General features: G+C 41.8%; 3 pseudogenes; 1 reads left to right on the plus strand and 2 right to left on the minus strand.

Moving 5' to 3' along the window:
• Positions 1 to 7,849: 7,849 nt before the first annotated feature.
• Positions 7,850 to 7,968, minus strand: LOC148542917 (5S ribosomal RNA; annotated as a pseudogene).
• Positions 7,969 to 12,834: 4,866 nt separating this feature from the next.
• On the plus strand, positions 12,835 to 12,953 carry LOC148542918 (5S ribosomal RNA; annotated as a pseudogene).
• Positions 12,954 to 29,124: 16,171 nt separating this feature from the next.
• Positions 29,125 to 46,930, minus strand: LOC148542919 (protein kinase C delta type-like; annotated as a pseudogene).
• Positions 46,931 to 72,089: the final 25,159 nt, after the last annotated feature.

The following is a 72,089-nucleotide window of genomic DNA, read 5'->3' on the forward strand; positions in this document are numbered from 1 at the left end:
AAAAGCTGAGATCCGAGAAAAAGTATCGCCGATTGGGACTTTTCGCCAGGCGAAAACTTATCTCCATATTCAATTCCATCAGCTTTTCACATACGCAGAAAGTCAATGCAATGTAATAGGCGAAAAAGATTCGCCTCTGAATAGCAGGAGAAAAGAAGTGCAACATTTTTGTTTTGGGGTGGAAAGGTGGGGAAACACTCAGAACCCTTGGAACAGGCCCCCAAAGGATAGATGCATCAAAAAATCCCTAAAAAAAAGTAAGAAACACCCCTTAAAAGTCGTTTGAAGCTGGGGGCGAAAAAGTACAAAGTGGGGGTACAAACATAAAAAGTAGAGAAATAGACTTTTGGGGGGTCTGCAAGTACGGGTGAGGTGTTATTTGGATTGCAGGTGCTTGCTTAAGGTGCTAATTAGAGGCAATTGTACCAACTTAAGTACCCCAAACTGTTTCATTATAGCTAATCGGGCACTACTACATTGATCATCAATGTTTCTGCATCTTTTTGGGGGTTCAGGCTGATTTCCCCGATTCTGACACCACTTTTCGCCTGTTCTGACTTTGTGTCTCCCTTTTCACACCTTTTGGAATTGAATTGGATGAATCTCGGGTACGCACGTGATAAGTTTCCGCAACTAAAATACGTGATGTAGGCGAAAAGTCCGGCAGGTTAAACTTTATCATGGGTGCGAAACTAATTGAATACGGGCCTAAGTATCATAATAAATAATAGTTACAGTCAAACGTTCTTTGTAGTGTAATGGAACTACTTCTGCATGTAATTTAAATTGAGATTCATGTCAAAATGTACCAAATCCCAATTTGTTTCCAAAAGCTACCAAATCCAATTTTATTTGTTGAATGATTCCATAATAAAGGCAAAATATCTTTGTGACATATGTATGATGATTGGCATGGAAACAATGGTAGAGCAAAGAATGACCGAGGTCACTTCAATTGCATATCCTCTGCGTTTTATACATATAAAATATACACATACATAGTCACATATACAGTACATATGTCACATTCATACATAACACACACATTTATACATATACAGTATACATGCACATATGTCACACATACATTATACATACTTACCTTGCAGCAGCTGCAGGTTGTAGACAGGACCAGGCAGGCTGGCACAATTGCATTAGGCCCCTCCCCCTAGCAGCATAATGCCGCAATTTGCAGGTCAATCGGGAGGGGGCAGGGCTGAATGACTTGCCTCTAATGGAATTGTCATATTGGGTACTCAGAAACCCCCCCTGCATGCGCTACTACTCATGTTGTGTAGAAAAGATCCACCACATGGCGTTAGCCGTTGTTGCCTAGAGTAGTGTTTCCCAACCTCGGTCCTGTGCTGGAGTCCCATAGGAGAAGTGAAGTGATCGCATTAGAGATCACTTCACTTATAAACACATAACACTGTGTTTTAATACATTTCAGCGATCTTTCATGTCTTATTGCTGTGAATAGCCATGCACAGAACCTGAGGATGGTACTGTGTAGCATTCTGGACATCCCCAGGCTGAGTTTAGGATGCCTGGACTTGGAGCTCTCACTCTCATGAGTGAAGTCTGTGGCGAGGATAATATAAATTTCTGGATCTGGTGCTATGATACTGATACGCTCATTGACTTTTTTAATGATGTATGGATTTTGAATCCCTATTTTTATTTATTAAATTCAAAGTACTACACTATGGGCCAGATTCAAAGTTGTACGCTGTTAGCATCGCTGCTGCACCCTTGGACGGAGCAGCGATGCTAACATATGCTAATGCTGTAGGAGGAGTCTTGTACAAATAGACGCCTCCTGCCGTCTTCTGTGATCTGCTGCTGAGTCCCAGGATGCAGCATCGGTTCACCATCGGGCAGCCATTGGCCATCTGAGTAAGCCTAAGCTTACTCACAATGACCACTGGAACTCCTCTGTCTGGGCCAGGAAATTGGAAGATGCAGACCCTGGCCTCGGTACTCCCAGTTTTAATGAATGCTGTCTGGTGTTGCCCCCTCCCTTCAGCCAAATGGCTGCAGCCTGTCAAGAAGACTTCACCGGCACCGCATGCAATGATGCAGGACCTGTTCTGCACATGCACAGAACGGGTGATGCGCAAGGTGTTCAATTTAGTTATTTAAAGATACCAGGAACCCCATTTCATTAAAAGGTGGTCCATTGATAGTTGGAAAGAAGGATTTCAGATAAGCCTGATTTATTTTCATTAAAGGATACACAATGGACCTGATTCAGACCCGCTAGCTAAGGTGCACTCGCTTGCTCTGAGCGATTTTCGCCCATCTGCGCATGCGTACAATTCGCAGTGCATGTGCACAAGCCCTTAGTTGCGATCTGATTTTGGTTGCTCCCAAGCCACTATCAGGTTGCTGCTTTGAGTGACAGATAGTGCCGTTTGTGGGTGGTAACAGGGGAAGGTGCTTGTGAACGAGGGAGTGGATGTGCGAACGCAGGTGTGTCAGGCTGCCAAAACGCCGTTTAAAGGGCATTCATAATTAGCAAAGTAGCGTCATTGTACATGTCACCTGCATGTATTTCAGCCAGCACTGATCGGTATGCTTGCGGTAGGCTAAGGCAACCCCAAGGGCTGCGAGCATCTCCGACGGCTCTTGATGGTCCCAATTAATCCTTCATTTCCCAGAGATGACGTGTTTGCGAGTGGCAAGGGGGCATCTTTAGACACTTGCGAGTGCACTTTGCCGTAGCTCGCTAAAACATAGTGGGCGTCCTTATGCGACGCACTGCGAGCACTTCATTTAAATATTCGGCTCCTTTTTGCCAGCGAGCGACCGCATCTTGCAAGCGGGTCTGAATGAGCTCCAATGTCTCAATAAGAGTGGCATTCCTGTTATAGAGTGCCTAAAAGTGCTAAGTGCCGTGTGATATTAAATAAATATATAAATATTTAGTATCAATATATAAAAAATATAGTATCAATATATGAAAAAAATCACTATTCAGATAAAAAACAGCAAAGTGCAGCTGTGCAGAGAAAAATATAAATTTTTATAAAAACAAATTTAATTCAATGTGTCAATAATTTATATATACAGTGTTTCTAGTGCAAGTAGGGTGTTTTCTGTACAAAAAGGCAAAATACGTGAGTATATATAAAAACCACATATATTCAATGTAATATATATAAAAAAACACAATTTATTTCGTAAATCAGAAAGTCACTGTGCAATAATGGTTTGCACAGTAAAATACAATATATAAATGTAAATATAAAACATATATACAGACAGACATATAAAACAACTGGACAGACAGACAAGTAAAATTCAACCAGCAAATGACGAGCTTATCTTAGTTTTGGAAGATCCAGGAAGGCAAAGTGGCACCATATGTTTATATATATATATATATATATATATATATATATACACATACATACATACACAGTCAGGTGCATAAATATTGGGACATTGAAAAAATTTTCAGATTTTGGCCTCTATTCACCACCACAATGGCTTTGAAATTAAACAAACAAGATGTGCTTTCAGATTTAATTTGAGGGTAATTACATCCAAATCAGGTGAACAGTGTAGGAATTACAACGGTTTCTATATGTGCCTCCCACTTTGTAAGGGGCCAAAAGTAATGGGACAAACTAAACAATCCTAAATCTAACTTTCACTTTTTCATACTTTGTTGCAAATCCTTTGCAGGCAATTACAGCCTGAAGTCTGGAACGCATAGACATCACCAGACGCTGGGTTTCATCCCTGGTGATGCTCTGCCAGGCCTCTACTGCAAATGTATTCAGTTCCTGCTTGTTCTTGGGGCATTCTCCCTTCAGTTTTGTCTTCATCAAGTGAAATGCATGCTCAATCGGATTCAGGTCAGGGGATTGACTTGGCCATTGCATAACATTCCACTTTTTAGCAGTAAAAAACTCTTTGGTTGCTTTTGCAGTATGCTTCGGGTCATTGTCCATCTGCACTGTGAAGCGCCGTCCAATGAGTTCCGAAGCATTTGACTGAATATGAGCATATAATATTGCCCGAAACACTTCAGAATTCATTCTGCTGCTTTTGTCAGCAGTCACCTCATCAATAAATACAAGGGAACCAGTTCCATTGGCAGGCATACATGCCCACGCCATGATACTACCACCACCATGCTTCACTGATGAGGTGGTATGTTTTGGATCATGAGCAGTTCCTTTCCTTCTCCATACTCTTCTCTTTCCATCACTCTGGTACAAGTTGATGTTTGACTCATCTGTCCATAGGATGTTGTTCCAGAACTCTAATGGCTTTTTTAGATGTTGTTTGGCAAACTCTTATCTGGTCTTCCTGTTTTTGTGGCTCATCAATGGTTTACATCTTGTGGTGAAACCTCTATATTCACTCTTGTGAAGTCTTCTCTTGATTGTTGACTTTGACACATATACACCTACCTCCTGGAGAGTGTTCTTGATTTGGCCAACTGTTGTGAAGGGGTTTTTCTTCACCAGGGAAATAATTCTTCTGTCATCCACCACAGTTATTGTCTGTGGTCTTCCGGGTCTTTTGGTGTTGCTGAGCTCTCCGGTGCGATCTTTCTTTTTAAGAATGTTCCAAACAGTTGATTTGGCCACACCTAATGTTTTTGCTATCTCTCTGATGGGTTTGTTTTGATTTTTCAGCCTAATGATGACTTGCTTCACTGATAGTGACGGCTCTTTGGATCTCATATTGAGAGTCGACAGCAACTGATTCCAAATGCAAATGTCACACCTAGAAACAACTCCAGACCTTTTACCTGCTTAATTGATAATGAAATAACTAGGGAATAGCCCACACATGTCCATGAAATAGCTTTTGAGTTGATAGTCCCATTACTTTTGGCCCCTTAAAAAGTGGGAGGCACATATAAAAACCGTTGTAATTCCCACACCGTTCACCTGATTTGGATGTAATTACCCTCAAAATAAATCCGAAAGTCTGCAGTTAAAGCACATCTTGTTTGTTTCATTTCAAAGCCATTGTGGTGGTGAATAGAGGCCAAAATATGAAAATTCTGTCAATGTCCCAATATTTATGCACCTGACTGTGTATATATATATATATATATAATATGTATATATAGCTACATTCCATCAACACTTAATTCTGCCCTTAATCATTCAGAAATAGCAGATTACACATATTTTAATGAGCATAATTAATTAATATTCCCCTCTCTGCCAGCCATGGGTAAAGACACTTGTGCATTTACCGCAAGGATTTTACACTAAGCCATTCAGGGGCGTATTTAGAGAGGAGGGGGCCCATGTTCACTCACCACCTGGGGCCCCCTCCTCTCTCCGATGGTGGTGGCGCACTGATAGGTTCAGTAGACTCTGGGCACTAGTCTGTGCCCTGAGTCTACTGCGCATGCACAGGACACCGGGAAAATGGTGCAGCAGCCATATTCCCACCGATTTCCCTACTGCACATGCGCATAATGCCGGGAAAATGGCGTTCTGTGTAGCACCTCCCCAGCTGACATGGGACTTTGGAGAGGTAGATATTAGAAAGTATGGGTGCAGGGTGTGCGGTGTGGGCCCCACTGGACCCAGGGGCCCATGAGGTGGCAACACTGCCCAGTACATAGGACCAGATGGAGACAGACAAAAGATCAATTCCAGGGGACAGGAATGTGCCAAAGAGAGACTCAGCAGGGTGCTGAGTGGAGAGCACTGTGATGCCATTGTGTGTCAGCGTGGTGACCTGTGGAGAACTGAGGGAAGAGACAGCACTCCTGATAGGGTATGTAGACATAATGTCGACAGTCAAAAGTTCAATAGAGACTGCGTAACAGCTGCTCTGATAGAGGCTGCTAAGTAGTCACTAGCTTCATATTGTACAGAGGATTGAATAAGCTATGTAGTGCCTTGAATCCTTATTTCTCTCAGTTCAATGCGCATTATGCAATATATATATATATATATATACATACACATATATATATATATATAGTGTACACATAGGTTGAAATGTGAGCGACAAAAGTGCTTAGTACACTCTATTAACTATTTAAATAATTCAGTAAATCTGTGAAAAACGCTTAGTAATTCATATGTAGTGTTTTAAAACAAAGTGCAGAAATAAACACATAAAGTGCCAAGTGAATAATTTAACCTCAATAAATAATATATGCAAGTGAATAAATACGTGTTTAAAATAATAGGAATATATCTAAATATTAAAAAAATTATTTAATTCATAAATATGACACCTACAATAATGAAAAGTACATAAAAACATAGCAATAAATGATATACATAGGATAAAAAGGAGGAATAAACTGAAAAAACTTATCTTTTAGATAAAAAAGAAATTGAAGAGTTCATGGATGTATGATCAGCCTCCCAACGCGTTTCGTCAATCTATGACTTCATCAAGGGGATACCTAGCTGTTAATGCCCTCCGGCTTATAAACCCCACTAATAGGGACAATTGACACTCATTATGACATCACTTCCTGTCAGTAATTTTTTTTTTTTTTCTTTTTTTTTTCTTTTTCCTAAATCTTCCTTATTACTGATATATTACAGTGAATCTATATATTCTGTAGTCACGTTATGTCCATCAATCCTAAAAGCATGTAATTTAGTAGTTTTATAAAATATAAATTGAATAACAAACTGCGGGCTGTCATCACTTCCGCCCAAAAGTCCGGCCAGTTTTGTCTTGGAAGTCCGGCCACTTCCACCCTGATGCTCAGTCTCGTGATCCCGTCATCACCAAACACGCGACTCATTGCGTCGTGCTTACAGTGCTGTATAGGTACGCACTTCCGCCCTGGGTTTCGATCTGGTAGCCGCGTCATCAAAGTGCGACTCGTCCAGTCGCGCTAATAGTGCTTGTCGAGGTGCATGCTTCCGCTCCCAGGATACGGTACTTCCGCTTATCCTTTTGCTCCTGCGCATGCGTAGTGCCTCCTGGCGGTGGCCATCTTTATGGATCCTATTCACCTCAGGATATCTTGTAACCGCGGCCATCTTTCTGGATACTTCTTAACCAGCCACCATATTTAAAACTCCAGCACTCCTATATTAACCTGTGCAACTCTGGGCAAAACCTTAGGGAATGAATATTCAATTAATTCCAGCTATAAAAAGAAGAAAAAGGGGGAAGGATTAGAATATTTATTAAATAATCATCCCAATAAGGGAAAGACCTATATTGTCTTTCACCTATATAAACCCATAGAAACATAGATTTACATAGCTGATCAAAAACTTTATATAACTAGTCACAACTACTCAGAAAAGCATGTATGTATGCCTATATATAAACATATATCAGGATAATCCACAATTATATAGCTAATTGTTCCAAAAGATTATTTTCAACATATTATACTAAAGGAAAAGGAAAAAAAAAAAAAAAAAAGGGGGGAGGGGGATGTTCTTAAAAAACCACATGGTTTCAGAGAAGGGGATAGCAAATAAAGCAAATATCCTAAATCCACAAAACCATATGTATACAAATATCTATTAAAAATTATTTTATAAAAATTTTTGGCACATATATGTATATAAATTTCTTGAGAACTGTATTAAAAGAATCAGGAAAAGCTTTAAAAAATCAATAAAATATTGATAAAATATTAATTTCTTCACTCAAAAAATTATAATCCAGGCTTTAAAGTAGAATGGCTGTTCTTATTGAAAAGTCTCGATTCCAACATTATTTGCTTTGATCTTAGGAGATGCTTATTATTGAGAAGTCTCTGTTCCAACATAATTTGCCTTGATCTTGGGAAATGCTTCTTATTTCATATCTTTCTTCCGATTTTTTACTCCGATTTTACCATGGGATTCCAGGGATTATGCTTAACTGTGCACTTTGCTTACAACTACAGTACCCGGTATTCCCTGGAGGTCCCCCATCCAAGTACTGACCGGGCCCATTTCAACTTAACTTCCAAGAGCAGACGAGATTGGGTGTTTGAAAAATGGTTTGACTGTAGGAAATAGCTTCTACAGTAGCATATCCCATATCACATGGACATTAAGTCGGAGTCATCAATCTTATATAAAAGGTGCGATTTCATAATTATCATTGAATCCGAGTGGTGCCAGTGTTCTTAACTCAAAAATCCAATACATCTCCCTTTTAGATAACTTTTTTGCTAGATCTCCTCCTCTCTCTCCCAAGAGCATCTGTTCAATGGGTTTAAAAGTAAGGTCCTCTGGATTAGAGTTGTGATGAAGAAGAAAATGTTTCGACACAGCATGACCCTCCAGTTTATTCCGGATATTTCTTATATGTTCTTGAATGCATAGTTTAAGGGTTCTTTTCGTCTTCCCAATGTATTTTGTGCCACAAGTGCACTCCAAAAGATAAATGATAGAGGTAGAGTTACAATTCATATGTTGTTTTATTATATATTCTTTAGAGTTATCTGAATTCATAAAAGATCTCCTTTGTGGATGAAGATATCTGCATATATTGCACCGACCACATTTATAACTACCTGTACACTTTGGTAGCATATTATTATTTAGTGTGATATCCTGTATCATACTTGGGGCTAAAAAATCCTTGATACTCCAGGCCTTCCTAAATACCACCGGGGGTTTTGGAGGGAGAAAATCTTTAAGGATGGGGTCCATTAATAAAATATGCCAGTGTTTATTTAAAGTACTCCTGATTGTCTTCTCCTGATCATTAAACGTAGTAACAAAAGGAATGAATTTGTTATCTTGTGTATTTCTTTCTTTGTAAGTCAATAATTCTGATCTTTCCTTTTGATTAGTCTTCCTTGCAGCTTCCATCAAAAGTTCTTTTGGATAGTCCTTCTCAATGAACCTGTCTGCATATAGCCTTATTTGTTCTTCCGCTGTAACTGAATCACTGCAATTTCGCTTGATCCTAGAAAACTGAGAATGGGGTATATTATCTTTCCATTTCTTCAGATGTCCGCTATTATAATGTAGATAACTGTTTGTGTCAACCTTCTTTATAAAATTCTTAGTGACAACTCTGTTTTATTCATGCATAAGAATTAGGTCAAGAAATTCAATAGAGTGTTCGCTGATGTTAAATGTGAACTTCAAATTCATGTTATTCTTCATAATATGTGTGAAGAACATCTCAAAAGACTCCCTTGTTCCATTCCACACAATTAAAATGTCATCAATGTATCTTTTAAATAAAATGATCTGTTCTTTAAAAGGGTTGTTATTATAAATATGTTCTCTTTCCCAGCAGCCCATAAATAAATTGGCGAAGCTGGGGGCAAAAGTCGTCCCCATCGCCGTGCCACATATCTGCCGGTAAAACTGCTCTAAAAATTTAAAATAGTTATGGTTTAAAATGAACTTCATAAGATCACAAATAAAATTCCTATGTTCATTATTGATTGTTGCAGGAGACCTGTGAACATCAGACATAGGAACAGTGATATCCACACCCCATATCATGGGGAGACCAAGCTTAGAAATAGATTTACAACACTACAACGCATGGATTCTGGAAGTGACACTGAGAATTTTTTATCTCCGGACACGGAATTCACCATACAAAATCCAAAGAGAACATTTTTCAAAGAGACAACAAGATTAGCATCCCCTCTCAAAAGGAACCTAAGAGACGAAGAGGAAAACGGGGCGGTAGGAGGGAGAAGCCACAAAAGAAGGTTTCTACAGTAAGACCTGAGGAAAAAGGGATTTTTAATCTATCTAAACATATCCTTACTAAACCGGAAATAACTCTACTCAGCAAAGGCTTGAATTTTGCCCCAACAAGTAGTATGAATAAATTTCAGACATTCATTGACTTGAATAAATTTGTTAGAAATGTCACACTTAAGAGACATTTTATTAAGAAGGACAATGCAATAATAACGAACTACAATGAAGGGGAATCCAAATCTGGACTTAAATGCAAATCAAAGTATTATCCATTAGAATCGAAAGGCAATCATTTGAGTATGTTCTATGAACTTGTTAAGAAAGATCTTTGTGAAAATGAGGTACAACCAGTAGTTAAATGTATCTTTTAAATAAAATGATCTGTTCTTTAAAAGGGTTGTTATTATAAATATGTTCTCTTTCCCAGCAGCCCATAAATAAATTGGCGAAGCTGGGGGCAAAAGTCGTCCCCATCGCCGTGCCACATATCTGCCGGTAAAACTGCTCTAAAAATTTTAAATAGTTATGGTTTAAAATGAACTTCATAAGATCACAAATAAAATTCCTATGTTCATTATTGATTGTTGCATCAGCTTCCAGAAACTCTTTACTTGCATTTATCCCCTTCTCATGCTCGATACATGTATATAAGGCCTGGACATCTATAGTTGCCCATAAATAAGAACTCTTCCACCTCAGGGGTTCTATGATTTGAAGGACGCTTGTAGTGTCCTTTAAGTATGACTCCAGTTGCTTTACATACTTTGATAGAAAAATGTCCACGTATTCCGATAGATGTGACGTAAGGGAATCTATACCCGCTATAATGGGTCTTCCCGGAGGTTCTATTAGCGATTTGTGGATTTTCGGAAGAAAATAAAAAATGGGGGTAGTGGGACTAGTCTGGAAAAGATATTGGAATTCATCTTTTGTTAATATTCCATTATGTAGTCCATGAACCAGGAGTTTCCTCAATTCATCTATATAGTCATCCAAGGGGTCTTTATTCAATTTGATATATGACACTTCATCATCTAAAAGCCTATTAGCTTCTTTGATGTAGTAAGTCCTGTCCATGATCACTAGTCCCCCCCCTTTGTCTGCTTGTTTAATAATTATATCAGTATTCTTTTGTAAATTCTTTAATCCTTCCTTCTCTCTGTTTGTTAAATTATGTTTAACTACTGGTTGTACCTCATTTTCACAAAGATCTTTCTTAACAAGTTCATAGAACATACTCAAATGATTGCCTTTCGATTCTAATGGATAATACTTTGATTTGCATTTAAGTCCAGATTTTGATTCCCCTTCATTGTAGTTCGTTATTATTGCATTGTCCTTCTTAATAAAATGTCTCTTAAGTGTGACATTTCTAACAAATTTATTCAAGTCAATGAATGTCTGAAATTTATTCATACTACTTGTTGGGGCAAAATTCAAGCCTTTGCTGAGTAGAGTTATTTCCGGTTTAGTAAGGATATGTTTAGATAGATTAAAAATCCCTTTTTCCTCAGGTCTTACTGTAGAAACCTTCTTTTGTGGCTTCTCCCTCCTACCGCCCCGTTTTCCTCTTCGTCTCTTAGGTTCCTTTTGAGAGGGGATGCTAATCTTGTTGTCTCTTTGAAAAATGTTCTCTTTGGATTTTGTATGGTGAATTCCGTGTCCGGAGATAAAAAATTCTCAGTGTCACTTCCATAATCCATGCGTTGTAGTGTTGAAAATCTATTTCTAAGCTTGGTCTCCCCATGATATGGGGTGTGGATATCACTGTTCCTATGTCTGATGTTCACAGGTCTCCTGCAACAATCAATAATGAACATAGGAATTTTATTTGTGATCTTATGAAGTTCATTTTAAACCATAACTATTTTAAATTTTTAGAGCAGTTTTACCGGCAGATATGTGGTACGGCGATGGGGACGACTTTTGCCCCCAGCTTCGCCAATTTATTTATGGGCTGCTGGGAAAGAGAACATATTTATAATAACAACCCTTTTAAAGAACAGATCATTTTATTTAAAAGATACATTGATGACTTTTTAATTGTGTGGAATGGAACAAGGGAGTCTTTTGAGATGTTCTTCACACATATTATGAAGAATAACATGAATTTGAAGTTCACATTTAACATCAGCGAACACTCTATTGAATTTCTTGACCTAATTCTTATGCATGAAGAAAACAGAGTTGTGACTAAGAATTTTATAAAGAAGGTTGACACAAACAGTTATCTCCATTATAATAGCGGACATCTGAAGAAATGGAAAGATAATATACCCCATTCTCAGTTTTCTAGGATCAAGCGAAATTGCAGTGATTCAGTTACAGCGGAAGAACAAATAAGGCTATATGCAGACAGGTTCATTGAGAAGGACTATCCAAAAGAACTTTTGATGGAAGCTGCAAGGAAGACTAATCAAAAGGAAAGATCAGAATTATTGACTTACAAAGAAAGAAATATACAAGATAACAAATTCATTCCTTTTGTTACTACGTTTAATGATCAGGAGAAGACAATCAGGAGTACTTTAAATAAACACTGGCATATTTTATTAATGGACCCCATCCTTAAAGATTTTCTCCCTCCAAAACCCCCGGTGGTATTTAGGAAGGCCAGGAGTATCAAGGATTTTTTAGCCCCAAGTATGATACAGGATATCACACTAAATAATAATATGCTACCAAAGTGTACAGGTAGTTATAAATGTGGGAGGTGCAATATATGCAGATATCTTCATCCACAAAGGAGATCTTTTATGAATTCAGATAACTCTAAAGAATATATAATAAAACAACATATGAATTGTAACTCTACCTCTATCATTTATCTTTTGGAGTGCACTTGTGGCACAAAATACATTGGGAAGACAAAAAGAACCCTTAAACTACGCATTCAAGAACATATAAGGTATATCCGGAATAAACTGGAGGGTCATGCTGTGTCGAAACATTTTCTTCTTCATCACAACTCTAATCCAGAGGACCTTACTTTTAAACCCATTGAACAGGTGCTCTTGGGAGAGAGAGGAGGAGATCTAGCAAAAAAGTTATCTAAAAGGGAGATGTATTGGATTTTTGAGTTAAGAACACTGGCACCACTCGGATTCAATGATAATTATGAAATCGCACCTTTTATATAAGAAGATTGATGACTCCGACTTAATGTCCATGTGATATGGGATATGCTACTGTAGAAGCTATTTCCTACAGTCAAACCATTTTTCAAACACCCAATCTCATCTGCTCTTGGAAGTTAAGTTGAAATGGGCCCGGTCAGTACTTGGATGGGGGACCTCCAGGGAATACCGGGTACTGTAGTTGTAAGCAAAGTGCACAGTTAAGCATAATCCCTGGAATCCCATGGTAAAATCGGAGTAAAAAATCGGAAGAAAGATATGAAATAAGAAGCATTTCCCAAGATCAAGGCAAATTATGTTGGAACAGAGACTTCTCAATAATAAGCATCTCCTAAGATCAAAGCAAATAATGTTGGAATCGAGACTTTTCAATAAGAACAGCCATTCTACTTTAAAGCCTGGATTATAATTTTTTGAGTGAAGAAATTAATATTTTATCAATATTTTATTGATTTTTTAAAGCTTTTCCTGATTCTTTTAATACAGTTCTCAAGAAATTTATATACATATATGTGCCAAAAATTTTTATAAAATAATTTTTAATAGATATTTTTATACATATGGTTTTGTGGATTTAGGATATTTGCTTTATTTGCTATCCCCTTCTCTGAAACCATGTGGTTTTTTAAGAACATCCCCCCCCCCCTTTTTTTTTTTTTTTCCTTTTCCTTTAGTATAATATGTTGAAAATAATCTTTTGGAACAATTAGCTATATAATTGTGGATTATCCTGATATATGTTTATATATAGGCATACATACATGCTTTTCTGAGTAGTTGTGACTAGTTATATAAAGTTTTTGATCAGCTATGTAAATCTATGTTTCTATGGGTTTATATAGGTGAAAGACAATATAGGTCTTTCCCTTATTAGGATGATTATTTAATAAATATTCTAATCCTTCCCCCTTTTTCTTCTTTTTATAGCTGGAATTAATTGAATATTCATTCCCTAAGGTTTTGCCCAGAGTTGCACAGGTTAATATAGGAGTGCTGGAGTTTTAAATATGGTGGCTGGTTAAGAAGTATCCAGAAAGATGGCCGCGGTTACAAGATATCCTGAGGTGAATAGGATCCATAAAGATGGCCGCCGCCAGGAGGCACTACGCATGCGCAGGAGCAAAAGGATAAGCGGAAGTACCGTATCCTGGGAGCGGAAGCATGCACCTCGACAAGCACTATTAGCGCGACTGGACGAGCCGCACTTTGATGACGCGGCTACCAGATCGAAACCCAGGGCGGAAGTGCGTACCTATACAGCACTGTAAGCACGACGCAATGAGTCGCGTGTTTGGTGATGACGGGATCACGAGACTGAGCATCAGGGTGGAAGTGGCCGGACTTCCAAGACAAAACTGGCCGGACTTTTGGGCGGAAGTGATGACAGCCCGCAGTTTGTTATTCAATTTATATTTTATAAAACTACTAAATTACATGCTTTTAGGACTGATGGACATAACGTGACTACAGAATATATAGATTCACTGTAATATATCAGTAATAAGGAAGATTTAGGAAAAAAAAAGAAAAAAAAAAAATTACTGACAGGAAGTGATGTCATAATGAGTGTCAATTGTCCCTATTAGTGGGGTTTATAAGCCGGAGGGCATTAACAGCTAGGTATCCCCTTGATGAAGTCATAGATTGACGAAACGCGTTGGGAGGCTGATCATACATCCATGAACTCTTCAATTTCTTTTTTATCTAAAAGATAAGCTTTTTTCAGTTTATTCCTCCTTTTTATCCTATGTATATCATTTATTGCTATGTTTTTATGTACTTTTCATTATTGTAGGTGTCATATTTATGAATTAAATAATTTTTTTCATATTTAGATATATTCCTATTATTTTAAACACGTATTTATTCACTTGCATATATTATTTATTGAGGTTAAATTATTCACTTGGCACTTTATGTGTTTATTTCTGCACTTTGTTTTAAAACACTACATATGAATTACTAAGCGTTTTTCACAGATTTACTGAATTATTTAAATAGTTAATAGAGTGTACTAAGCACTTTTGTCGCTCACATTTCAACCTATGTGTACACTATCTTTATTTTAATTTATGGTGGCTAGCCACCACCAGACTTTTGTTGTTAAGAGCTGACACCTTTAATAGAGGAGTGCAATACACTGAGAGTCATTATAAACCCAGAAGGGTTATAAGGTGGTAATTTTTTCTGCTGTTGGCGCTGGGTACATCTACAATATCAAAATATATATATATATACACACAAAGGACCTTATTCAGAGGCGCCTCGATGTTTGGCCAGTGTGCATGGGAACGCCTACCATTTGGGGGAGGCCCCACTGACATCACTAGTGATGTCAGTGGAGAGCTTCCGGCTCTGACAGAGCCAGAAGCTCTCCAGGGCTTACGAAAAGTGAGACCCTACCCTAGGGTCTCGTCGTAAGCCCCGATGGTCGCGATGGTCTCTGACCATCGTGACCATCACCCGAGCGGTCGTTAGAGCTGTGGGTGTAAACCCACAGCCTAACGACCGAAACAGAGGTGGGCGGTCAGGATGCAAGCGGCCGCCCAGTTTCTGAGCGCTCGCTTGCATCCTCCGACCGCCTCTGAATGAGGGCCAAAGTCCAGTAATCCGGCACTCTCCATAAGTATATGTTACCTTGTCCAGGTGCCACCACACATCAGTACTCACAGTTTCCCACAGCAGTGCGGCACTCAGGCTACATATAAGCACTCAAACACGGTGAAGGTATCAACGTTTCAATTTGCTATATAAATTGAAACGTTGATACTTTCACCGTCTTTGAGTTCTTATATGGAGCCTGAGTGCCGCACTGCTATGGGAAACTATATATATATATATATAATGTCGAAATAAATAGGCACTCCAGGGACCACCATTTAGATTAGGGTGCCAGGACATGAGAAATATAAATGCAGAAAAAGGCACTCCTAAGTATATTCAAACACCGGAGTGTTTATTAAAAATCCATTCAATATAAAACGTCGCTGTACATTGTATGGATTTTTAATAAACACTCTGGTGTTTGAATCTACTTAGGAGTGCCGTTTTTCTGCATATATATATTTATTTATTTTACTTTTCTTTTTTTCTCAGTGTGGAAACACACAGTAAGTAATCTCTCAGTGGCCCTTTTGAAAAACAATGCATTAAATAATTGGTGGTCTGTGCTACTAGAACAGCTGGTGATTGATTGCTTTAGATGTGCAAAATAAAGTCTTCTGTTTTAAACAAAATATTTTAATTAAAATTCCGGCCTCCACCTAGCCCCTCAATAGCCGGCCAATCACACGCCTTAGTTATTATTTCACTATCATCCTCTAGGGACACTGGAACTTGGAGATTTAGAGGCACAGGCAGAAGTTTAGAACTATGTTTGAAACTCCTCCGCTTTCCATAACCCTGCAGAGAACTCAGTAGCACACTTTAGGGCCATAACTAGGAAAGTGCAACCGGTGCCGTCACACATATTGCAGTGGATTACTGCGGCAGTGCCATCCGGAGGATCCTTGGACTCCTATAATGCCATCCTGAGGATGCTCTGGGCAGTGCTGCTCTTTCCGTTGCTAGTGGAGTGTGTCCTGGGCACATGCAGTCTCTGCCTTTGCAGACAGTAACAGAAAGACCCTATGCTACTAACCTGCAATTGGGCCACAGCACAGGACCACACACCTGAGAGTGACTTCCCTCTAGACTGGGAGTGGGGAGCCTGTAGTTTTAGTCAATCTCGCTGTCGGCTAAAGCAGCTACAAATTTAGCACAGTCTGGCTATTATATGGTCATTCTCCAGGAGGCTGTTCTCCTAGGTGGTAACCATGTATGTTCTGGGTCCTAGGGGAGGTGCTTAACCCTGAACAGTTTGGTACCTGCTTCTTGGTGGGAAACTCTGCTAAAATACACAGACCCTCAAACATACAGATCCAGGTGCATCTCTTGAATATTTCCTGCAGGGCAGTTCTACAAAAATATTTAAATTAAAAAAATTCCGGCCTCCACCTAGCCCCTCAATAGCCGGCCAATCACACGCCTTAGTTATTTATTCGCTATCATCCTCTAGGGACAGTGGAAATTGGGGAAAACAGGGCTCAGCCAGGAGTTTGGAACTATGGGGTCTATTTACTAAACCTTGGATGGAGATAGAGTGAACTGAGGTAAGGTACCAGCCAATCAGCTCCTAACTGTCATGTCACAGGCTGTGTTTGAAAAATGGGAGTTAGGAGCTGATTGGCTGGTACCTTATCTCCGTTCACTTTATCTCCTAAAAAAGCTTAGTAAATAGACCCCTGTGTAACAAACTCCTCCCATTTCCATAGCCCACCCTGCAGAAGGCTCAGTAGTGCAGTTTTCACTGAGATGCATCTGGTATCGTGTTGTCTTATTTTAATTTGTTCGGGACATTCCCAACATTACTCACAGGCATCTACACATTATACACTGAGTACAGGGTGCCAGGGGCAGGCCTAGGAAGTGTAACCCCTGGTCCCTTCGCTTCATATATTGAGTGTGTCCCGTGAGCATGGAGTCACTGTCTTTGCAGACAGTAACAGAAAGACCCTATGCTACTAACCTGACATTAGGCTACAGCACTGTAACACGCACCTGAGGCCCAGATTTAGGAGAGAGATTTCCCTCTCGACTAGGAGTGGGGAGCTTGCAATTTTATTCAATCTAGCTGTCAGCTAAAGCAGCTATAAACTAAGCATAGTCTGGCCATTATAAGGTCATTCTCCAGGAGGATGTACTACTAGGTGGTAACCATGTATGTTCTGGGCCCAAGGGCAGGTGTTTTGAACAGTTGGTACCTGCTTCTTGGTGGGCATTTTTCACTGAGCAAATTCTGCTAAAATACACAGACTCCAAACATGCAAACCCAGGTGCATCTCTTGAATCTTTCCTGCAGGGTAGTTCTAGAAAGATATTTTAATTAAAATTCCGGCCTCCACCTAGCCCCTCAATAGCCGGCCAATCACACGCCTTAGATATGCAGATCTATGTGCATTTCTTCTATAACTCTCCTGCAGGGAAGTATTAGAGTCATTTATCTAATAACTTGGGGCTCTTTTTAAGGTTGGGATTGGGGGGAGGGGGGTGGTAGGCGGCAGCGTAAAAATGGACTCCATTAAATAGCTATATTACTAGCCTATCCTTAAACTACAGTATAACTACACTATTCCTTCACTGTGCATAACTGCTCTATTCTTACACTGTTACTATACCATCTTTGTACTATTACTATGCTATCCCAATGGTATTACTACAATATCCCTACACTGTTACTATGCTATCACTATACTATTAATACACTATCCCTACACTGTTACTATCCCATATTTGTACTATTACTATGCTATCCCAATGGTATTACTACAATATCCCTACACTGTTACTATGCTATCACTATACTATTATTACACTGTCCCTACACTATTATTCTTTCACTATTACTATTCTTACACTATCCATACACTGTTACTATGCTATCACTATACTATTATTACACTATCCCTACACTAGTATTCTTACACTATTAAACTATTCTATCCCTATGCTATTCTTACACTATCCCTACACTGTCAGTATCCATTTCTTACACTATTACTATGTAATTCCTACACTATACCTATGTTATCACTATACTATTATTACACTGTCCCTACACTGTTTTTGCTTACACTATTACTATTCTATCCCTATGCTATTCTTACACTATCCCTACACTGTTGCTATGCTATCACTATACTATTATTAATCTATCCCTACACTAGTATTTCTACACTATTACTATTCTATCCCTATGCTATTCTTACACTATACCTACACTGTCACTATGCTATTACCATACTATTATTAAACTATCCATACACTAGTATTCTTACACTATTACTATTCTATCCCTATGCTATTCTTACACTATCCTTACACTGTCACTATCCTATTCTTACACTATTACTATGTTATCACTATACTATTATTGCACTGTCCCTACACTATTATTCTTACACTATTCTACCCCTATGCTATTCTAACACTATCCCTACACTGGTAGTATGCTATCACTATACTATTATTACACTATCCCTACACTGGTACTATGCTATCACTATACTATTATTACACTATCCCTACACTGTTACAATGCTATCACTATACTATTATTACACTATCCCTACACTAGTATTCTTACACTATTACTATTCTATCCCTATGCTATTCTTACACTATCCCTACAATGTCACTATCCTATTCTTACACTATTAGTAACCTATCTGAAAATTACAGTATAACTGCACTATACCTACACTATTACTATGATATCCCTACACTATTACTACACTATTACAGATAGGGCAAGCATGGGTATAACACAATTGTCTACATCTAAAACATAAAACTCTACTCTACAGATACTGCAACTTGCAACTGCACAAACCCAGGTGCATCTCTTGAATCTTTCATGCAGGGTAGTTCTAGAAAGATATTTTAATTAAAATTCCGGCCTCCACCTAGCCCCTCAATAGCCGGCCAATCACACGCCTTAGATATGCAGATCTAGGTGCATTTCTTCTATAACTCTCCTGCAGGGAAGTATTAGAGTAATTTATCTAATAACTTGGGGCTCTTTTTAAGGTTGGGATTGGGGGGAGGGGGGTGGTAGGCGGCAGCGTAAAAATGGCCTCCATTATATAGCTATATTACTAGCCTATCCTTAAACTACAGTATAACTACACTATTCCTACATTGTGCATAACTACTCTATTCTTACACTGTTACTATACTATCTTTGTACTATCACTATGCTATCCCTATGGTATTATTACACTATCCCTAAACTGTTACTATGCTATCACTATACTATTATTACACTGTCCCTACACTATTATTCTTACACCATTACTATTCTTACACTATCCCTACACTGTTACTATGCTATCACTATACTATTATTACACTATCCCTATACTAGTATTCTTACACTATTACTATTCTATCCCTATGCTATTCTTACACAATCCCTACACTGTTACTATGCTATCACTATACTATTATTAATCTATCCCTATACTATTATTCTTACACTATTACTATTCTATCCCTATGCTATTCTTACACTATCACTATCCTATTCTTACACTATTACTATGTTATCACTATACTATTATTACACTATCCCTACACTGTTACAATGCTATCACTATACTATTATTACACTATCCCTACACTAGTATTCTTACACTATTACTATTCTTACACTATCCATACACTGTTACTATGCTATCACTATACTATTATTACACTATCCCTACACTAGTATTCTTACACTATTACTATTCTATCCCTATGCTATTCTTACACTATCCCTACACTGTCACTATCCTATTCTTACACTATTACTATGTTATCACTATACTATTATTGCACTGTCCCTACACTATTATTCTTACACTATTCTATCCCTATGCTATTCTAACACTATCCCTACACTGGTACTATGCTATCACTATACTATTATTACACTATCCCTACACTGGTACTATGCTATCACTATACTATTATTACACTATCCCTACACTGTTACAATGCTATCACTATACTATTATTACACTATCCCTACACTAGTATTCTTACACTATTACTATTCTATCCCTATGCTATTCTTACACTATCCCTACACTGTCACTATCCTATTCTTACACTATTACTAACCTATCTGAAAATTACAGTATAACTGCACTATACCTACACTATTACTATGATATCCCTACACTATTACTACACTATTACAGATAGGGCAAGCATGGGAATAACACAATTGTCTACATCTAAAACATAAAACTCTACTCTACAGATACTGCAACTTGCAACTGCACCAACCCAGGTGCATCTCTTGAATCTTTCCTGCAGGGTAGTTCTAGAAAGATATTTTAATTAAAATTCCGGCCTCCACCTAGCCCCTCAATAGCCGGCCAATCACACGCCTTAGATATGCAGATCTATGTGCATTTCTTCTATAACTCTCCTGCAGGGAAGTATTAGAGTAATTTATCTAATAACTTGGGGCTCTTTTTAAGGTTGGGATTGGGGGGAGGGGGGTGGTAGGCGGCAGCGTAAAAATGGACTCCACTAAATAGCTATATTACTAGCCTATCCTTAAACTACAGTATAACTACACTATTCCTTCACTGTGCATAACTGCTCTATTCTTACACTGTTACTATACCATCTTTGTACTATTACTATGCTATCCCAATGGTATTACTACAATATCCCTACACTGTTACTATGCTATCACTATACTATTAATACACTATCCCTTCACTGTTACTATACCATATTTGTACTATTACTATGCTATCCCAATGGTATTACTACAATATCCCTACACTGTTACTATGCTATCACTATACTATTATTACACTGTCCCTACACTATTATTCTTTCACTATTACTATTCTTACACTATCCATACACTGTTACTATGCTATCACTATACTATTATTACACTATCCCTACACTAGTATTCTTACACTATTACTATTCTATCCCTATGCTATTCTTACACTATCCCTACACTGTCAGTATCCATTTCTTACACTATTACTATGTAATTCCTACACTATACCTATGTTATCACTATACTATTATTACACTGTCCCTACACTGTTTTTGCTTACACTATTACTATTCTATCCTTATGCTATTCTTACACTATCCCTACACTGTTGCTATGCTATCACTATACTATTATTAATCTATCCCTACACTAGTATTTCTACACTATTACTATTCTATCCCTATGCTATTCTTACACTATACCTACACTGTCACTATGCTATCACCATACTATTATTAAACTATCCATACACTAGTATTCTTACACTATTACTATGCTATCACTATACTATTATTACACTATCCCTACACAAGTATTCTTACACTATTACTATTCTATCCCTATGCTATTCTTACACTATCCTTACACTGTCACTATCCTATTCTTACACTATTACTATGTTATCACTATACTATTATTGCACTGTCCCTACACTATTATTCTTACACTATTCTATCCCTATGCTATTCTAACACTATCCCTACACTGGTACTATGCTATCACTATACTATTATTACACTATCCCTACACTGGTACTATGCTATCACTATACTATTATTACACTATCCCTACACTGTTACAATGCTATCACTATACTATTATTACACTATCCCTACACTAGTATTCTTACACTATTACTATTCTATCCCTATGCTATTCTTACACTATCCCTACAATGTCACTATCCTATTCTTACACTATTAGTAACCTATCTGAAAATTACAGTATAACTGCACTATACCTACACTATTACTATGATATCCCTACACTATTACTACACTATTACAGATAGGGCAAGCATGGGAATAACACAATTGTCTACATCTAAAACATAAAACTCTACTCTACAGATACTGCAACTTGCAACTGCACAAACCCAGGTGCATCTCTTGAATCTTTCCTGCAGGGTAGTTCTAGAAAGATATTTTAATTAAAATTCCGGCCTCCACCTAGCCCCTCAATAGCCGGCCAATCACACGCCTTAGATATGCAGATCTAGGTGCATTTCTTCTATAACTCTCCTGCAGGGAAGTATTAGAGTAATTTATCTAATAACTTGGGGCTCTTTTTAAGGTTGGGATTGGGGGGAGGGGGGTGGTAGGCGGCAGCGTAAAAATGGCCTCCATTATATAGCTATATTACTAGCCTATCCTTAAACTACAGTATAACTACACTATTCCTACATTGTGCATAACTACTCTATTCTTACACTGTTACTATACTATCTTTGTACTATCACTATGCTATCCCTATGGTATTATTACACTATCCCTAAACTGTTACTATGCTATCACTATACTATTATTACACTGTCCCTACACTATTATTCTTACACCATTACTATTCTTACACTATCCCTACACTGTTACTATGCTATCACTATACTATTATTACACTATCCCTATACTAGTATTCTTACACTATTACTATTCTATCCCTATGCTATTCTTACACAATCCCTACACTGTTACTATGCTATCACTATACTATTAATAATCTATCCCTATACTATTATTCTTACACTATTACTATTCTATCCCTATGCTATTCTTACACTATCACTATCCTATTCTTACACTATTACTATGTTATCACTATACTATTATTACACTATCCCTACACTGGTACTATGCTATCACTATACTATTATTACACTATCCCTACACTGTTACAATGCTATCACTATACTATTATTACACTATCCCTACACTAGTATTCTTACACTATTACTATTCTATCCCTATGCTATTCTTACACTATCCCTACAATGTCACTATCCTATTCTTACACTATTAGTAACCTATCTGAAAATTACAGTATAACTGCACTATACCTACACTATTACTATGATATCCCTACACTATTACTACACTATTACAGATAGGGCAAGCATGGGAATAACACAATTGTCTACATCTAAAACATAAAACTCTACTCTACAGATACTGCAACTTGCAACTGCACCAACCCAGGTGCATCTCTTGAATCTTTCCTGCAGGGTAGTTCTAGAAAGATATTTTAATTAAAATTCCGGCCTCCACCTAGCCCCTCAATAGCCGGCCAATCACACGCCTTAGATATGCAGATCTAGGTGCATTTCTTCTATAACTCTCCTGCAGGGAAGTATTAGAGTAATTTATCTAATAACTTGGGGCTCTTTTTAAGGTTGGGATTGGGGGGAGGGGGGTGGTAGGCGGCAGCGTAAAAATGGCCTCCATTATATAGCTATATTACTAGCCTATCCTTAAACTACAGTATAACTACACTATTCCTACATTGTGCATAACTACTCTATTCTTACACTGTTACTATACTATCTTTGTACTATCACTATGCTATCCCTATGGTATTATTACACTATCCCTAAACTGTTACTATGCTATCACTATACTATTATTACACTGTCCCTACACTATTATTCTTACACCATTACTATTCTTACACTATCCCTACACTGTTACTATGCTATCACTATACTATTATTACACTATCCCTATACTAGTATTCTTACACTATTACTATTCTATCCCTATGCTACTCTTACACTATCACTATCCTATTCTTACACTATTACTATGTTATCACTATACTATTCTTACACTACCCCTACACTGTCACGATCCTATTCTTACACTATTACTATGTTATCACTATACTACTATTACACTGTCCCTACACTATTATTCTTACACTATTACTATTCTATCCCTATGCTATTCTTACACTATCCCTACACTATCACTATCCTATTCTTACACTATTACTCTGTTATCACTATACTATTCTTACACTATCCCTACACTGTCACGATCCTATTCTTACACTATTACTGTTATCACTATACTATTATTACACTGTACCTACACTGTTATTGCTTACACTATTACTATTCTATCCCTATGCTATTCTTACACTATCCCTACACTGTTGCTATGCTATCACTATACTATTATTAATCTATCCCTACACTAGTATTCCTACACTATTACTATTCTATCCCTATGCTATTCTTACACTATCCCTACACTGTCACTATCCTATTCTTACACTATTACTATGTTATCACTATACTATTATTACACTATCCCTACACTGGTACTATGCTATCACTATACTATTATTACACTATCCCTACACTGTTACAATGCTATCACTATACTATTATTACACTATTCCTACACTAGTATTCTTACACTATTACTATTCTATCCCTATGCTATTCTTACACTATCCCTACACTGTCACTAACCTATTCTTACACTATTACTAACCTATCTGAAAATTACAGTATAACTGCACTATACCTACACTATTACTATGATATCCCTACACTATTACTACACTATTACAGATAGGGCAAGCATGGGAATAACACAATTGTCTACATCTAAAACATAAAACTCTACTCTACAGATACTGCAACTTGCAACTGCACCAACCCAGGTGCATCTCTTGAATCTTTCCTGCAGGGTAGTTCTAGAAAGATATTTTAATTAAAATTCCGGCCTCCACCTAGCCCCTCAATAGCCGGCCAATCACACGCCTTAGATATGCAGATCTAGGTGCATTTCTTCTATAACTCCCCTGCAGGGAAGTATTAGAGTGATTTATCTAATAACGGGGCTCTTTTTAAGGTTGGGATTGGGTGGAGAGGGGTGGTAGGCGGCAGCGTAAAAAATGGCCTCCATTATATAGCTATATTACTAGCCTATCCTTAAACTACAGTATAACTACACTATTCCTACATTGTGCATAACTACTCTATTCTTACACTGTTACTATACTATCTTTGTACTATCACTATGCTATCCCTATGGTATTATTACACTATCCCTAAACTGTTACTATGCTATCACTATACTATTATTACACTGTCCCTACACTATTATTCTTACACTATTACTATTCTTACACTATCTCTACACTGTTACTATGCTATCACTATACTATTATTACACTATCCCTACACTAGTATTCTTACACTATTACTATTCTATCCCTATGCTATTCTTACACTATCCCTACACTGTCACTATCCATTTCTTACACTATTACTATGCTAGTCCTACACTATACCTATGTTATCACTATACTATTATTACACTGTCCCTACACTGTTTTTGCTTACACTATTACTATTCTATCCCTATGCTATTCTTACACTATCCCTACACTGTTGCTATGCTATCACTATACTATTATTAATCTATCCCTACACTAGTATTTCTACACTATTACTATTCTATCCCTATGCTATTCTTACACTATCCCTACACTATCACTATCCTATTCTTACACTATTACTATGTTATCACTATACTATTATTACACTATCCCTACACTAGTATTTTTACACTATTACTATTCTATCCCTATGCTATTCTTACACTATACCTACACTGTCACTATGCTATCACCATACTATTATTAAACTGTCCATACACTAGTATTCTTACACTATTACTATGCTATCACTATACTATTATTACACTATCCCTACACTAGTATTCTTACACTATTACTATTCTATCCCTATGCTATTCTTACACTATCCCTCTACTGTCACTATCCTATTCTTACACTATTACTATGTTATCACTATACTATTATTGCACTGTCCCTACACTATTATTCTTACACTATTCTATCCCTATGCTATTCTAACACTATCCCTACACTGGTACTATGCTATCACTATACTATTATTACACTATCCCTACACTGGTACTATGCTATCACTATACTATTATTATTACACTATCCCTACACTGTTACAATGCTATCACTATACTATTATTACACTATCCCTACACTAGTATTCTTACACTATTACTATTCTATCCCTATGCTATTCTTACACTATCCCTACAATGTCACTATCCTATTCTTACACTATTACTAACCTATCTGAAAATTACAGTATAGCTGCACTATACCTACACTATTACTATGATATCCCTACACTATTACTACACTATTACAGATAGGGCAAGCATGGGAATAACACAATTGTCTACATCTAAAACATAAAACTCTACTCTACAGATACTGCAACTTGCAACTGCACCAACCCAGGTGCATCTCTTGAATCTTTCCTGCAGGGTAGTTCTAGAAAGATATTTTAATTAAAATTCCGGCCTCCACCTAGCCCCTCAATAGCCGGCCAATCACACGCCTTAGATATGCAGATCTAGGTGCATTTCTTCTATAACTCTCCTGCAGGGAAGTGTTAGAGTAATTTATCTAATAACTTGGGGCTCTTTTTAAGGTTGGGATTGGGGGTAGGGGGGTGGTAGGCGGCAGCGTAAAAATGGCCTCCATTATATAGCTATATTACGAGCCTATCCTTAAACTAGAGTATAACTACACTATTCCTACATTGTGCATAACTACTCTATTCTTACACTGTTACTATACTATCTTTGTACTATCACTATGCTATCCCTATGGTATTATTACACTATCCCTAAACTGTTACTATGCTATCACTATACTATTATTACACTGTCCCTACACTATTATTCTTACACTATTACTATTCTTACACTATCCCTACACTGTTACTATGCTATCACTATACTATTATTACACTATCCCTATACTAGTATTCTTACACTATTACTATTCTATACCTATGCTATTCTTACTCAATCCCTACACTGTTACTATGCTATCACTATACTATTATTAATCTATCCCTACACTATTATTCTTACACTATTACTATTCTATCCCTATGCTATTCTTACACTATCACTATCCTATTCTTACACTATTACTATGTTATCACTATACTATTCTTACACTATCCCTACACTGTCATGATCCTATTCTTACACTATTACTATGTTATCACTATACTACTATTACACTGTCCCTTCACTATTATTCTTACACTATTACTATTCTATCCCTATGCTATTCTTACACTATCCCTACACTATCACTATGCTATCACCATACTATTATTAAACTATCCATACACTAGTATTCTTACACTATTACTATGCTATCACTATACTATTATTACACTATCCCTACACTAGTATTCTTACACTATTACTATTCTATCCCTATGCTATTCTTACACTATCCCTACACTGTCACTATCCTATTCTTACACTATTACTATGTTATCACTATACTATTATTACACTATCCCTACACTAGTATTTTTATACTATTACTATTCTATCCCTATGCTATTCTTACACTATCCCTACACTGTCACTATCCTATTCTTACACTATTACTATGTTATCCCTACACTATTAATATGTTATCACTACACTATTAAAATGTTATCACTATACTGCACTGTCCCTACACTATTATTCTTACACTATTCTATCCCTATGCTATTCTAACACTATCCCTACACTGGTACTATGCTATCCCTATGCGATTCTAACACTATCCCTACACTGGTACTATGCTATCACTATACTATTATTACACTATCCCTACACTGTTACAATGCTATCACTATACTATTATTACACTATCCCTACACTAGTATTCTTACACTATTACTATTTTATCCCTATGCTATTCTTACACTATCCCTACAATGTCACTATCCTATTCTTACACTATTAGTAACCTATCTGAAAATTACAGTATAACTGCACTATACCTACACTATTACTATGATATCCCTACACTATTACTACACTATTACAGATAGGGCAAGCATGGGAATAACACAATTGTCTACATCTAAAACATAAAACTCTACTCTACAGATACTGCAACTTGCAACTGCACCAACCCAGGTGCATCTCTTGAATCTTTCCTGCAGGGTAGTTCTAGAAAGATATTTTAATTAAAATTCCGGCCTCCACCTAGCCCCTCAATAGCCGGCCAATCACACGCCTTAGATATGCAGATCTAGGTGCATTTCTTCTATAACTCCCCTGCAGGGAAGTATTAGAGTGATTTATCTAATAACTTGGGGCTCTTTTTAAGGTTGGGGTTGGGGGGAGAGGGGTGGTAGGTGGCAGCGTAAAAATGGCCTCCATTATATAGCTCTATTACTAGCCTATCCTTAAACTACAGTATAACTACTCAATTCCTACACTGTGCATTACTACTCTATTCCTACACTGTTACTATACTATCTTTGTACTATCACTATGCTATCCCTATGGTATTATTACACTATCCCTAAACTGTTACTATGCTATCACTATACTATTATTACACTATCCCTACACTATTATTCTTTCACTATTACTATGCTATCACTAGGCTATTCTTACACTGTCACTATCCTATTTTTACACTATTACTATGTTATCCCTACACTATTACTAACCTATCTGAAAATTACAGTATAACTGCACTATCCTTACACTATTACTATGATATCCCTATACTATTACTACACTATTCGGGCTGGGGCAAGCATGGGAATAACACATCTGTCTACATCTAAAACATGACATTCTACTCTACGGATACTGCAACTTGCAATTGCACCCACCCATTAGGGATATTATTGGGATGTCCCTGGTCCAGTGTCCCCAAAGGGTGATAGAGAACATAGGATGAATTTGGTGTTTTCAATAGAATAATAAGGGACAGTGACAGGACAGAAGATCTTACCTTCATTGTGGAGGAATGTTAGATGGTAAACATTCTGGTTTGCGGGGGCCTCAGAGAACCGATGGGCGATGTTATGCCATACCTAATTGCAGCAGGGCCATGAAGGGGTGCCAGGTGGTATATGGCAGCAGGACAGCTACATGCAGGTGTCAAAAGAAAATCCCCGGAATAGTTCCTGGTGGAAAGAACTTATTGGGTCACAGGCAGATGTTACACTTGACAGGAGATGGTCTAAGGTCAGGTGCGGTAGTGACTTCTCAGATGGCTGCAGAGAGAAGAAATATGAGACATGTATTCATATAAAGAGTCAGAGAAAACACCTTTATATGTCAGACACAAACAATACAAGAATATCTGACATTATACACAATGGGACTGATGCAGAGGTGTACGCAGGACACACAGCAGCTGCATCTTTGGACGCCAGTAAATCTGAAGAGACAGACACTTCCAGAACATGGGGTCACATGCCCCTGTTTTCAATAACTCTGCCTGGTGCCACCCCCTCCCTGCCCCCACATGGCCACGGCCTGTCAATCAGGCAGCAGCTTAGGGTGCACTGCATGGTATGTTGTAGGACCCGTTCTGCACATGTGCATTTTACCCACCATTGGAGCTGTACGCAAACCATAGAGTGAATCAGGCCCAATATCTGTGCACTTACTTTGCTGGGTACGAATGGGGGTGGTATCTGAAGGGCTTCCAGTCTCTCCCAATCTGTACTCCAGAAGAAGGGATGGTATCTTATTACACCATCCGCACCCAAACGTTCATCAGGATCTTCACACACGAGCTGGAAAGAGCAACAAGACCATTACTATGTAACAGCTGAGCTGCAAATTAAATTGTGATCCATATATCTAGATAACTGTTACAGTAATTATTATTAACTTGCAAGATGAGACAAGCAGCATTTAGCCACATCAGATGAGTTCAAAAATAAATGTATGACAGGTAATAGGTGTCTGCACAAAGCATATATATATGATGTCTGTGTTTTATACGATATACAGATGTGTTGTCATACACTGTGGCCTGAGTCATGCCAAACAGCCCCTCTCAGCATCTTTTTCCCTCAAAATGTGCATCTTAGTCACACAAATAAATCAACTGGAAACTGCAAAACTACTTTCCTAGATTACACTGATCAGTTTGATATGTAACATTTGTACATCTGTGTGTAAATGAGCCTGACTCTATGCGCAGTTTGTCACGCTAAGTTCTGTTGTACTTTATCTGGAACTTTTAAATGTTTAAAAGGAATTCCTGTGCGGTTAGAGTTGCAGCCCAATGTCTTTAGTACACTGTAAGTGGTGATTCGCTGTATCTGCAATGTGAATAAGATGCGAAATGTAAAGGAAAAAAACTATACAATACATTTCTCAGAGCAAATCATTCGCCACGGGTGACTTGCACTGTATGTAGTAATGAGGCTAGGTGTATGAGGAGACATCTATATGTCAGTGTAACGGGGTCCAGCTGGCAAATCGGGTGCAGCTGCAGGCCTGGATCTGGAAATATCCTGGTTGCCAAAGTGTCAGGGTCCAATGGCAGCCTTAGGCATGGCAGTGCGTCTGGATTCTGGAGTCCCCACTGCCTGAAACATACATGTGGAGAATGGCAGAGGGTCTGTATCTGTGAGGATTCAAACCCCGCCAATTACAGCTGGCCAATTAGGAAATGACACCTGAAGCAAGCCAATCACGGCTAGCCGCATCACTGATCCAATATGATTATGGTGAGCGGCTTCATCACCAGCGTGAGGTGCCATAGGGCAGTCCGGTGACAGAGAGGGAATATAGAGAAGCTCCCAAAGATTGAAGACAGGAAGTAGAACCAGAAAGTCCTGGATGGCGGCACACATTACCAAGATTTATAAATAGGCTGCCGCCCACCAGGTGAGGATAACTGAGCCGACACTCAGAAGAAGGGTTGATGAAGCCGTTGGAAGCCATGGTGCAGTAGTGGCCATTGCAAAAAAGCTTAAACTGGCACTGTACATGAGGTGAAGGTTGGGGAAGACATCAGAAGCCCTAGGAGTGTGGAGGAAGCCCAGAATTCCTAAGGCAGCAGTGGCTGCTGCCCCTCAGATGAAGACCACTGGAAGCCCTGAGGCAGTGGGGAACAGCCTGCTTTAGGCAAACACTGGGTGGGCGACCATAGCGGAGCTATTTGTGGCTCAGCCAAAGACTAGAGGATTGGTACATTGAATTGTGTAGCATCCTAGGTTTGGGCAAAAGGCCTGTGGGCCCCATCAGGCACTAGTCCTGTAGCGTAATAGGTGGTCATTAGGCCCAGTAGCATTATTGAAGGCCCTTGTTAGGCGGGCAGTAGGCCTGATGTGCAGAGGGCATGTAGGAAACAAATATCTGGCTCCTGAGAAGGTGGGAAATAAGCCAGAGCAAACGAGGGCATTAGGCCCTGTATCTTATTAGTACTGGCCTTGTTAGGTAGGCAATAGGCCTGAGGACAGCAAGCCCTATAAGTATTGATTTATCTCCATTAATACAGTAGGTGGGCATTCAGCCCGAGGTTGCAAAGGGCAATGAGGGCTTCATTCAGAGGCGGCCGCACGGTCTATGACCGCACGGCCGCCTCGATGTTTGTCCTGTGCACATGCGCACGAGGGAGCCAGCTCCTTCGTGCGCATGTGTGAGACCCGCTACGACCGACAGCGCCGGTCGTAGCGGGTCTCTTTCCAAAGGGGGCGAGCTGTCGATGTTGATTGACAGCTCGCCCCGTTTGGAAGGCGGGCCGGGGGGTGGCAGCCCAAACGGAGGCGTTCCCATGGGAACGCCTACCGTTTGGGGGAGGCCCCACTGACAACACTAGTGATGTCAGTGGAGAGCTTCCGGCTCTGACAGAGCCAGAAGCTCTCCGGGGCTTACGACAAGTGAGACCTTACCCTAGGGTCTCGTCGCAAGCCCCGATGGTCGCGATGGTCTATGACCATCGCGACCATCACCCTAGCGGTCGTTAGAGCTGTGGGTGTAAACCCACAGCCTAACGACCGAAACAGAGGCGGGCGGTCAGGATGCAAGCGGCCGCCCAGTTTCTGAGCGACCGCTTGCATCCTCCGACCACCTCTGAATGAGGGCCTGAGTTATTTAGGTATTGTTCAGGAATATTGATAGGCAGACACTAGGTCTGGGGCGTGGAAGGGCACTAGGCCCTGTAAAAGTTATCAATGGTTCATGGATAGGTGGGTACTAGATTAAAGTTTAGTGTGTGGGCCCCATAAATAGGACATGCCGCATGTTAAGTAACCTTGTCAGGCCCACAATAAAGGTATGCTGTTGGTAAGGTGCCTGCTTGTTCTACCACTGTACTATTGCATGGATGTGTAACTGCATTATAATTTTGCTTTGTAACTATAGCTGCATTCTTGGTGTAAATGCCTTGTTTGGGAGTATAGGGGTAGTGTGTGTTAGGGAGAGCACTACACCCAGCCTGGATTGTTGTTGTTCACTGGGTCAGCGAGATTTAGGGCCATGATGTATGTATGAGTAGCCAGGTTGTTGTGGGTGGCACATGCTAGACAAGGAAAGTGTATTGCAGCCATCTGGGTGGGCTGTTGTCTTGTGCTTATTGTGATCACAAGCGTTCCTCCAGTGAAGAAACAAGAGTGCGTCTGGTGAGTGAATGTGTTTTGTGTGTTTACAAATGCAGCATCCATGTAAAACCAGCACTGGTACAGTGGGCAACTGTTATCTCTGCTTGCTATGTGCAGGTATATAAATACAAGGGTCCATGATGCTGAATACACAGGTATGTAACGTGTCACCTTGCCATTACTGTCCCCCTTTTATGTTGTCACGCTAACATATTCTATTGTTGTGATTTAATATGTGCTTAGTAAATTTGTTTTAGTTGGAATTTATAATTATCTGTATGTTTGCTATGGTGTATTATACAAATATGTGTCCCCTCTGTATTTGTGTTTTGCTGACTTAGGGTGTTACTCTTTATAAAGGTTTCTATTTATATTTATCCCTTACATTTCCTGTGTCTCATATTAAATGAGTGATCTTGTAACCTGAGCAGCATACTCAGCACTTACTCACACTCACCTTTTCAATGATGTCTTGCGCATCAGGATGTAATGAAAAGCTCGGGAGGTCAAGCAGCCTGCACAGGAACGGGGATTCTCCAGTTAGCATTTGGAACAGTACGATTCCAAAGGAAAACCAGTCTGCCGCACTGTTGTACCCAAGGAAATCTTCCATCTGCCAAAATAAAGACTTAGTTTACTACATACTATAGATTATTCTCTATAATGTAAATATAAGTCTGAATAGTAAACTCTGTACTAAGATCCCATACATTGGTGTAAGAGTAACATTTCCCTGGGAGAATCCAAGGGCGCATTGGCCCAACGTTAACACGGGACAGTTCCCGCTGGGCTGAACGGCTCGGAGGTGCCCCAGTACTCACTCTCTCATGGGGTGGTTACTCATGTTGCTGATCTGATAACCAAAGTGATCTGTGACCCGGCCTGTATTGGAGCCTGATAGCTGCCTGGCACTTAGACCCAGCAGACTGCCGGAGGTGCAACCTGCACCTGGGATCTATCTCTGCTAGGAGTAGTATGGGTGTGTTATTGGAGTGATAGGAGTGTGTTGCTAAAAGTGGCTGCATACAGAGACGCTGAATCGCTCACATTGGAGGCCATACTCAGGCAGCTGATCTGCACCTAGCATAGGGCTGATGCAAGTTTCAATGGTGTTACCAATAGTGGTGTCTAATGGTGCAGTACCACTGGGTACAAAGACACAGTCACCAATGAGATTGTGTCCACCTCTGAATCAGGCCCTCTGTGCTTAAGACACACAGAAATTACTGTTTACACATACTGTATTTAGGCCAGAAGTAACTATCACACCTTTGAACAAGGCTGTAAAGAAGGAGCAATTTAAGCAGACATCCTGATAGTTTTTATGGGGACAGCATTAAGGGGCTATATAACAATCTCATCTTTTTACAGCTTGTATCAATTAGCTAAGGCCTTCTAAAGATGGTGATAGCCCACTTTCCCCTATGGGAGAGGTCTGGCAGGAAAAGAAACATCTGATCCCTCCTTGGTGGGCTGGAAATTTTCCTGATAGTCAGAACCCAGAAGTAAAGTATTAGTATTAGCTTTCACTTTACATTTTACCAATCTCAGATACAGGGGTGTAAGTTCATACCAAGTTCATACTATAGATGGCGTTACTTATCGGGCACAAACTCTGGAAAGTTTCACTTTCTGGAACTTGGTGCATATGGGGAATGGGGGTCAAACCTCCAAAAAGGCATTTTCAGAGATTTTACCACATTTTTGGTGATGATGCATCTCACCCACTCTCTCCTATACTAGAGTTGGGTTATAAAAATAACTGGCTTGCTACTGACTAGGAGATATATAGGGGAAGAGCTCAGACTTCAGTAAAACTTTCTAAAAGTGTCCAAGTTCCTGTATTCATCTCATTACCCCATGGTTCCTGGGTGCTCCAATGTATATAATGTGAGTACAAAAATCACCCATCTATTCTTGCTTCAAACCATCCCGAATGCTGCAAACCTGATTTATATCTTCTGACACTCCACCACTCTGCATATTCCTACTATGGCTAATTATATCCTGCAGAACCCAATTCTAACTACTCACCCTCATACAACCCCTCTACAACTTAACCCTTTATACATCTCAAACCACTTCATGAAATACTCCCCCTCATGGCCTCTTACATATCCTTCTGACATCTGCCTCATCTCACCTGTAAGAACCACCTCTATGAGACTCCTGTGTCATTACCCACTAAAATAATTCCCTATCATACTCATTACACTCTCACCCAGTCTTCACAGCCTTATACACTAACATTAAGCTACCAATATGTGTTTGTACTGTAGGGTAAAATGGGAGCACATGTAGGAAACCCTGACAAACATAGAAAGAACATAGATAGTGCCCTGGTCATACCACCCTGGCATATGACACACGGCTCTAGGGCTATACGGCAGGTGGCTCATTGTAACCTGTTTTCTGTGTTTTTCTCATATATTATTGTAAGTTTGGAGAATTATTAGACCTTTTCTATATTACGCGGGTTATGTATGATTCATCCAGTGAGAATACCCATAGTCAGAACGTGTGACATAACATTACACCTGTGATGTCATTACACTGCTCACATTCTGATCAGCAATATTCTCCATGGTGATGAATTAACTACAGCCCTTTTACATTATACAATACCAAATGTTACACAGCTTTTTTCAGGTCACTTGAAAACCAAAAAGTCTGACTCTCCCTCTGTCTGTCTTTCTCTCTATCATTATATAAAAATATAAAGTAGATTGCACCCCAATTTTGTGTTACATTATTATATAATATATACAGTCAGGTGCATAAATATTGGAACATTGACAGAATTTTCATATTTTGGTCTCTATTCACCACCACAATGGCTTTGAAATGAAACAAACAAGATGTGCTTTAACTGCAGACTTTCAGATTTAATTTGAGGGTAATTACATCCAAATCAGGTGAACGGTGTAGGAATTACAATGGTTTCTATATGTGCCTCCCACTTTTTAAGGGGCCAAAAGTAATGGGACTATCAACTCAAAAGCTATTTAATGGACAGGTGTGGGCTATTCCTTCGTTATTTCATTATCAATTAAGCAGGTAAAAGGTATGGAGTTGATTCTAGGTGTGACATTTGCATTTGGAATCAGCTGCTGTCGACTCTCAATATGAGATCCAAAGAGCCGTCACTATCAGTGAAGCAAGCCATCATTAGGCTGAAAAATCAAAACAAACCCTTCAGAGAGATAGCAAAAACATTAGGTGTGGCCAAATCAACTGTTTGGAACATTCTTAAAAAGAAAGAACGCACCGGAGAGCTCAGCAACACCAAAAGACCCGGAAGACTACAGACAATAACTGTGGTGGATGACAGAAGAATTATTTCCCTGGTGAAGAAAAACCCCTTCACAACAGTTGGCCAAATCAAGAACACTCTCCAGGGGGTAGGTGTATATGTGTCAAAGTAAGAGAAGACTTCACAAGAGTGAATATAGAGGGTTCACCACAAGATGTAAACCATTGGTGAGCCACAAAAACAGGAAGACCAGATTACAGTTTGCCAAACAACATCTAAAAAAGCCATTACAGTTCTGGAACAACATCCTATGGACAGATGAGACAAACATCAACTTGTACCAGAGTGATGGGAAGAGAAGAGTATGGAGAAGGAAAGGAACTGCTCATGATCCAAAACATACCACCTCATCAGTGAAGCATGGTGGTGGTAGTGTCATGGCGTGGGCATGTATGGCTGCCAATGGAACTGGTTCCCTTGTATTTATTGATGATGTGACTGCTGACAAAAGCAGCAGAATGAATTCTGAAGTGTTTCGGGCAATATTATATGCTCAGATTCAGTCAAATGCTTCGGAACTCATTGGACAGCGCTTCACAGTGCAGATGGACAATGACCCGAAGCATACTGCAACAGCAACCAAAGAGTTTTTTAAGGCTAAAAAGTGGAATGTTATGCAATGGCCAAGTCAATCCCCTGACTTGAATCTGATTGAGCATGCATTTCACTTGATGAAGACAAAACTGAAGGGAAAATGCCCCAAGAACAAGCAGGAACTGAAGACATTTGCAGTAGAGGCCTGGCAGAGCATCACCAGGGATGAAACCCAGCATCTGGTGATGTCTATGCGTCCAGACTTCAGGCTGTAATTGCCTGCAAAGGATTTGCAACAAAGTATTAAAAAGTGAAAGTTAGATTTAGGATTGTTTAGTTTGTCCCATTACTTTTGGCCCCTTAAAAAGTGGGAGGCACATATAGAAACCGTTGTATTTCCTACACCGTTCACCTGATTTGGATGTAATTACCCTCAAATTAAATCTGAAAGTCTGCAGTTAAAGCACATCTTGTTTGTTTAATTTCAAAGCCATTGTGGTGGTGAATAGAGGCCAAAATCTGAAAATTCTGTCAATGTCCCAATATTTATGCACCTGACTGTATATATTATCAAGGTAAATAGCTGAGATATGTTGCATTGATACACTATAACTGTGGTTAGGTCACCCAGAGTAAGACATGATTACTATCTGTAGAAGTGTACTTGCTATTTAGCATTAATATTATCATATAAGACATCCTCTATAACTCACCTCGGGGGCAATATAGCCTGGGGTCCCTGCATAGCCAAAGGCGACCAGACCTCCATGCATGTTGTTTAATGCAAGGCCCAGATCTGCAATTTTAATATGGCCTGCGCCATCGATGAGGATGTTCTCTGGTTTGATGTCTCTGAAAAGGAAGATTCTACATTTTATTTCTGTTCTATAAATATTTCTACCAACATATAGTATTGATTCTCTAAGTAAAATATTTTGTTAAGTCCGTCATGCCCTATGTGCCCGGTTTGGATCTGACCCTATAAGGTTATAAGTGAGAACCAACGCCATTTTCAGATAACGCTGATTACTGGAGCCCTGCTCCTTCCTATAGGAAGAAGGTCAGGGGTTGCGAAGAGGAATCCGTATAGATCTCTCTGCTGCCGAGACACTGCGAGACCATTATTTATGTGCAAGCAGGAACTCCGGTCACGCATGTGCAGTCAGCCGCGACAGCTCCAGTAAGTAATTGCTACTTCTGTAGCAGTGTTAGGGATCGCAAGAAAAACTGCTTTTCAGAGCAGCTCTCCGTGCACAGGAGCTATACTGAATTGCTCAGTAATAAAGTATCCACCGCCACAAATCGTGAGTTGTATAATAGGCTCCTTAGGGAGCAACATACGGGAGATTTAGATCCAAAAGCACCACGCCCTATCCGTGTATGGCCAGTCTACTGTACTCACCATTGTAAATGTGACACAATTGTACAAAGAAATATAATAAAAATGGCAGAACTGAGAACAATACTACAGTGAGAAAAGAAATGTACTTACCGATGGATAAAGCCCTTAAAGTGCAGATGTTCCAATCCGCAAACCATTTCAGCTGCATAGAAACTGGTAGAGAAAGAAAGGGAACATATGTAACAACCTCAGAAAGCGTTTACTTACAGAATTACACCTGTATCTATTCTTATGTAACTAGACTCACTACATAAACACCTAAAGCACTGGTAACCAGCGGTGGCTCCTGTACCTGTTATCTTGAGGGGGACTGCCACTCCTCTGCCCACCTGAGCAGCACCGTGATGTAGGGAAAGAAAAAATGAGGGAGGTGCACAAGCCCCCGGCTTCTAGGGACTGTATCAGCTGCAGCCCCTGGAAGCGTCACAGCTGGCAGAAAGACAGGGAAGTGGCTTCCCATTGGAAGCACTATCTGCCAATTCGCTGTCCAGACTTCCTTCCAGCATATGATAGCTGATAGCGCTTCCAATAGGCCACTGCAATTATCAGGGGCTCACTGGTGGTGGCAGATCTTTACTGGGGGGGGGGGGAATGCAGCCCTAGGTAATATCCACCACTGCTGGTAACAGCTGACACCAACTGCTCAGGAGGCGTGTTTGTCTTGTGTGATAGCCCATATTCGGATCTCACCTGGTTGTGTCTGACCATCAGAAGGAAGAATAAGCTTATGTAACAGTCAGTGCAGAGTGGTAATGCTGGCATGAGGATATCAGGGCACACACCACTGCCAGTTGGGCCTCTCATGCATGACTATGAGAAGAATGTGATGTGTACATTTTATGTATATTATGTTACCACATTGGCGGATATCCTACTTCAAAGGTGGACATGATGCTGATGTTTGCGCAGATGAGCGATTATTTGCTACTGCACTTGTGCAGAATGTCCTGAAAACCCGTATGGCACATGCGTTCACAGAGACCGCTGTTGTGTATGGAGATGCTGGCAGTAGAGCCGGTGGTGCATAACCATGGGCGTTCCTGGGCAGTGAATGGGAGACGGCCTGAAGTGTGTATAAAAATAATAAAAGCATCTTATGGTTTGATATGGGAGTGACACGGGCATGTCAGTGACCACAGCTGTGTTCCCAAATGTACATCCACAGCCACAGGGGCCATGTGTAGGAAATATGAGAAGAAAACACTGAGCAGGCCATAGACTCCTGCAAGTGCCAATGGTGAATGCGATGGTGAGCTGATGGTAGAGGGCTCAGAACTACTGATGCAGTTACACTGGCCACAAACACTATAAGTGGGCGTCTCAGCACATTTACTCTCTGTCACGCGCTGGTGCACAAGGGGAAGGCAGAAAATAGAATTTGCATATTATCACAGCCACGTACCCAGACCACAAATCACAATAACAAATGCAACTCCCAACACTTCTGAGTCAGCCCAATGTTCCAGGGTGGGTGATAACTGACCCAGCTGCCAAGGACACATCAGAAATTGCATCCACCAAGCCCTGTAACCCTGGACCTTCTATATATCATTATGTGAGTCAGACCCTCATCTATTCAGTCTTCTTTCACCCCATTCATAGCTCTTACGTTGCCGTGTGTAGGTCCAAGGACCCTCTTCTCTCCAGAAGGTCAAACAGGTCTCCTCCATAGGCAAACTCCATCCCCAGGAAGAGAAGCTCCTGTCAGTAACAGACACAAGTCCAATATAATACAATATATTATTGTTCCCACTTATCAGCATCTACAGACAGCACATAGGCCCTGATTCAGAGCCGCTTGCTATTTGCGGTCGTTCGTTCCAAAACAAGGGGTGGCTATTCAAATGAACCGTTCGCTCATTGCGGTCTGTTCACGCCTCTAAGTCTGAACGAGTGAGCAAAACTTGCGGTTGTAATTTTGAAAAATACGCCCCCTGGCCACTCGCACCATACGTCATGTCCGCTATTTATTAGATTAATCGAGTACGTCGACCAGCGTATGAACTGCTCGCTATTCTTGTGGTTGGTTTTTCCTACCACTATATTGCGAGCAGTTCTGACTATAAAACAACCAGGTGACGTGGTCAATGACGCTGCTGTTTTAATTATGCACACACTTAAAATGCCCATTTTGACCTTTAAGCACGCCTGCGTTCTGATCTCCACTCCCCGTTTTCAAGCACCTTCCCCTGTTATCACCCACATACGCCTCCTCCTGTCACTTATATTAGCAGGCATTCGCTATATAGCGAACAAACGATTTTCGGCCGCACTGACTGGTTCGCGCATGCGTATTACAATCCGTACGCATGCGCAGACGAGCGAACATCGGTCAGAACGAACGAGCGGCCGCTTACGAGCGGCTCTGAATCAGGCCCATAGCTCACTGTCACAGTAATAATGACTGGATGTGACAATTACTGAGAAAATCACTTGATGAGATTGATAGAGACAGATTATATGAATTTTCTGTGGGTTGTGCATTGTGTGCATCAAATATAACTTAAAAACAGGTTTGGATATTTTAATAGGGCCATCAAATGTGGTGTATTGCTTATGCAGTGCGTAATAGAGTAGTGGCTTGATACCATTGTAAAAGTACTACATAACATTGTTTTGCACATAAACGTCACCATATTATTATTATAGATGACAGGATTCGCAGGAACAGCATTAACATTTCCAGATCAAGAGGATAAATAGAAATATTCATGAAAGTACCTCAGTCTGGAAGGCAAAAAGCCCTCGGATGACAAAGGCCGATCCTGAGACGTCGTGCAGGGCCTCTCGCTCCACCAGCACCTCTCTCACCACGTCCTCTTGCAGCACCTCCCTCTTCCTGATGACCTTCACTGCAAGCTGTCTCCTGGTCACGGTGTCAGATGCCAGTATCACCTGTGCAGGACAGAGAGGCATTAGAGAGTCAGGAGGAAAGATTTTACACACAAACATATATATATATATATATATATATATACATACACATACATACACGCACAGTATATATATATATATATATATATATATATACACACATACACACACACATACACACACAGTATATATATATATAAAACAAATACTCTCATATGAGGTATGGGTCATACATTGAGTAATGATAATATACTGTGTCAGGAGATAAGGGAATGTAATATATGTAATGAATAAAGTAAAATATGTTAGTCTAGATTGCATTGCATTGTCCCGGTTGCTGTACAGTTGGGGAGGTCTAGTCACTGCTTTTCTGTATAGTAGTGGTGAATGGGTGCTGCACACACCTGCCACTGGTGCTCGGGGAAGTGAATGATAGATAGTAGGGAGAACGGATGGGGATAAGGTGCAGCCTAGTGCTTTTCATGCACCCATCCATGACGTAGACACACCAAATCCGTGATGTGATGTCCTCTGTCCTGATCCAATCTCCACCAATGTTGATCTCTGTATGCTATAGGGCAGCATTTGGTACACATGCTAACCAGGCAACACCATATGTTTGGGGCTGGGACTGCATGACTGGGAGCTGTATATGATGGGTATTTTGAATTAATGTGCACAGAATTATTTTACAATAGCATGCACATATAGTATTTACTTTTATTCTACAGCACAGGTTCTCAAACTTGGTACTCAGGACCCCAAACAATGCATGTTTTCCACGTCTCCTCACAGAAGCGCAAGTGAAATAATTAGCTTCACCTGTGGATCTTTTAAAATGTGTCAGCGAGTAATGAGTACACATGTGCACCTGCTGGGTGACCTGGAAAACATGAACTGTGTGGGGTCCGGAGGACCGAGTTTGAGAACCACTGTTTTACAGTAATAAGTAAATCTATTCAGCGGCAGACAGGAGGGGCCACAGTATAAGACAGGAGGGGCCCATGTGCAGCCTCTATGCGGCCCCCTCCTTTCTGGCAGTGTATTAAACTCTGGCTTTGTGCCGCCGCGTAATTTTCTCTCCGATTTCTATGTGCGGAGCCAACCGATGTGGGACTCCACAGAGGTAAGTATAATTATATGGGTAAAGGGTTTGTGGCATGGGTCCCCCTGTACCCAAGGGCATGTGTGCACTGCACACCCTGCACCCATTATATACAGTTAGGTGCATAAATATTGGGACATTGACAGAATTTTCATATTTTGGCCTCTATTCACCACCACAATGGCTTTGAAATGAAACAAACAAGATGTGCTTTAACTGCAGACTTTCAGATTTAATTTGAGGGTAATTACATCCAAATCAGGTGAACGTTGTAGGAATTACAACGGTTTCTATATGTGCCTCCCACTTTGTAAGGGGCCAAAAGTAATGGGACAAACTAAACAATCCTAAATCTAACTTTCACTATTTAATACTTTGTTGCAAATTCTTTGCAGGCAATTACAGCCTGAAGTCTGGAACACATAGACATACCAGACGCTGGGTTTCATCCCTGGTGATGCTCTGCCAGGCCTGGCATCTCCTGCAAATGTCTTCAGTTCCTGCTTGTTCTTGGGGCATTTTCCCTTCAGTTTTGTCTTCATTAAGTGAAATGCATGCTTAATCGGATTCAGGTCAGGGGATTGAATTGGCCATTGCGTAACATTCCACTTTTTAGCCTTAAAAAATTCTTTGGTTGCTTTTGCAGTATGCTACGGGTCATTGTCCATCTGCACTGTGAAGCGCCGTCCAATGAGTTCTGAAGCATTTGACTGAATATGAGCATATAATATTGCCCGAAACACTTCAGAATTCATTCTGCTGCTTTTGTCAGCAGTCACATCATCAATAAATACAAGGGAACCAGTTCCATTGGCAGCCATACATGCCCTCTCCATGACACTACTACCACCATGCTTCACTGATGAGGTGGTATGTTTTGGATCATGAGCAGTTCCTTTCCTTCTCCATACTCTTCTCTACCCATCACTCTGGTACAAGTTGATCTTTTGTTCCAGAACTGTAATGGCTTTTTTAGATGTTGTTTGGCAAACTAATCTGGTCTTCCTGTTTTTGTGGCTCACCAATGGTTTACATCTTGTGGTGAACCCTCTATATTCACTCTTGTGAAGTCTTCTCTTGATTGTTGACTTTGACATATATACACCTACCTCCTGGAGAGTGTTCTTGATTTGGCCAACTGTTGTGAAGGGGTTTTTCTTCACCAGGGAAATAATTCTTCTGTCATCCACCACAGTTGTTTTCCGTGGTCTTCCGGTGTTGCTGAGCTCTCCGGTGCATTCTTTCTTTTTAAGAATGTTCCAAACAGTTGATTTGGCAACAACTAATATTTTTGCTATCTCTCTGATGGGTTTGTTTTGATTTTTCAGCCTAATGATGGCTTGCTTCACTGATAGTGACAGCTCTTTGGATCTCATATTGAGAGTCGACAGCAACTGATTCCAAATGCAAATGTCACATCTAGAATCGACTCCAGACCTTTTACCTGCTTAATTGATAATGAAATAATGAGGGAATAGCCCACACCTGTCCATGAAATAGCTTTTGAGTTGATAGTCCCATTACTTCTGGCCCCTTAAAAAGTGGGAGGCACATATAGAAACCGTTGTAATTCCTACACCATTCACCTGATTTGGATGTAATTACCCTCAAATTAAATCTGAAAGTCTACAGTTAAAGCACATCTTGTTTGTTTCATTTCAAAGCCATTGTGGTGGTGAATAGAGGCCAAAATATGAAAATTCTGTCAATGTCCCAATATTTATGCACCTGACTGTATACACCAATGAATGCATTACTTTAGTGCATAGTACTAGATTACATAATGTTAATGTGCCCATTGTTCTGGTCAGTGACTTGCCAGGTGCTGACGCTTCCTTGTCCTAGAACTGTCTCTTTAGTGCAGCTACTTATACAGAACTGACAATAGGCATGTGGAGAATGTAACAGTGTCACTTCAGCTGCCTACCTACTACCCCTTCATCAACTAAATTGCATTCTCCTAAAGTACTGTTTGGTTCAACCATACTTGCTAACTCTCCCTGATTGTCAGGGAGACTCCCTGAAATAGTGGCAATCTCCCTGAGTCCCTGAAGAGTCCAGCAAGCTCCCTGTTTGCTCCTTACCCCCATTCTGAAGCTGTTATTTATATATATAAGACACGCCTCTTAGATTTAGCAGTACATGCCCACTTTAACATGCGCTCATAGGTGCCGCTTCACAATCTCCCTGAAATGCTTTTTCAAAAGTAGGCAAGTATGAGTTGAACCTTTATCCTATAGGTATGTCATCAGGGATGTCAGTACGGGGCCCCAATCTGCCCAAGTCCTTTCTGCAGAAAATACAACTATTTCACTCCTCGCAAACACCATTTTCACTGTTTACATTAATAAAAATAAGCTGCTCACATAGACACAAATGGGATTTGGACACAAACTTTTATAAATGACTATTATGTACCTAATGTCAAGGTGGCAGGTTTGTTATATGTAAATATAGCTGTGTGTATATATAGTTAGGCATAATGGTTACATAAGGACAAACCAGACAGAAGACACAAATCTTACCTTCCCAAAGCTGCCCTGGCCAAGCTCTTTGTGGAAAATGAACCTCCTGATGGATAATGGGGTTCTGTTGCCAGGGCAGGCTGAGGAGACTCCGCTTCCTCCTAATGGGGTAACATAACAATAGGTTATTATTTTTTTCTTTATATAAATGCAGAGTCAGATAGTTAACATTATACAAATCAGTAACCAGCTGTGGCATAGGGGCCCTATGGGATCTTGTATTTTAGGCCCATTATAAAGAATATTTAAGACTAAAGCTGGGTACACACTAGGTCGACGAGTCCACCGACCTATCTGACAATTGGTAAGTGTATACACACTTACCAATTCATCTGCCTGATGTGCCGGGCTTGACAGCTCAAATGGCTAGACATTTAAATTGCCCACCCACTTGAGCTGTCAATCCCCACAGCATGCGTACAGGTGATCAGCGGATCATCCATACACAAGCAGATGGCCCATATATCTTTTAGATATATCGGCCATCTGCTGTGCTGCAAAGCTGATCAGATATGTCTGTGAACTACGTAGTTCACAGACATATCCGCTGTACACACCCTGGCAATGCTCATTCAATGGAACCGGCAATGTATCTATCAGTGTGTACTTCGCTTTAGCGGGAGATGTATCAAACCTTGGAGAGAGATAAAGTGAAGAGATAAAGGGGTCTATGTACTAAGCCTTGGAGAGAGATAAAGTGGATGGAGATAACGTACCAACCAATCAGCTTGTAACTGTCATTTTCAAACACAGCTTATAAAGTGACAGGAGCTGGTTGGTTGGTATTTTATCCCCATCCAATTTAAATCTCTCCTATGTTTGATACATCACTCTATAAATATAAGTTGTTTCTTTTATAAAAGCTCTACATATATCATTTATACACACATATATATTCATATATACATTTGTTAAAGGTATTAGTAGTTCTTTGTATTTTAGGTTTAGTGGTGCTATAATATTACAGCTAAAAACAAAACTCCCCATTTCACAGTAACTTACAGAAACATATCAATTGTCATTGTGATGTGTAACGTGCTCCCAATTAATAAACATTATCAGGATGCTAATATACATATAATACAGCCCACACTCCCTTACTCTATGTTATTCACTAATATTCTGCTGTTAGCATCTGTTACCCAATATATTATTACTGGTATTGCTGGGTTTTATCATGCACAGTAAAAAATATCGGTTTCAACTACCTGAGTGATATAAGTTACTGTGTATAACGCTATAGTATAAATAACCATTTTAGGACGTAAGCTCTGTGGCACAATGATGACGAGGAGCTATCAGTGATAAGGTACATGAGAATCTGCCTGTTATAAAGGGACATCATACTTACAAATTAACATTAAAATGGGTTATATTAATTTTAAGTAAAAAATATGAGGTTCCAAAAATGAAGAATTAGAGAATGAGTTAAATGTCTCTGGGTCTCATTCAGACCCACTCGCGAGCGCAGGACGCTCGCAAGCGGGTCGATGGTACCCAAATGCGCATGCGCACGACAGAGGGAGCTCCATCGTGCGCATGCGCGAGACCCGAATAACGACGGCCAAGCCGTCGTTATGGGTCTCGCACTAAAGGGGGCGTGCTGTCGATGGTGACTGACAGCACGCCCCCTTTAGTGGGCGTGCCGGGGGCGTGGTTGCCAGACGGAGGCGTTCCCATGGGAACGCCTACCGTCTAGGTCCGGCCCCACTGACATCACTAGTGATGTCAGTGGGAGTGATTTTGGCTCTGATAGAGCCAAAATCACTCCTGGGCTTGCGGCAGCGAGACCCTACCGCAGGGTCTCGTCGCAAGCGGGATGGTCGCAATGGTCTTGACCATCGCGACCATCATCATGGACGCTCGAAAAAGCTGTGGGTGGTCACCCACAGCTATGCGAGCGTCCAAGAGGCCGCTCCATTTTCAGGTAGGAGGGCCCTGATTCAGAGCGAGCGCTCTGGTCAGAGCGTCCGGCTCTGAATCAGGCCCTCTGTTAGAGCTTACAGGCCTCTAAGGTCCAATTTGATTGGGAAATTGAATCATATTAAATCAATGTGCTTCAATCCCTCATCCAAGTTATGGTGGCAATGATACCTCCCTCTATGTGAGTACAATGTGACCCAGGGAAATATTAAGTAAAATGAGATAGATAACCAGCTACAGTGTGATCTATAACTAGTAGCAGTAGGAGAGCAGGTTCTAAATTATGGAGGAACCTTTTTCTGTTAAAACCACGTATCCTTCATTACCTGGTGTGTCCAATGCATGGGGGAAATCGCCATACTTCCTGACCTTCTTCTTCTCTCGGACCTCATCCTGGTGTAATCTCTTCCTCTTCCCATGCGCATCCTCCTCATGATGTTTCTCCTTCTTCTTCTTCCGCTGTCCTGTCTCTCCATTCCTCTGACGCTTCCTCTTCTTCTTCTTGCCAGACAGGGCCTGATGGGAACTCGTCTTCTCCCTTTTGCACTGGTGACCCTCTGGGGTGACATTGCTCCTGTCCTCTCCTCCACCAGGTGTAACTTCTTCATACTCGCCAAGCTCATTGATGGTAACAATATTCAACTCTGTGACATCTTCTGCAATGGGATACAGGAGCTGGCTGGATGCCACAGGATCTCTCCTCCTCTTCTCTCCTCTCATCACCTCCTTCTCCTCCTCCTCTTTTTGGTCTCCTCGCTCTCTGTGATTGGGCTCCATCTTCTGGCTGCTCAGCTCCAGTCACTCACCACCAACTGTCACTCATGGAACCCTATGATGTCAGTGGCCGTGAGACCAGCCACCTGCTCCCTGTACTGGCTGTAATTGTGTTTCTATGGCATTTAGGGCAGGATTGCGATACATCCCGCACACTTACCGAATGCATAGTGGCATTTATTAACGCCATACGCATGTAGATTTGTGACACTTGTGCACATCCTGAGGGTTCCTCTGACTAGTAATCTAACTACAGGTAGGAGAACTGGCAGAGGGCACTGACACATTTTCTGCACAGGTGAGGGAGGCAAGCTTTATGCAGCAATTTAGTGTAAGTACACACAGGGCTGGTGCGAGGGTGTCTGGTGCCGTCCTCCAAAATCTAAATTTGTGCTGTCCTTCTTTTCAATTTAAAAACATAATGATCACAACACTGCTGGCTTCACCGCTCCATGAAATATCTGTCTCATCCAAATCAGATGCCTCCAGGTTGACTGTGAGATAATAAGGTCTACAAAAAAAATACACCCAACTGCTCTAATGCAGAAGTGGGAGGACACGGCCTGCTGTGCTGCCCCAAGCACCACTATGTGCCTAATGGCCTACTGCAAATCTGCCACTGTTCCCGAAGATTGTAAGAATGGGATTTGCAATGGAAAACCCACAATACCTGTGCACCTGCACCTAACTGTTAGACACCAATGTACTGTAGGTCCAATATAAAGTTATACTGAAACATTCTGCAGTATAACACAGCACCACAACTCTCTGCATCATATCATATGGCCTTCTTAAACGCAGAGCCCGATTAACAATGGGGTGAGTGGAGAAGCAGCTCCAGGCTCCTCCAAGAAAATAGGCCCATAGGATCACTACAGACAGTGTTGACAGGAAAAAAAATTGTTCCTGTCACCACGCAGTCCAAAGCCCAGCACACTCATTTCACCCCAATTCAAAGCTTCACCACCCCACAGGGTAACTGAAGCTCTGCAGCCGTCTGTCCTTTAAGCCCCGCCCCCATTCAGTCAAAGATCCACTCATGCGCACCTGTTTGAAACCATGCCCCCACCCACAAAAGCCACTCCCACTACCTGTAGCCCACCTAAACTATGATACCACACCTGAAGGTCCACCCCCAGCCACCAAAGTCCAAACATTTCACCTTTTATTATAGTAACATGTGTCTTGTGGTTATGTGGAGGTATAGTGAATGGTCTTTTATCTGTATGCTTCTACTTAGTGGGGGTGTGGGTGATCCTATGGTGTGTGGGAGACATAAGGAAGAGAGAGAAGAGTGTAATAACATTAGGGAGAGAGAGAATAGTGTAATAACATTAGGGAGAGAGAGAAGAGTGTAATAACATGTTTTGGGGAGAATGCAATTGTTTTGGGTTGCCAGATCTCACGGACGAGCAGAAATTTGTGAAAAAACATATAAACTGTATTACTGTATGTATATAATCTTATAGAAAATCTATATAGAGGGAGGCTGGAGGAGAGAAAAGCCAAATGAAAACAAGTAGTCATCAAGACCTATTTATTAAACACTTTACTTGTGCCATCGCATGGCTTCAGCTGACACGGTCAAATTCCATGCAACGTGCCATCCTGCTGTATTCCCTGGTATTTATATAGGAAATTCTTTCTGCACATGTGTATAATGGATTTCCTCATGTATGTCTGTCCTCCCTGCAGTGATGTGTCAGTCTGTGATCACCAACATCACTGCCGGAATAGCGTCCCAGAATGCCGCGCAAACAACATTCTGCAGCGCATGCACCAGGGACAAAAGAGGAGGGATTGTAAGATCCCCTTCCTGCAAATGCGCCTCCATAGGCAAAAATGGTGTACACCTTAGATGGCTTAAATAAAAGCTTCATTTTTCAGTCTTTAGTACATAGGGATCAGACTGTAGTCCCCATTGACATTAATGGACACTGTGGTCTGTAGCAATATTTAGCCCTCTATAGGAGATTTCTTTGAAAATCTCCAGCACTAGGCTGTTAGTACATAGCTGGGATACAATTATGCAGAAATTGTAGTTTCTGCATAATTTTGTGAAAACCAGCTTGATAAATCAGCCCCTTAGACTTATTTTATGAATCTCTTATGCACAAAGGGCTCAGCAACGACGTTTTAGAGAAATCCTCCTCCTTTCTCAAGCTAACTATACATATGTGTCTATCTATCTATCAATCTATGGGCCTGATTCACTTCGGATTGCAATTGCGATCGCAGCTGTGATTACGCACGCAGGTCTGCAGCGAACTTATGCTAATGACTGCAATCGCAAAGCTAGTATAGAGACAACCAAAGCCAGCATGGAGACGCCCACTACAGCTTTCGCACATACGTAATCCTGCGCATACACTGGTAACATTGAGTAACATCGGCCCACACGCATTGCCGGATTAACAATGGGGCGGGTGGAGCTGTAGTTCCAGGCTACCCATTGAAAATAGGCCCACAGGATATCCTGCAGTGCAGTAGTTTTGACAGGAAAAAAAAGGTTTTCCTGTTGCCACCGACAGCTTTCTGAAGCCCAGCACTTTAACCATTCGGCCACCCTCAGCATCGCCTATTTGCTCCACTCTTCCTACCCGCCAACCCGCACAACCCCTGGGGCCATCCAAAGCTCCGCCCTTGGCAGTGGCATAACTATAAATTTTGCTCCCCCATGCCAAAAAAGTTTCAGGTGCCCCCCCCTCCCAAAATACAAACACACCCAAAGACGACGTTTAAGGTGTTGGTTTCAAGATACAGTAATGTGCCTTGTATCAGAGGTTCCCAAATGCGGTCTTCAAGGCTCCCCAACAGTTCAGGTTTTAGTGATATCCATGGTTAAGCACAGGTGGTTAAATCAAATTGAATGAGGTACTAATGAAGTCACCTGTGCTCAACCATGGATATCACTAGAACATGAACTGTTGGGGAGCCTTGAGGACCGTGATTGGGAACCTCTGCCTTACACATTATGACACACTAAGTAATGCCACTATATAACACATTATGCCATACCGGAATGCCCCAATAACACATTATGCCACACCGGAATGCCGCTTACATCACATTATGCCACACAGCAATGCCCTTTACACATGCCACACAATAATGCCACGTATAACATATAATGACATACAGTAATGCACTTATAACAAATTATGCCACGCTGTAATGCCCCTATTTCACATTATGCCACATATAATACATTACGCCACACAGGAATGCCCCTTACACATTATGCCCCTTATAACAATAATTCCGCACAGCATGCCACACTAAGTAATACCCCTAATAGCAAATTGTGTACACAGTAATGCCCATTGCACATTATGCCACACAGTAATACCCATTAAATCCCACCCTGACAGATCTACTTCACCAACCCTTCTCTCCGCTCCTGCCAGTCTGTCACCTCAGCTCAAGACACGTTGCACAGTTTTTATGTCAGAGCAGAACCAGATTATTGGGAAGATAGTTTATAACCTGTAAACTGCGTATATCAAGTTAGTGCCATTATACAGTGGCCCTGTAGTTGTGCCCCTTATGCAATGCCTCCTGTACTAGTGCCCCTTATGCAATTCCCTCGTAATAGTGCCCCTTGTGCAATGCCCCCTGTAGTAGTGCCCATTATGCAATGCCCCCTTATGCAGTGCCCCCTGTAGCAGTGCCCCTTATGCAGGGCCCCCTGTAGCAGTGCCCCATATACTAGTGCCCCTTATGCAATGCCCCCTGTAGTAGTGCACTTTATGCAATGCCCGATGTAGTAGTAAAGTAGTGCCCCCTGTAGTTGTGCCCCTTATGCAATGGTCCATAAAGTAGTGCCCATATGCAGTGCCCCCTGTAGCTGTGCCCATACGCAGTGCCCCCATTAGTTGTGCCCCTTCAAGTAGTGCCCCTATAGTTGTGCCCCTTCAAGTAGTGCCCCCTGTAGTTGTGCCCCTTCAAGTAGTGCCCCCTGAGTTGTGTCCCCTGTAGTTGTACCCTTTTAAGTAGTGCCTCCTGTAGTTGTGCCCCCTGTAGTTGTGCCCCCTGTAGTTGTACCCTTTTAAGTAGTGCCTCCTGTAGTTGTGCCCCTTCAAGTAGTGCCCCCTGTAGTTGTACCCTTTTAAGTAGTACTCCCTGTAGTTGTGCCTGATGTAGATGTACCCTTTTAAGTAATGCCTCCTGTAGTCGGGCCCCTCCCCTCCCCGTCCCAGTACTTATCTGACTCCGCGCGTCGTCTGGGCTGTCACTTCTGTTGCCATGCTAACTGGATCTAAATTGATCCAGCAGACGCGGCTGCGCTTCACCACTGCATTATTGGGAACTCTGGCCTCTGAAGTGATAGAATCACAGGAGATTGCTATTTAGGATACCACATTGTTATCATATCCATTAGTGGCACTGTCAACATTGTGATGTTTATCAGCAATTGTGCCCTATCAGGAACTGTAACCTGGAGTTTCATATAGACACTTATTTGTCTGTACTGTGAATTATCTCCAGTTTCCCCACCTTTCATCAGTGGGAGCCCAATCCATCGCAGAACCTGTTTTATCTGCACGAGGCTGAAGTTAGCTTCTTATTCCCTTTAGCCTTGTTTTAACTACAGTATTCCTGCTCAGGCTTTACTATGCACAGACTTATATTATCCACCATTTTCGGCAAGTATACAGTCACTGTCATCTCTACCATTTTTGAGATCATATTATGTAGAGCAACCATCCACTCGTTAATTCAGTTATTTATATTTCATTCTGGATAATTGCTATTGTATTTGTAAACGTGTATTTTTTAGCTCTAGTAAAACCAATCATTTAATTCTAATTGACCCTATTATTTCTCTAAGCGCCACCTTATTTATTTTATTCTGTTTGTTGGGAGAGGAGTGGCAATTCTCTCACTCAGGTTGGTAACTGAGGGCCTGATTCAGACCCGCTTACGAGCGCACAGTGCTCGCAGGCGGGCCGATGGTCCCCCACTGCGTATGCACACTCCAGTGCTGGCTCCAGCGTGCGCATGCGCGAGACCCTGCCAGCGACGGGTGCTCCGTCGCTACGGGTCTCGCACCAAAGGGGGGCAGCTGTCGATGGTGATTGACAGTTTGCCCTGTTTTGGAGGCGGGAAGGGGGGGTGGCTGGGCAAACTGAGGCGTTCCTGCAGGAACGCCTGCCATTTATGTGGGCGGCCCTACTGACATCACTCTATTACAGCAGGAAGTCCACTGGGGCATGCGGCCACGAGACCCTACCAAAAGGGTCTCGTTGCAAGCCCGATGGTCTTGACCATCGCGACCATCGCCTGGCCGCTCGCATAAGCTGTGGGTGGTCACCCACAGCTATGTGAGCGGCCAGGAGACAGTCTTTAAAAAAAAAAAAAGGGACACCCTGATTCAGAGCCGAGTGCTCTCAAAGAGCGTCCGGCTCTGAATCAGGCCCTGAGATCCTATAGAGCTTTTAAGGTATTTGGGCTCATATGTCACCCATTTGTTTTATTATTCCCTTTTAACTTAACTTAAATCTAAACCTAGAAATAAACACTCCGACACATATATGGAATTAAAAGAGGTCACAGCCATAATTTCTTGATCAAATTGAAATTTTAGAATAGGTGTCAGGAAGAAAGCAGTGCTCCGAGGCCACAGCCCGATGGATACTAAGGGGTAAATTTACTAAAGCAACAGTTTTTAGAAGTGAGTTTTAAAAGTGATGTTGCCCATAGCAACCAATCAGATTCTACTTAACATTTAACTAGCACCTTCTAGAAGATAATACCTAGAATCTGATTGGTTGATATGGGCAACATCACTTTTAATACTCACTTCTAAAAACTCTCTTTAGTAAATTTACCCCTAATACTAAATAATAGGGGCAGATCCCCTCCCTACGCAGACCGACCTGAGGCAGTACCATCCCCCCTTAATTGGCACAGTCTTGGCCCCTTCCTTGGAATGAAGACTAGGTCCCCCTTTAGGTGGTGACCAACTTGCCACTCTCAAAGGAAAGATGCTACCCCAGGCACTCCTGTGCCAATAATAGGCTGCCCAGGAGCACTGCTTCCTGCCATGCTGCACCTCTATCTGTTGGGAGAAACAACAGAGAAATGCACAATCCAACAAAAATAAAGAATTATACAAACCAGCTTAGAGCCGTATTCAATTTGAGCTGGGCCGCGGTACTTTTTCGTGCCCTGGACTTTCCGCCTTCTTCACGTGTTTTGTAGGCGGAAAAGTATCGCGAGCATGGCCGCTTTACCCTTCCAAGTAAATAAGTCTTGCTACTGCAGTCTAAACGCCCTGACCTTTAAGTTTGGTGACTCAAAGCTCAGACAGCTTGTAGTGTTTAACCATTTCAATAATGGTTCAATGATGGTCAACCATGTCAATAATAATAACCTCCTTAGAGGCTATAATATGCTACGTATCCTTCAAAAGGATCCTTTACAGATGGTAAGTGACTCCAAGCACATTAAACAGGTATAACAAAGGTGTCCCAGCCACTCCCAAGTTGATGGTGGTAGAAAATTCTATCTCCGACATTACGGTATGCTCTGTTGGTGTGACGTTGGGCACTGGTCAATGTATCATTTTAACAAGAAGAGCGACATCGTCAAGGAATCTTTATGAACCTACTGTAGATGTACGGTGAAAACTTCTTCATTCCTTGGGGCTTGCAGTACCTTGTGTTTTTGTGTGCTAACTGATTACCAGTTGTATCTGTTTTAACAGTATATTGGGTAGATGTACTAAGCATTGGAGAGAGATAAAGTGGAGAGAGAAAGTACCAACCAATCAGCTCCTGTCGGTTTACAGGCTGTTTGAAAAATAACAGAAGCTGATAGGTTGGTACTTTATCTCTCTCCACTTTATCTCTCTCCAAGGTTTAGTACATCTCCCCCTACATGAGCACAACATTTATTTGTCTTATAATAGTACGCTAGATGGTGCTTTTTCTCACCTTTTGCAGTAACTTATTTTTCAAGTCCGGAACAATAGTCCATAAGGAGAAAATTAGCAGCCGCGTGTCTGTCTGAAGGTTTTCTAGGACTCTGAAAATTGTTTAAATTAGAAAAATAAATTACAATGCACAAACTTTCTAGGTGTAGCGCTGTAGTGCTAATCAATACCCTATTCCTACATCTATATAAAAAGTTGATGTTTTAGGATGACACATAGGTCCTCATTCAGAGGCGCTCGCTCTGAATGAGGGTGGCCGCTTTTTTTTTTTTAAACTGGCCTGCTGGCCGCTTGCTAAGCTGTGGGCGACCATCGGGCTTGCGACGAGACCCTTGTGGTAGGGTCTCGTCTTCCGCAAGCCCCAGTTAGCTTCCTTCTCAAATAGAGCAGGATGCTCACTACTGACATGACGAGTGATGTCAGTAGGGCCGCCCACAAATGGCAGGCATTCCTTCAGGAATGCCTCCTTTTGTCCAAAGCCTACAAACGGGGCGAGCTTTCGATCAACATAGACAGCTGACCCATTTGTAGCGAGCCCCGGAGCAAGTGAATTTCTCACTCGCTACGGGGCTTGCGCACGCGTGTGCAGTGCCCCACCATCGACCCGCTTGCACGCACACAGCGCTTGTGAGCGGGTCTGAATGAGGTCCTTATTGCCATGTTTTGAAATATAACTGTATTCATTTTATAAATCCTCTGAGTGCCTCGTGCATTACATCATACCGGATTGACTATTGATTATTATAGCAGAGGCACCGAAGTGGATGGACATCCCTTTAAGAGGCCCATTTATCAATGAGTGTTATCATACAAAACAAATTTTAAAACTCAATGCATATGATAAGTGGTGCTACAGCCAATCAGCTACAACTCTCATGTTTGAAAAATGACAGTTGGGAGCTAATTGGCTGGAGCACCGTTTATCATACGCAAAGAATTTTATCACTCGTTTGTGTGACTATATATATATATAGATATATATATATATAGAGATTATATATATATATATATACATATACACAGATACATACATACACAAGTTTTTCTGTTTCTTTAACTTATAGTCGAGGTCTCACCGCCCTATAAAGCATATCTACTGAGACTTATGGTGCGTACACTCTGGGCAATTAGGAAAAACAGTATGATTATGACATCATAATCGTACATTCGTTCCTGATCCTCAGTCGTAGGCACCCTCCATCATTCCTGAACATGGCCAATCTGTCATTATCGGCACATTGGTCTGCATGTTCAGACGATGGACAATGTCGTGAATGACCAGCGGGAGCGCACATTAATATTGCACAAATTGTGCATGATTACTGAGCTCAGTAAAACTCGCCCAGTGTGTACGCACCATAACAGTGCGTATCCTCTATGCGATTAAACAGGCCAACTGAACGATAATGACATCGTTATCATTCAATCGCTTGCCAATCATCCGCAAATTGTCCATGTAAATGTCAAAAATGACCAGCGATGCGCGTGCCCGCTGGTAGTTTTTTTACATCTATCATCACAGGTTCAGCATGTACAGGGATGATGGATGTGCCTATAGGGAACGACTGAACGTTCAGTGTAGGCACATCACAGACTGTGAAATGACAGCACGATTACAATGTCGTAATCGTGCTTTCGTTTCACAGTCGGGAAGTGGATACGTACCATTAGAAGATAAAAATTTGCCATCTTATTTATTTTCTTTTCCTCTGGATGTGGAAGATATTACTTCAGCATTATTTTGACACGAGAGCTGCTTCTTGTAAATCATAATTGGGTTTTCATTAAAGATCGCATTGCTAGAGGGATATTTATACAGGTTTTTCTGTAACTGTGAAACAGAGGGCCTGATTTAGACCCGGACGCTATGCTGCACTCGCTCACATTGAGCGATTTTTCTCAATCTGCGCATGCGTATGAGTCGCAATGCGCGTGCGCGAACCAGTCATTGCGATGGGAAAGTGCTTGCCCATAACCCGCAGTCGGGATGCTATTTTGAGTGACAGATAGTGCCGTTTGTGGGTGGTAACAGGGGAAGGTGCTTGTAAACGGGAGTGTGGATATGCGAACGCAGGCGTGCTGACCGTCAGAACGGCGTTTAATGGGTGTGCATAATTAGCAAAGTGGCGTCATTACACACGTGACTGGGTTGTATTTTAGCCAGAACTGTTGTGGTGGGAAAAGGCTACCACAAGCACTGCGAGCAGCTCTGATGGCTCTCGATGTTCCCGATTAATCCTACAACTGCCGGAGATGACGTGTGTTGCGAGTGGCAAAGGGGAGTTTTTAAACAGGTGCAAGCGCATAGTGCGGCCGCTCGCTAATACTTAGTGGGCGGCTTTACGCGACGCAGTGCGAGCACATCATTTAAATAGTCGGCCCCTTTTAGCCAGCGAGCGGACGCAAATAGCGTCCGGGTCTGAATCAGGCCCAGAGTTCAATCAGTAGTATCAAATAAAAGACACATCCCATCAGAGCCGGTGATTGCTTTTCTTAGTTACAAAGTGATTTTTGCATTCTGGCTTCCTACCATTAATGTTCTATACACGTTGTTAGTTATATTTCCTTTCCAGCATCTAATGGCTAACATAACAGTTTATTTGAGCTATAAATCAATATATTATCCATTGACTTACTCAGCCTTAAGCACTCTTTCATTTGGTATTGTCACCGACTCTCGGACGGATTATGGATGTGACCCGTATTTAGGGAATTGGCTAGACCTATGCCTGAGGCGTGGAGTCTAATGTGTCAGTGGAATTCACCAGGGACCCTTGCAAGAAGGTATGGACTTGGCTGTGTCCAACACACAGGTCGCTGCCCTCAGGTTAGGTTGCCCTATACAGGTGCTGGTGCACACTGGATGTAGTGCAGAAGAATAAACGTAGTTAACAGGCTGGGTCAATACCAACCAACAGGCGAGATGGTACCAGGGAGCAGACGTAAACAGATCACAGGGAATAGCCGAGGTCAGAACCAGATACCAGATGCGGTACCAGGGAGTCAAACGAAATCAGAGTCACAAACAAGCCAGGGTCAGGATCAGAATAACAGGTAATGCACAGGAATACTGGAGTATGGTATGGAGCATATACTCTGGCACTGCAGTGCTGCCAGAGTCTCCCTTATATCTGCAGAGCAATTCCAGTCACTTCCTGTGACATCACAAAAGGGGCGTGTATGGCCCTTTAAATATTTAACAGGTCGGCACGTTCCCGTAGGGAGCCGCGCCCGCCTGCATCAGGAGAGAGAACGAGCGACGGGGACCAGAGGCAGGTGCTGGGAACACGCTGCCCGCTGTCCCCTCACAGATCAGCACCGCCAGACCTTGTAAGTGTGTTCTGACGTCCGGCGCGCTGTGACAGGTATCCAACAAATGTCTCACTATTTAATTGTATATTACTCTGAGCTCCCAATTTTAATACCACAAATACCAGCTCACAAATGGCGTTGGTTTAGGTTGAAGCTCCTTAAGGGGAGATTTTTCTACTTTAGCTCACAAGTAAGTTGATTATGATGATTCTCATGCATAAGCTCATTGTGACTTATTTTATTAAATTTTCACACTGAATGTTGTTGGACAGGTGTTTTGGCTGAGCACAATAGGCGGTCATTGTAAATAAATAACATTTATGACAAAAGTTGAAAGCAGCCACGTACAAACCAATGAATACAAGTGATCAGAAGGTGAGAAGGTGGAAAGCTACCCTTTATAGGCAATGTCCATTATTCAGACCTCCTCCAAGGCCAAGGAGGAGATCTAAAGCTGCAGATAAACATCTCTAGCAAAGGTGTTATATAACAGATAAAAGAGCAAGTGGGTGTGCACAGAAAAGCAGCAAGTCGGTGACCTCTATTGAAGGTAGTTTCCACACCTCCACCACAATGAAATTATATAGGAAAGAAATTATATAGCAATCATATGACCTGCGCTCCTAAATAACCACATTTCAATAATCAATCTGGGACCTGGAAGTCAGGATGGTATCTGGAGCTGTAGTCTCACAAGTCCAGTCACAATGTACCCAGAAAAAAATATATTGTGTACATATAGTGAAGTACAGTATAGATTTGCTGTTATAGAGTCAATTCCTGACACTATCGGTCGACCTGGAGGGTGCACAGGATCTTTATGCACTTTTGGGAGTACATAAATTACCGGAATGACTGGTTCTGTATTATACAGAAAAGTGAACTCTCTATTTGTTAACACTTTAGCAACTTTGTATTAAGAAGTACTGCGACAAGTAGAGGAAAGGAGCACATATAAACTTCGGGGAGATCCTACCCAAAATATTTTGGAGAAACTTAGGATACTATTGGGAAAATACAAAGTTGCTAAAGTGTTAACAGATAGAGAGTTCACTTTTCTCTATAATACAGAACCAGTCATTCCGGTGATTTATGTACTCCCAAAAGTGCACAAAGATCCTGTGCACCCTCCAGGTCGACCGATAGTGTCAGGAATTGACTCTATAACAGCAAATCTATCGGAATTTATCGATTATTACATCCAACCATTAGTGATACAGAATCGGTCCCACCTTAAAGATACAAAAGATTTCTTGAACCAACTCAAAACTATTGAATGGGAAGAGGGATTTATAATGGTCACAGGTGATGTCCCTTTATACTATCATTGACCATCAGGATGGAATAAAGGCAATAAGGAAAAGTTTAAGGGGAAGTAATTTGGATTTGGAGTTACAGAATTTTCTAATTGAGGGAGTCCAGTTCATTTTGTATAACAATTATTTTGTTTTTAATGACGTCTTTTACCTACAGAAAGTCGGGACTGCTATGGGCACCAGGTTCGCTCCGAGTTATGCAAATCTGTTTATGGGGCAATGGGAGAATGATGTGATATGGAGTGCCAACCCCTTCGGAGCGAACCTGGTGTCCTGGTCCAGGTATATAGACGACGTGTTTTTTATATGGAGAGGAGGTAGTGCACTTCTAAAAGATTTTTATTCTTATCTTAATGAGAATGTTTTAAATATAGAATTTACTTTTAGTGAGAGTACCACGTCAATCAATTTTTTAGATATTATGATAGATGTTGTGGATAACTCATTACATACTAAGAATTACTCTAAACCGACGGATTCCCATGCCTATATTGGAATAGACAGTTGTCACCATTCTAATTGGTTACACTCTATCCCAGGTAGTCAATTAAGGAGACTGAAACGCAACTGTAGCAAACCAGAAGTTTATGAGATGCAGTCAAATGATATGCAGGCTAAGTTCGCAGCATCAGGTTATCCCTCCAATCTTATGATAAAAGCGAAGGAAGAGGTAGGGAGAATACCAAGGGAGGAGTTATTAAAAAACAACAGGAAAATAAATGAGAAACCTTCTGCTGTGGAATGGTCATTTATAACTTCCTACAGTAGTCAACATAAATATATAGAAAAAAACACTGAATAAACATTGGGGCATCTTACAGAAAGATTCTGTTTTAGGTCCCCATCTCCCAATGAAATCTAAATGTATTTATAGAAGGGCCCCCAATATAGGCTCACGTTTGGTTAAGAGTGCCCTACCAAATATTTCCAAAAGGGGGGCATCACCTCAAAAGGGTTTTATCGATGTGGACTCTGTCTGGGGTGTAAAGGCATTAAGGGAGATGGACAAAATAAAACTACTGAAGATATAATAAATGGTAAATGTTGTGCCATTAGCGACTTTATTACGTGTAACACCAAGAGTGTGGTATACGCAATTGAATGCAGCTGCAATCTGTTTTATATAGGCAGAACATCTAGGCCCCTAAAAGTTCGGATAGGGGAACACCTAAGAAATATCTGCAAAGGACTTGAAACGCATGCACTTTCAAATCACTTCAAACAAATACATAATTGTAATACTGTGGATATCAAATGGTTTGTAGGTTTAAGGCACATAGTGGGTCATTGGCGAAAAAATGATGTAGCTAAACAATTGGCTGTAGCTGAAATGAAAAGCATTTTTGACTGCGGTACTTTGACCCCAGGAGGTCTAAACCTTGATTTTGAAATTAAGTGGTTTCTGTAGTTACTTTATGCTGTTTTGCACTTTCTTCAGCTATTCTCGCACTTTGCACTTTCTAACAAAGCCCACATAAGATATTTTGATGCTTTATGTATATATAAAATAATGCGCTATAATGTGATTATTTTATTTTGTTACCTTTGATACATATAATCTGGATATCCTGACATCGAATTTGAATACAACAACTATGGAGATAAAATGATGTGATGAACCTACTGTTTACCGTATCCATGACAACGAAAGAGGGTTTAACTACTCGATAACGAATACCCCGGATGTGACGTATTGGGATGTCCTTATGGAGAGATCACGTGACACAAGGGGATGAGTAAACAGTTCGGTTGCCATGGAGATACCGGAAGTGACGTGGAATAGGATTGCGGACGACGCTGGCGCAGCAAAGGATCATGGACGTTGTAGTTGATTCATGTATAGAGATCAGCTATGCCGGCGCCGATCCAATTGGATAAGGGTTTTTTTTAAGGGATAGGGTGTTAGGGATGCTCATTCACCATTCGAACTCACCTTGAAAAAGACCCCGGAATGGGGGTCGTAACGCGTCGGTGATACGGAGACCCAGGCTGCTGACGGGGATTGCGGATAACACGGATCGATGCTTGGGAGCTGAACCAGTGAAGTGACCGGGACTTTTTCTGATGTTTGACATCACATGCTCCTTAAAGAACTTCCAGTTGACAGTTCTTGCACTGATCCGGTAAACGTCATCTTCATTGCCTCCTTGGGGATTCCTATGTTTTTTATTGCTTCTACATGTTTTTATGTGCATATATCTATGTGTTATTAAATTGTACTTCACTATATGTACACAATATCTTTTTTTCTGGGTACATTGTGACTGGACTTGTGAGACTACAGCTCCAGATACCATCCTGACTTCCAGGTCCCAGATTGATTATTGAAATGTGGTTATTTAGGAGCGCAGGTCATATGATTGCTATATAATTTCTTTCCTATATAATTTCATTGTGGTGGAGGTGTGGGAACTACCTTCAATAGAGGTCACCGACTTGCTGCTTTTCTGTGCACACCCACTTGCTCTTTTATCTGTTATATAACACCTTTGCTAGAGATGTTTATCTGCAGCTTTAGATCTCCTCCTTGGCCTTGGAGGAGGTCTGAATAATGGACATTGCCTATAAAGGGTAGCTTTCCACCTTCTCACCACTTGTATTCATTGGTTTGTACGTGGCTGCTTTCAACTTTTGTCATAAATGTTATTTTTTTATTTCCCATCTGTGATTTTCAGACCTGTCTTTATAACAATAGACAGAGTTGTTTAATATTATTGCCATGGAATACAACACAAGGCTATATTCCATGAAGAGAGCAGCAGAGTAACATTGTAACCTGTGGCACTGAAAATGTAGTTGATTGGCTGGAGAATCACACAATAAAACATCTTCTGTGCCATGCTAATTTCACTGTCACTATGTGTTTTGCGTCACAGCCCTGCCTTATTTCCCTCTGTCCTTATCTCCTCCTGCAACTGACTACTCCTGGGATAAACCCCATGTCACTGCCCCTCAGTCTGTCCCTCATCATAAATCCCATTTATACACCCAGAAATTCCCTTATGTTCTTGCAACCCGATCTTACCATGAGCCACATCTCTACATCCTTGTATCCAGGCTTATGTCCCAGCACTCCCAAATTACTCACCATGAACCCCATATCTACATCCTTAAATACCCCTTTATGTCCTTGCATCCCCAACTTACTCAGCATGAACCCAAACCCTGTAACTACACTACCTTCCTATTCGCCGTGTCTCCCATCTCTACACACTTGTATCCCCTGTTACATCTCTGCGCCCGTCTTACTTACTATGACCCTATCTCAACGTATCTTTAACCCCCCTATGTCCCTGCATTTTACTCACACATACCCTAACTCTATATCCCTGATTCCCCCATTTTATGTCACGTCCCCCAACATACTCAGTGTTCACCCTATAATTTCATGCACCCCAATCTCACAGAACATGTCCTTGTACCCTCATCTATCTCTCCATCTACCCCATGTCTACAATCCTGAATCTGTCACGGTATGGCGTGGGCTTGGACCCGGAGTGGAGTCGGATGCGAAATGGAGGCTTGTTTGTTGATACTGAAAGGCAGCTGGTCTTAACAGAGTATGACTCATGAGGTGAGTGGGTACAGGGAGGGCGAGGTACCGCTGAAGGGATACGGACTATGCTCATCGACCAGGGTTTTTGATAGTTATATCATTTAGGCCCCGGTAATCGATGCAGGGACGCAGACCTCCATCTTTTTTTGACATGAAGAAGAACCCTGCACCGGCTGGCGAGGAGGATGGTCGAATGAATCCTTTTTGAAGATTTTCCTGAATGTAGGCCGACATGGCTTCAGACTCAGGTAAGGACAGCGGATATGTACGACCACGAGGAGGATCCTTGCCGGGAACCAAATCGATAGGACAGTCCCACTCCCGATGCGGAGGCAGAGTATCGGAACCTGTTTTAGAAAAGACTTCACTGAAAGAGAGGTCCTGGGGGGTATTTGCGTAGTTGCTGCCATACAGAGCTTATTGACTGGTTTAATCTGAGGGAGGCAGGACACATGACACGCTTCTCCCCAGGACAGAATTTGCATGGTACCCCAGTCTATGTTGGGAGAATGCTTGCACAGCCAGGGATATCCGAGGATGACTCCGTGAGAGGCTTTAGGTATAACTAAAAACTGGATTGCTTCGGTGTGCAGAGCACCCACACGGACCTGTACAGGCTGAGTACTGTCAAAGCTGAGTAATTGGCTGAGACAAGTTCAGTTTAAAATTGAATCGCAGCGACGCCATCTTGCGACTGGCCACAAGACGCCCTCTTGGAAATGAGATCGCAAGACGCCATTTTGCGAATGTCCGCCTAAGCGCCATTTTAGATAAACTCACACTTTAGTACATGTGGCGATAATACTATTAGCACCATGCGATTGCATCTTCCATCATTTCTCATATACACAATAATACGCATAATTGCGCTGTTAACTAATCGCATATTAGCGAATGCATAAGAAAAACACTGTTTAGTAGCTAAATGTGCACGCATCTGTCCCCAGGTAACTAGCATCTTCATATCAAACCCCGTACACTCATACATTACATATTCACTTACAAGGTTCCATTAGCTTTAAGGTATAAGATTTAAGTTTGTTCAGTTAGTATAAATGCTGTGAAATAAGGATATTTGATAACTAAGCTTTTATACATGCTATGAAAGCCGTGTTTGGTTTTGTACTGATGTGTACTCTTTCCACAGTATTCCGGTGATATCGGTGGGGAGATCGCATCATGCATTCTCGGGTTATGGACCGCAGAGACTTCAAGCAACAAAATGTATTAACTGTTAGGATGTTGCAGGGGGCGGTAGGGCAGAGACCCCCAGTTGTTAGAGGCTGGGAGAGTCTATTTGAATCAGCCTGTTAAATGCTCCGTAAAAGATGGATCCCCCTTGGGAACCAATAGCATCAGCAACAAACGTCTCTATTGTTTTGTCTATTCCTGGGGGGTATAAATATGTGTGCTCAAACACTGGGTTTTTTAGTCTTCGTGCTGAATGCTGATAGACGAGGGGTTTCTTGCTGATGCCTAACACCTGGTACCAGAAGCGCTGCGTATGTATACTGTCCTTGGGTCTGTGTAACTGACTGTACTTTTACTTGAATAATACTTGTGCTTTGGAACCACAGATTCCAGGTCTTAAGTCTTTATTTACTGTATGGCTGCGTACGCAAATTAGCGTCATCCTTAGAAGGTATAGGCAGGATATTAGAAGGTATAGGAAAATGTGTATAGAGGTTCTGATCCAGTATCATTAGTACGAAGGGATACAGTTCCATTGGTAATTTGGGTACCATCCACGGCAGATAGGGTAAGTGTATGTTCGAGGGAGAAGACCGGAATTTGGAGTCTCTGGACGAGTTCAGCGGTGATGAAGTTCTCGGCCGCCCCTGAATCAAGGAGAGAGAGAACAATTTTAGGACAGAGCGTTAACTCCAAGGTAATGGACAAGGCAGACTCAGCTTTAAGTGGAGACGAAGACATAACTCCCAACTTGGTGTCTCCAGAACCAGTTAGGAGCGGGAGTTTCCTGGACGGGTAGGACAGGCAGCGACAAGATGACCCGTCTCTCCGCAGTACATACACAAATTTTCTCGTCGACGCCTCTGTCGCTCCTCAACAGAGAGACGAGCTTGATTAATCTGCATTGGTTCATCGCTAGTTGGCTCAGGCGGAAGGGCAACGGGAGCAGTAGTGGGCCCGAACTTAAAACAATCTCCCCTATTCTTTTCGCTCTGACACTCCCTATAGAGTATGTCCACCTTATTGCACAGAGAACTGAGGTCATTTAGGGTAGTAGGAAGGTCCCGTGTGGTAAGGTCATCCTTAATGCGATCCGACAGCCCGCTCCAGAAGGCGGAAATTAGGGCCTCCTCGTTCCATTTTAGCTCAGATGCCAACGTCTGGAACTGGATGATGTACTGGCTAACTGGGCGATTCCCTTGACGAAGGCGCAGGGTCTCGGCTGCTGCTGATGTAGTTCTTCCTGGTTCATCAAAAATCCTTCGAAAAGCTGAAAGGAATTCGGAATAATTATCCAACAGAGGATCGGACCTTTCCCAAAGGGGTGAAACCCAGTCTAGAGGCGAGCCGGACAATAGGGACACAATATAGGCCACCTTGGATTTTGGATACGGGAAGTTCATAGGCTATAGCATGAAATGCACATCGCATTGGCTGAGGAACCCACGGCAAAATTTTGGAGTCCCATCGAATTTATTAGGCATCGGGAAGTGCAGATGGGGTGGTGCAGATGGTGCGGGAATGGCAGGGACCGCTGGCTGGTTTGTGGCGACAGGCATATTCACTGTGACCAGATAGGCCTGCAAGGTATCCTGACGAGCAGACATCTCCTGTAGAAATTGGGCCATTTGCCGCTGTGAAGCCTCCAGACCCTCCAAGCGGCTGGCGATGCTTTGGAGCAGGTCAGCCCTCAGATCCTGTCCACTAGCCGAATCCATGTGGCCAGTGCAAACTGTCACGGTATGGCGTGGGCTTGGACCCGGAGTGGAGTCGGATGCGGAATGGAGGCTTGTTTGTTGATACTGAAAGGCAGCTAGTCTTAACGGAGTATGACTCATGAGGTGAGTGGGTACATGGAGAGCGATGTGCCGCTGAAGGGATGCGGACTATACTCAGTGACCGGGGTCGGTTGGTCCACAGCGGGTACAGGTGGCAAGCTGGTACACAGAGCAGGCGAGGTACAGAGCTATGAGGTGGTAACACTGAGACACTCTGGACTGCAGCAAGTACGGAGCAAGGGAGCACAGGAACTAGCTCACAGCTATGCTGTGATAAACGTTGCACTGGCAACTAAAGGACCTCTTGACAGCCCTTTAGTACCCTCAGGTAGTGCAGGATTGGCTGCAAAACACTCCCAGGACAGCTGTGACCTGATTGGCTCCCACGAGACACCTGACCAAAATCCAACATGGCCGCGTCAAGTAGTCTCCAGCGCGATAGCACTGTCAGTTTCACCTGCTCACACCTCCCTCCAAATGAGCCCCCTTAGTCTGTGGGGACCCCCTGTGCCCAGCGCCGCTCTCCAGGACCCCGCTCCACTAGGGACCGCACCAGAGCGCCCAGCGAAGTTCGAGTCGCGATCCTGGCAGCCTGACAGCCCGAATCGTGACAGAATCCCACTTATTTGTCTTATTTACTATATACCCCATCTCTACATGCCTCAATCACTTTTTAATTCCATGCATCCCCATGTCACAGAACATGAACCACATCTATATGTCCCTGTCCGCACAGCATGCAACACCTAATCACACGTACAGAGGGGGACCACCAGAATGACAGACGATAGGTGATGTCTCTTACCAGGGCCTGTTCTCGGGGTGCTTGGTGAATAACTGGAAGTGATCTATCGCCTACATCATGGTGACTGAACTGAGGGCTGCGCTCTGCAGCTGGTGCTGAAACTGAAGGGGAAGATGGATCAGGGGAGACAGTGAATCAATATCATCACCTCATACATCAGTGTTTAAGGGAGTGTGGGAAGTATAAACAAAATTAGCACCTATTGAAATTAGAGGTGTGTGGGTTCGGTTCTCAGAGAACCATCAAAAACCGAATTTAGGGGTTCCGAGTCGAACCGAGTCCCAATTCAGATCTTCCTGTGATTTGGAACTCGGATTTAAAAACCAAACTTGGTTTTGGATTGCATGCTAACAGGTAAAAATTACGTTATTTTAGCTTCTTTTGTAATTTCTTTCTTTTGAAAAATACAGATCCAGAACCAAAACCAAAACACGAAGATGAATCCGGATCCAAAACCAAAACTAAAAACATGTGGGTCGGCTCACATCTCTAATAGAAAACTCATAGGATCAAGTGAATAACATACATATTCCATCTGAATATTTTACCTGGTCTCAGTCAATACCATGGTGCCACCAGTACAAGATAGGAATGCTAACCCCTCCCCCAAACTCTGTCTGTACTATTACTTGATTTTACATTTTTGGTTGAAATGTCCAAATATAATTTGATGGTACAAAAAAAAAAAGGCTGATAACCGGATATAGTAGCAATTTGGCAAATAATTCTCCTTAGGAATTCTCTAGCAAAAGTCAAAAGAGTACATGCATTGTACTATAGAACTCATTATAGTAAGCAGGTACGTCACAGTGATTTTATGCTGGGGGAGAGCAAAAGATTATTTAATTTTAGTGCCCAAGCCCACCCCTCCCTCTCCCTCCAATTTACCTGTTGCTGGTCGGTAGCGTGAAGGAGGAAGCCGGCACCACGGAAGAAGGCGAGGGCGGGACCACTAGGGAGGAGAAGGCAGGGGCTGTGCAAATTATAGGAATAGGCTGCATAGCCACAGCCCCTGCACTGCACGGAGGAAGAGGTGTAATGTGCGGTCTTTCAACTTAAAGACCGCACATTACACCACCTCTGTGCAGTGCAGGGGTCGTGTAGCCTATTGCTACAGTATAATGCACAGCCCCTGACCGTCCGTGGCCGCCATTCTACTGGCGCCTCTCAAATGTTTGTGGGGAGAGTTGCCCCCTTGATCCCCCTTTTCTGACACCTATAATTGTAAGATAAGTACAGTATATAATGTTAACATTAACAAATTATAAATTACCCAGTATTCAATAAAAATGTTAATAAATGGTAAAATATACATATGTTCCCTTATGCTAGAGTTTAGATCCATCGCTTACGACAGCATAGGCATAGATTCATAGTGCAAAGCCTTGCTAATTACATAGGGCCTGATCCAGCATGGATCACACGGCTGCGTTGGCATGCACCCGCTGTGAAAATATGCTAATGATTGCATTCGCACTGCCATCTCAGCACAAGACGTAGACGCCCAGCACTACATAATGCCGCCGCCTTACCCTCTTCTCACATCCATACTAATGTGCAAGTATGAGAAATTATCGTTAACATCGACTAACATCGGAGCTTCACACACACTTGTGGTTGACATGACCCTGCCGCAGAAGTAGCTAAACTTCCTGCAAACAGTGAATACTCAGGCTGCGTATGGGTCCGCTGTGAATAATTTATGCACGCCCCTGCAACGGCGTTTAGAAGCACTGACACGCCTGCGTTTGCATGACCACCCCCCATCACCACCCACAAACTGCACTTCCTGTCAATCACTGAGTGGTGGGTCTGCGTACTGCCTGCGATCGCAGTCCCGATCGCTGCGCCTGGTTCGCGCATGCGCACTGTTTCTTATACGCATGCGCAAAATGCAAACTTCGGCCGCCTACGTGCGAACGCAGCATTGCGATCCAACCTGAATCAGGCCCAAAGTGCTGATGAGAAAATGTGTGAGTTGAACACCATACAAAATTCAGTACTGATTACAGACTCTAGCCATAATCTTACACTGCATTTCAAAGGACGGAGGATCTTACAATTGAACGCATTGCATTCAACCTGTACTTAAATCTCATATGACAGGAAGCCCAGTGCATCTCACACAATCACTATCACACAGAGCGTAATTCTGCTGCAAATCTAAAAATCTTTAAACAATGATTAGACGGCCACTCCGCATGATGTCAGATATACAGAAATACTACCAGCTGTAAGTTTTATTCAAAGTAACTGGACCATTTTAATGTGAAAGCCAGACCTGTCTATAGTGACTGCACTTGCATTTCCCCAGAAAGACAAAAACAAAAAGCATCTTCTAAATTGTTAGGAAATTCTTAATTTGTCTATTTTCAAAATGTAGCCAAAAAAGAACACAGTAAATGTACTTTGCAGTCAACAAGTATGTATAAAGGCACACATCCACAAGACGACAGGCAAAAGACTGCACGATTACGACATTGTAATCATGCAGTCATTTGTCTGTCTGTGATGTGCCTTCACTGAACGAGCAGTCGTTCAGTGAAGGCACATCAATCATCTGCAAACATGTTGAACCTGACAATATCGTCAGGTTGTACAACATATTCGTACGATGGGAGCGCACATCGCTGGTCGTTTTAGATATTTTTTAAACAATCTGCAAACGATTATCGAAAGATCGAACAATAATGTTCAATCGCTCAATGTAATCGTCTAGTGGATGTGTGCCTTAATACAGATGTACCCCCGTGTTTTGGTTTTGAAACTGGATTCATCTTCATGTTTAGGTTTTGCAATACCAACTTCACGTGTTTTGGTCAGCTAAAATGACGTCATTTTGACCTGTTAGCATAACCCTACTTTGGTTTTAAAATCCGAGTTCCGAACAGTGGGAAGATCCGAAGCGGGACTTGGTTCGACTCTGTACCCCAAAGTGATTCAAAACTCGGTTCAACTCAGAACCCCTAAATTCGGTTGTTGTTGGTTCTCTGGGAGCCGAACCCGCACATCTCTAAAGTATAACACATAATTTCTCAGGGCCGGATTAAGGCTTGTGGGGGCCCTGGGGCAACTAAGTTGTGGGGGCCCCCACCAAGCCACATGGAGCCTACCCCCCTCTCCCCCTCCACACGAAGCCTACCCCTTCCTGATTACTTACCTTCTGGCTCTGTGTTGTGAATGCAGCATGGTCTGTGCTGCTGCATAGAGCGAAGAGCGGCTACTGAGGCCCAACATCAATGATCAGCATCACGGACATGATATGTCACGTGATGCTGATGAGGGGACTCAGTATTAGAGAGATCAGCAACTTCTGCCACCTCAGATGACACCTTAGAATCTGAGAGCTGCATAGACTGTGAAGATAACACAGGAAGCTTACTGGGTAAGGGCTTCTCACCTTGCAACATATTTTGAAAGGCTGCAGAGGTAACCGCCATACTTTGCACTGAGAGTATGTCTACCCATGGAGGGGGCATAGGAGGTACCTGTATTGCTCGTACCTGTTGTGGCTACCCCATAGGGGGAATTACAGCCAGGACTGCTAGGCGGTCCGCAATAGTGGCCAGCACCTGAGAAAAGGAAGCCCAGGGGGGCTCCTGAGCCGGAGCTGGGGGGTCTGATGGGCCTGGTGGGGTATAACACTTAGCACATAGCCCATCCTGTATTAAATCCTCCTAATTTAAGCCTGCATCACATAATGTGCATGAGAGCAGTATGAGTGCAGATGCTTGCTTGCTACTTTTGCCTTCGCTAGACATAGCTGCAGTAGTAGTATAGCACACAATATGGCACTGAGTAATATGCAACCACTAGGTATGCGATATACAAGTGGGAATGCAATATACTGATCCTGTCTTATGCTGGGGTAAGCTGCAGGGCACAGCACAAAATATGGCACAGTGCAGTAACTAACTGTATGTGACAACCTTCACAAATACAAGAAATGTGAGGTACAGAAAACCCTGAATACACCTGTACACATATGCTGACAGTATAGAGAGAAAAAATAGACAGGCAGTGCTAGCATAAATCACATACAATGCAGAAATATATATAACTGCAAAATGACACTACAATCAACTAATCAGTCCTTAAAGGCTGGTATGCTATTGTGCTACCTAACCTGTCTGCAGGGAGAGCTATGTAGGGGGACCAGACCCTGTGTTTCCCTGAGAGAGCTGTGGCTGAGCCTGTAGAAGATGGCTGCCGGAGACCTCTGAGGGGGCGTGGTCAAAGGAAGAGAGCAGCTCAGAGAAGCTGGACCTCAGAGAATCTGAGAGCTGCTTAGACTGTGGAGATAACACAGGAAGCTTACTGGGTTGGGGATTTTCATCTTGCAACATATTTTGAAAGGCTGTAGAGGTAGCCACCAGACTTTGCACTGAGTTAGAGAGTATGTCTACCCCAGACCCTCCAACATGACCCCTTCCATCCGGTACAAAATGCTCTGCTCCTGGACTTGCTTCTTAATTGATGATTGCAGACACCTGTGCTGAAACACCTGTCTCATCTATTAACTAGTTCAACACAGGTGTCTGTAATCATTAATTAAGAAGCAAGTCTAGGAGCAGAGCATTTTGTACTGGATGTAAAGCTGGCCACACATCTACAGATTATCTGTCCAACCAGCCAACTAGTTGATTGGTTGGAATGAAAATCTGGTTTCGTATGGGAGTAAATGACAATCAGCAATTTGCTCCCAAACGCCAGAAAATGGACAAAAACTGTTGTTTGAACAAATAGTTTACATCAAACATTTAACAAACTTGTCTGACGACCATTTTCATCTGTTTTCTGGCATTTAGGAGCAAATTGCTGATCATCATTGACTCCCATACGTTACCAGATTTTCATTCCAACCAATCAACAAGTTGGCTGGTTGGATGTAAGTTGGTCTAGTGTGTGGGCAGCTTAAGGGGTCATGTTGGAGGGTAGGCTACCCATGGAGGGGGCATAGGAGGTACCTGTATTGCTTGTACCTGTTGTGGCTACCCCATAGGGGGAATTACAGCCAGGACTGCTAGGATGTCCGCAATAGTGGCCAGCACCTGAGAAAAGGAAGCCCAGGGGGGCTCCTGAGCCGGTGCTGGGGGGTCTGGTGGGGTATAACACTTAGCACATAGCCCATCCTGTATTAAATCCTCCTAATTTAAGCCTGCATCACATAATGTGCATGAGAGCAGTATGAGTGCAGATGCTTGCTTGCTACTTTTGCCTTTGCTAGACATAGCCGCAGAGTAGTATAGCACACAATATGGCACTGAGTAATATGCAACCACTAGGTATGCGATATACAAGTGGGAATGCAATATACTGATCCTGTCTTATGCTTGGGCAAGCTGCAGGAGTGCATAGCACAAAATATGGCACAGTGCAGTAACTAACTGTATGTGACAACCTTCACAAATACAAGAAATGTGAGGTACAGAAAACCCTGAATACACCTGTACACATATGCTGACAGTATAGAGAGAAAAAATAGACAGGCAGTGCTAGCATAAGTCACATACAATGCAGAAATATATATAACTGCAAAATGGCACTACAATCAACTAATCAGTCCTTAAAGGCTGGTATGCTATTGTGCTACCTAACCTGTCTGCCGGGAGAGCTATGTAGGGGGACCAGACCCTGTGTTTCCCAGAGAGAGCTGTGGCTGAACCTCTAGAAGATGGCTGCCGGAGACCTCTGAGGGGGCGTGGTCGAAGGAGGAGAGCTGCTCAGAGAAGCTGGACCTCAGAGAAATGGCCCCCTGGACTGAGGGGAGGCGCCGCTATAATAGAGAAAACTGACCTCCCCATGCTGTTTGTTAACCACCAGGATGCTGGATTCCCGCTCCATATGTACCCTGGTGGTCTAGTGGATCACGTGGTCGGAGCCAGTGTTCACCCTCAGCACCTCCGGTCTGTCCCCTGAGACCAGAGGTAAGACTGCCCATCTGCAGGCCACCGAAAGCGGTGACCCGCCCTAACCTGTCCGCATAGAAACTGGGCTGCAGTCTGGGTTTGTCCACGGGGCCGGCTAGCAAGGTCCCTGGGATGCCCGCCTAGAGCACCAGGCGAAGCTGACGTTGCGGCGCACGGAGGGGTGATGTAGCAGCAGCACAGACATCCCACAGACAGTCTGCCATTGCCCATCCA

Source organism: Taudactylus pleione, unplaced genomic scaffold, assembly GCF_031769625.1.
Source record: "Taudactylus pleione unplaced genomic scaffold, aTauple2 ptg000007l, whole genome shotgun sequence".
In the NCBI taxonomy this organism is placed as follows: domain Eukaryota; kingdom Metazoa; phylum Chordata; class Amphibia; order Anura; family Myobatrachidae; genus Taudactylus; species Taudactylus pleione.